Source organism: Puma concolor, chromosome D4 (genome assembly GCF_028749965.1).
Source record: "Puma concolor isolate L17-30 chromosome D4, mPumCon1.1.hap2, whole genome shotgun sequence".
Classification (NCBI taxonomy): Eukaryota; Metazoa; Chordata; class Mammalia; order Carnivora; family Felidae; genus Puma; species Puma concolor.
In genome coordinates, this window is record NC_141679.1 from 93,493,152 (window position 1) to 93,560,681 (window position 67,530).

A 67,530-nucleotide genomic window follows, 5' to 3' on the forward strand; every position below is an offset into this window, starting at 1 on the left:
ACGTGGCCACAAATAAGCAACAAATCGAGACTCGGCGTCTTTGTCATTAGGAGACGCAGACAGAAGCCACAGCAAGACGCCACCACCTACCGCGGCGCATTGTGACCAACACCCGCGCACTTGTGCTCACGGCCCCGGGACAGAGGACGGGGCGGGCAGACTGGAGCGCCACTCACTGCTGGGAGGAACGCCCACCACTTGGCGCCCCGTGAAAACTTACCCTGTGACCCAATCATCTCACGAGCAGCCGTGGTCCGTCCAACCACTGGTCCCGCGACGCTGAAAAGGAATGGCAAATGCGGAATCGCGGGTGGGTTCCGAACGCATCATGCTGCGTGGAGCAGGCCAGACTCAAATGGCTGCGCAATCGCCCCAAATTAGCATGTCCATCAACTGCCGAATGAATGGCGAAGACAGCAATTAAGCCACTGAGACAACGGGTTTGGCAATAGAATAGGGAGCCCAGAAGCAAATCTTCCTAAGTGGGTACTTGATTGATGACAAAGCCAGCCCTACAGAGCCCTGAGGAAGGAAGCGTTTCTTCAGTTAGTGGCTCTGGGCAGAGAAGCGTTCGTGTTTTTAAAAATATATGTAATATAATTCAAACCCTGTGTGAACGCGAAAGGCAAAAACACACGGATTTTAAAGGATCCTAGAAAAGAACAGCTTCGACCCCGGAGCGGGCAAAGGAGAAAAGGGTCAATCGTGAAGGGAAATACTGAACATTTCACCTGCGTTGAAACTGAGAGCTTCTGTTTGCGAAAGGACGCCCCGCGGGCAAGGAAGAAACAGGCGAGGGAGATACAAACAGTTGCGATGTGTGCGACCGGGATCAGCCACTCCCGGGTTACTTAAAGAAATTTTATAAGTCAGTGAGGAAGAGACCATCAGCACGATGAAAACGGGGACAAGAGACTTGAGCGGGGCCTTAATCCAGGGGAGCATCTGACGGCCACAGACCATGCGAGAGAACACCGCCCGCCTCGGGGATCCCGGGGGGGGGGGGGGGGGGGAACAAAAGCCACCGTAACGCCTCGCGGCAGGCGGAGGGCCTCCGGTAACAAGCGTCAGTGAGAACGCAGGTCAGCTGGGACCCTTGCGGCGCTGGGGGGTGTGAGTGGCGTGGCCCGTTTGTGCAGAAACACCTGCCGTGTTTGCCCCCAAAGGTGTGCGAGCATGCCTACTGGGGGGTGTGTACCAGAATATTCGTGTTCGCCCCATAGGAGAAGGATGAATGTGATGTTCACAAGACGGAACGTGACCGGGGGCGCCTGGGGGGCTCAGCCGGTTGAGCATCCGACTCTTGATTTCGGCTCAGGTCACGATCCCAGGGTCATGAGATTGAGCCCCTGGTCCTGCCCCAAGCTGAGTGTGGAGCCTGCTTGGTTGAGATTCTCTCTCTCTCTCTCTCTCTCTCTCTCTCTTTCTCTCTCTCTCTCTCAAATAAAAAAAATAGAACTTGACAAAATTCAACAACTAATCCTTAAAAAAAAAAAAAAAACTTGATAAGAAATAGTTAAATGCTCCTCATGTATCTTCCACATCATACTTTTTGCTGGACAGCGGACTTTGATTTAAACTTGGTAGGGGCGCCAGGGGGCTCAGTCGGTTAAACGTCCGACTTCAGATCAGGTCATGATCTCCCGGTTCGTGGGTTTGAGCCCCACGTTGGACTCTGTGCTGACAGCTCAGAGCCTGGAGCCTGCTTCGGACTCTGGGTCTCCCTCTCTCTCTGCCCCCTGCCCTGCTCACACTGTCTCTGTCTCTCAGAAAGTGAATAAACGTTAAAAAGATAATAATAAATACATTTGGTAATGGCGGGAGAGGACCGTACAGGCACGACAGGGAAGTGCTGGAGGCTGACCATGAGACATCACTACCCTGAAGCACTGGGGCTGTTTCCTGCTCCGACTCTCCCACCGCCCCCCTGCCGTCTGCCCTACTCCCGGGACCCCTCAGCCTCCTCAGCTTCTCCCTACGCATGTCTCCCCTGGTCAGGTGTGCATTCACCCTGGGAGAAGTCAGCCAGCATCGCGCTTAGTGAGAAGATACTCGGAGGTGGGCACTTTCTCGAGGGTCATCTCAGGAAGCACTCGTGGAGGTGGGGACAGGTGGGGAGAGACGGGAAGTCAAGAGAGTGTGTTTCCCTGAGCGGGGTGGGGTGCGGCCCCCTCTGTGCTCCAGAACTCTACCCTCTGGGGGGGTCCCTATTTCCATAAGCAATGCCCCTTGGCAGCTGACTGGCCTTCTCAGTCTGGTTTCTGCACAGAGGAAGCTGGGCCCCCAGAATCTTGCCCGCAGCTCGAGCCGTCTCAGGCCACACCGTGGTGCTTCTGACAATACAACTGCCTTTAAAGACATGTGCATTTCCTACGAATCTGACTTCAGTCCTTCCCATTCAACAGTGGTCCTGCCTTCAGTTCGTTTCTAGACAGGCCTCTCTCCAGCTGGGGTGGGATGTGAAGGTTCCACGGGCAATAACCTGAAGATGCTTAGACTCTCTCTCATCTGCCGGGGAGGGTCCACTGGCCACTGCCTGCAGTCCTCCCGAGGTCCCAGCAAAGGGCTTAAGCTCCCTGTTTGATTTGACCCTGACCCCGTGGTCATTTCTTCCACTTATCACGCTCCACCAGGTCCCACCTTCTGAGTTACCACGGACAGCGGTTGGCCAGCCGTTGAGTTCCTGTGCGACGACTTTTCCGCCAGCCACAGTGCTCTCTACTGCCTTTCCCAACGCCCCTGATAGTTCTGTCATCTTCCCAGACTTTGCTAGTAGTCTCCATGGCACTTTCCCATGTGCTGCCTGCCGCCCGGTCCCCAAACCAATGCCACGGGCTTGAGGTTTGTGAACATCAGCCCCCCATCTCTGGATTCCCCTTCCTGTTTCAGTCGGCTAGTGCTGCATAACAAAGGATCCCAAAAGTAGCGGCTGCACAATGTGCACCTCATTTACCTGCACGGTCAGCCCTTGGGCTCCGTTCAGGAGAGAGCCTTGCACCCTGAACAAACTCCCCGTCACTGGAGCCTGAGCCATTTGGGCTGGGCTGGGCTGTTCTATAGGTCTCAGCTGCTCTCTTGCACCTGTGGTCCGTTGGCGGGCTGGCTGGTGGCCAGACGATCCTGGTGAGGGCCTCGGCTGGGACAGGTCCCTCCAGGGTCTGTCACGCTCAATCCTTGCCAGCCTGGGCTTCCTGCCACAGGGGTCTCGGGGCTCCAACATCAGCAAGAACGGCAAGCCCCAACGTGCAAAGGCATTCAAGCCTCTTCTTACGTCCTGTTTCCAGATGCCCATCAGCCCAAGCGAGCCACATGGGCGAAGTCACCAGCGAAGGAACAGGTGTATGAGATAGAAGCAGCCGCGGCCCTTGCTTGCGATCCACCACCCCAGGGTTCTGGCTTAAGCGGCTGTGTAGACGTGAGCGGGCGTACCTCAACGGGAACGGTAAATGGTAGACAAGGAGCTGGTCCAGTCGGGGGCATTTTCAGTCCCAGGTACTTGCTGGGCATCTAATGCTGGACCTACTCCCCATTCCCAAGTGGCTTGCCCTTTATTCCTTCCAGGGATTGGCCTCTCCCCGCCCCCGCCCAAGCCCCTCGGCCCTCTAGGCAGAGCTGATTTGGGTAAACACCTGACCCACGGACAACCAACCCACAGAGTGGTCTGTGACCTGTGGCTGGGCGTCTGGGTTGGAAAGATGACCCCTGCCAGACAGACTCCCTCCCTAGGGTCTGAGCTCGAGCACCAGAGGCAGAGCTGCTGGCTGTGGGGGGGGAGCCGGGGGGCCAAACGTTTGGGGTGCAGCAAAGGCTGGTGGTCGGGTGAGCCATGCCGGACAGGTGCCCTCGAGAGAAGCTGGTCAAAGTGAGCGATGACCTGGGATGCTGGCCCAGAGAGGGCGCAAGAGCTGCCTTAGGATAAAGCCCAAGTTCCTGTGGGCCTCAGCCCTCTGTCCCTGCGCGGTCAGCCCTTGGGCTCCGCACCCTAAAGGAACAAACTCCCCGTCACTGGAACGTGTCTGAACAACGCAGTGTTCCTTCTTTCCCCTCCTCCTCCTGGAAGACAGGGGTGGTCTCCCAGTGGTCCCGGACCTCACGGCCATCACCCAAACTCGTTATCCAAGCAGCCAGCCAGCTGACGTTTCTAGAACACAAACAAGAACCTGCCATCTCCTTCCCCAAACACTCCTACATCCATAGACCTCATCGGGCATCTGACGCTGGACCACTGTGCTGGACATTTCCTCTCCACGGTCTGTGTCCACCGTCCTCCCTCCCCAGCCTTGGGTTCCAGGCTCCCTGCCCTCGTTTGGGCTCCACCAGGGGGGCTGGAAGTGGGTGATTCACTGCTCCTCCCCAGTCCCCACACCCCTGTCACTAATTGAAGGTTTACTACTAAAGCGATGTCACACGGTTGTCTCGGTGACCGAGGGTGGTAGGGACTTGTTGCCCTAGGGCACCCACTGGCCATCGCCCATGGCCCCACAGCCACAGACCAGCTGTCTGGGGAGGCCGGGCCAGTCTTGGGGGGTGGGAGCACACTCTTGTCCTGTGTCCCCACAGCCCAGCCCTGTCCTGCAGTGGCTTTCTCCTGACTTCCAACTGACCCTTCCATAGCAGAGTAGATGAGAAATGGTTGCCCATTGTAGGTGCTTTTAAGCCTCTTTTTAACAGACCTGTTACCTCTCAGATTTTCCACCAGAAGCCCTCATTACTTTTCGGCAATGCAATACAAATATTTTAGCAGACTAGACGTTAAATCGTTTCCCCCCCAAGAAAGATGCTCACTCCGGACCATGGCCTTCTGGGCCCGTGAGAGACCCCACGGGGCACACGGCCACGCTGTCCAGATGGATTTCACTTTTGCGAACACAGACAGTAATCCAGGGGGATTTACTTTTCGGGAATTACTTTTGGGAGAATGGTGTGAGTCACCAGGCAGGCTGTGGGTGTCAGCTTGAATGCAGGGCTTGGCAAAATCACCCGGGACTGGTTTCCCCGAGGGGGCCGTGACGGCTGCTGGGCATTGTGGGAACGGGAGCCAGGGGCCTCCAAGGCAGCCCGCTGAGTAAGCGGGGTCCGGTCTGCAGGACAGGGACTCACACAGATCATCTCCAACGCCGTGGGGTCGTTTCACGGAGCTGCAAGGGTGGGTGAGCGTTTGGGAGGCTGGCTGCACCCCCAGCTCGTCTGCGCGCCTTGGGTGTCCAGGCGGCGAAGGGGTCCTCTGCACAAAAGAAAGGCATGGCTCGGACAGCGATCCGGGAGGGTGGGTGGCTCTGTCCCTGCTTCTGACCCCCAGGGCCATCCTGTAAACCTGCAGGGGAAGCCATTCCTCACCTGGTTGGTGCCTCCGATCTTCGAAATCAAAGCCCGCCTGTCTCCCCACCGTGGGAAGGGCACCGACTTCCCTTGGATAGTAACAGCCCTTTGTTCTGTTTTGCTGCCACCCCCAGCCCCAGGGCCTCAACCAGGAGCCCACAAGCCAGGTTGTCAGTAGAGCCGGCCCCTTGCTCTCCCGGAGGCCACAAGGCACTCTGGAACATCAGGGGCCAATCCAGCCTTGCCTGAGGCTGGGGCAGCCTTGCTCAGAGGAGGCCCGGTCCCCTGGGGCCAGCTCCTAGCCCGGAGCCCCACAGCTGGAGGGTCTGACCCTGGTCGAGCATTGGAAACCACTGGGAAGCCCCGAGCCCCTCGCCCAGAGCTTCTGATCTGATTGACCTATTACGGGCCAGGCTGGCCAAGGGCGGAGGCTACCGTGGGGGAGATTCCCAAACAGGTCTGCACACGGGAACCCGGGGGGGACAGCAGTGATATGTGGGGCTCGTGGCCCTCCCAAACCTGAATGTCCCTGCCCCTCTGCCCCAGGGCCCCAGTGGGGCTGCTGGAGCCAGAGCTCGAGGGAGGGAGGGAGGGAAGGAGGGACTTTAGAACTTCCTAGATGTTTTGGGGACTTTAGCCTCGGCTCCTTTCTTACTGTCCCTGTGACTTCATTGCCCTGTGGGCCTGTAAGTTCTTCATAACTTGCGGGGGGGGGGGGGGGCAGGGGGTCACTCCTTTAGCGGCCCAAACACCACTCTGCCAGCCCCAAAGAAGCCCCAGGAAGGGGGACCCCAGCGTCTTTCCCTGAGGGGTCTGCCCAGCACACGGGGGACCCTCCGGCCCGCCCCAGCCTGAGGACACAGGGCTCGTGTGCCCCCACCGGGACCACTTTGGGAAACAGCTGGGCAGTGTCTTCTAAAGCTAACATACCGTATACAATCCCGCCCCAGGCGTGCACGGCTTACAACAGCCCAGACGGAAAACAGCCCGTCTACCGGCAGCCGAGCCGGTTATAAAAACAGTGGCATTTCCATGCGCTGGAAAAGACACAGCACAGAAAAGAACCCACTTGTGACACGCGCAACGTGGGTGGGTCCCCAAAACATCACACCAAGTGAAAGGAGCCAGGAGTAAGAGAATAGCACCGTGAGATCCTATTTACACGACCTTCTAGAACCTGCAGAACGACAGAAGGCGGTCGGCGGCTGTCTCTAAGAAAGTACCCACCGGTTTTCAGCATCGCGCGTTCCCACGGGCGGCAGCTGAGGGTCGCAGCGGCTCCTAGTCTCTGCCGGCCCGTGTCACCCCTGTCCTCGAGCGTAGCTAACCCCGGCTGTACAGAGCAGTGTCGCCCTGAGGTTCACGGGGATCTTTTTTTACAAATCTGCATCTAATTGTGGCCCTCCTTCATCAACACTCTCCAAAATCCTTCTGGCCAACTCGGGGACAATTTGAATAACGACAGCAAAAGTGACAGTAACTCAGTATGACGCATAAAATAGGAGTCACGAGTCCAGGGGCGCCTGGGGGGCTCCGTCGGTGGAGCGACGGACTTCGGCTCAGGTCACGATCTCGCGGTCCGTGAGTTCAAGCCCCGCGTCGGGCTCTGTGCTGATGGCTCGGAGCCTGGGGCCTGTTTCAGATTCTGTGTCTCCCTCTCTCTCTCTGCCCCTCCCCCGTTCATGCTCTGTCTCTCTCTGTCCCAAAAATAAGTAGACATTAAAAAAAAAAAAAGAGTCACGAGTCCCTACTTGCAGAGTCACGTCGAAGGGAAAGACTTCCTCCTGCAGAACGAAAAGTGGTAAAGACAGACGACGGGATAGACAACCGCCGTCTGACCAACGTCACTGTCTAGTTTCTTCCTGGCGAGAGTCATCAACGGATGCCAACACCGGTGGGCAAACTTACGATAAGAAGCAGGATGTTGACGTCGTCCCGAAGCACAGCGTCTCCCGCTCCCTGAGACTTGCTCGCGGAGAAACGGAAAACTACGATTCGCGCCTGACGCCTCCCTGCCCAAGCAGTCGGCAGGGACTGGACAGATCGACACCTGTGTCTGCTACGGTGCATGCCCACTTCTGTGATGCTTCTGATCGCAAGGACGCGCCCGAAAGAGGAAACAATCCAGGGCTTGCCGGGAAATGACCTCTTCAGAACCGTCAAGGTCACAAAGACAGAAAGCAAGAAAGGAACGGAACCAAAGTGAGCCGGAGAGGCGTGCAGTTAAGGCAACAAGTGGCCTCAGGGCGTCCGGGGCCATAAGAGCCTCTCCTTGGACATCGCGGTGACAGCGGCTGTGGGGCCATGGTGAATTAGCCTTCCTTGTGCAGTGAGCAACCTACATACCTGTACGTGGCCACCCTGCCCAGTTCAGCAGCCCAGGAAGGGAGAGGAACTCTGATCCTGCCCTTCTACCGCTGGAAGCTCGTCGGCAGCTTCTCACTGCATTCCGATGTGCCTGGATATGCCCGGCTCCGAGCTTCCCCAGCCTTAGCCACGCTGTATTGGCCAATGTCACCTCACCGATTCCCCATCCGTGGGGCTCTTGCAGAGCAGGGCTGGACTCTTACTTTTGCTGCATTGCCAGGCTGCGGCACCCGGGAGGCACCAAGCAACGCTTCCTGAGTCCATTCTCACTTTCTGCTAGTAACTGCTGGGTTCCCAGGGACAGCCTCCACTCGATGGGGCATCAGGGAATCACGCACACAGACGAGTGCCATCCGTGCCGGGAAGGAAGGTGCCGGGCTGCAGGGAAGCCTTCGCCCAGGACAAACCACTGAACTGAGGAGACACTGGAGCCATGTCTCTGCTCCTTAGGGAGTGCCTGGTGCCGCCTCAGGGCTCCCTGCCACCACCCCCCCCACACACACACACACCCAGCGCTTTGTGCACAGGCCAGGGAAGTCATGGGGATCCCGCCCAGCCGTTTCTGAGACCCCACGTCCACGGGCCAGCACCCAAGCCCCCCATTCCCCCTGGCCCCTGGCCGCCACCACCCTACATTCGGGCTCTAAGACGTCCCTGAACATGACGGGCTGCTCACTTGAATGAGTTCCCTGGCTCTGCCGTGCCCAGCCCGGGGCTCCTGGGTGGAGGTGGGGAATGTCCCCTCGGAGCCCACGTGCCCCCTTCCCCGCGGCCCTGCACGGAGCGCGGAGGGGAGGGTTTTCATTCCAGATCCCAGCTGAGGGCAAAGGGGGAGCTGACACCTGCTGGGCATGTCCTTGCAGGACTCCTGACTGCTGTCCATCAACCCAGCCTCGGGGGTCACTTTGGGGGAGAGTGTAAGGCACTGGGCCGCGTGAGCTTGCCCCGGCCCGGCCCCCCAGGACACACGGGTCGAGCCTCGGGAACTTTGATTTTTTTTTTTTAATTGTTTATTTATTTCTGAGACAGAGAGAGACAGAGCATGAACAGGGGAGGGTCAGAGAGAGGGAGACACAGAATCTGAAGCAGGCTCCAGGCTCCGAGCTGTCAGCCCAGAGCCCGACGCGGGGCTCGAACTCACGGACCGTGAGATCGTGACCTGGCTGAAGTCGGACGCTTAACTGACTGAGCCACCCAGGCGCCCCCAAAATATATAAATTTTAAATCTGACATTTCCCATGCTGCCCGGACCCCCTGTGGGCCGAGCCACAGCCCGAGGGACACTCCCGGCCCGCGGTCACCCCCTGCCCAGAGGCGACCCACGAGCAGTGGCCTCTGTGCATCAGTGTAGAGACCGGGCCTCTCGCCTCCACTGGGCCAATCCCTGCTGCATTCACAGCACAGCCCCACCACCCGGCCTCGGGAGCCTGTCCCAGAACCCCCCGCACATCCTTCTCCTGTCCCGGAGCTCGTCGGGTCAGAGGCGTCGGCCTGCCGCTGGCCTTTGTCCCTTTCCCTTTGCTCAGTATGTTTTTCCTGCCCGGAAGTGGGGGGGACCCAACCTGGCCCTGAGCCCCCCGGTGCCAGCGGGCCCTCTGAGGAGAGGACAGGAGAAAACCCGCCAACACCGCCCGGTCAAGGTCTTCATCCACTTTATTTTCTGCCAAGAACCAGAGCGAGAACATCATTTTTCTCTCGAACCCAGAATTGGAAACTATCCTGCTCTGCCTTGAATGAATCGGAGGTGACGTGTCCTGGTTTCCCACTTAGAATGCACACCGGGTCCTGTGGAATAATTGCGTCCCGGGAGGCTTACCTTGTGCCCTCACTTAGGCCGTCACCGTATAAATAGGCGGTCTTAGAGTCGCGCTGGCCTCTGCGATGGTGATTAGCAAACGGGGTAAAATTCATGCCCGGACCATCCTAAGCACCTGACGCCCAAGCAATAAAACTGAAAGAAGCCACTAAAAGCCATTTCTTAGGTAAAAGACTTTTACGGTTGTTTGGAAGAAACAGAATTTCCAAAGACGGGACCAGGCGGGCTCTGGGTGGAGCGCGTACAGCCTCACCTGCGGACGTGAGCATTCACCCCCTGCGTTAAATGTCCTAAGTTCTGCACGCGTGAGAGCAAAATTGCTCACGACTTAAAGATGAAACAAGTGTGGAAGAACTTGGCAGGAATAACCCAAGCCGCCGCAGCCCAAGCGTCTGAGTCTGTCACCCGGAGGCGGACGCACCTTGACCCGCTCTGGGGGGCGCAAGGGCAGACCTCCTTCCCTCCCAGTGACCCTGCTGCTGGTCCTCGAGGCTCTTTTGCTTTGATGAGCCAAGAATAGTCTTTGTAGAGACCCGCCTGTAGGAACCGTGTGAGCCCGACCTCGGGCCAGAGTGTCAAAGTGGGGCCGATGCATTTTCCGTTTCACGCAGGGCAGGGACACAGCAGCACTCAGGCCCACCACCTGGGTCTACGCCTGCATCCCCAGGGCCTCCGGGGACTGTCAAATGTCCTTGAGTTGGGGCGGGGGGGGGGGGTGCCTCCTTCCGCATGAGTTCCTTTATGAGACCATCATTAACTCTTGAAAGGAAAACAGCTGTGAATAAAGGACCCCGGCTTCTCTACCAGCACTGACCCTGGTCTCCGGGGTCCCCAGCCATCTCCCTGGAGGTGTATGGAGACTAACAAGAAGCTTCCTAGAGATTCTCTGCTCCCTTCACAGAAGGGCAAACGGAGGACCAGGGGAGAGCGGTGACGCGCGTGGGCCCCAGGGCCTGACCAGACGCCCCGCCACCGCTGTCCCCGTTCCCACCGTGGCCCACCTACAGGAGAGCACAGCTACTGACTGTCCTTCCAGAAGCACTGGGCCAGGGCTGAGTGGAGCTGCCAGCGGCCCCTCCTCCCCTGGGGCGACAATGGGAGGGGGCCTGCTATTGCAAGAACGCTGGGGAGGCAGCCCGTGGGCTGATACTGGGGGACCCAAACCTGCACAGTCAGGAGCCTGTCTAGAGGGGTAACTCGAGTGCCCAATACCGAAGCCCACACCTCTCACGACAGGAGAGTTCTGGTAAACACAGACGTCTCTCTTCTCATTCCTCCCATGGAGACCTGACGATTTGCAAGAGGTTAAGCGTCCCAAAGTTAAGAACGTGTGTGTGCGTGCATGTTTGTGCATGTGTGTGCACGTGTGTGAGCATGCATGTATGTGCATGTGTGCATGCCTTGTGTGCATGTGTGCGTGCGTGTGCATGCCTTATGTACATGTGTGTGTGCGTGTCCGTGCCTCGTGTGCATGTGTGTGTGCATGTGCATGCCTCATGCGTGTGTGTGTGCGTGCCTCGTGTGCATGTGTGTGCATGCCTCACGTGCATGTGTGTGTGCGTGCCTTGTGTGCATGTGTGTGCGTGTGCATGCCTTGTGTGCATGTCTGTGCGTGTGCATGCCTCGTGTGCATGTGTGTGCGTGTGCATGCCTCGTGTACGTGTCTGTGCATGCCTCATGTGCATGTGTGTGCATGCCTCATGTGCATGTGTGTGCGTGTGCATGCCTTGTGTGCATGTGTGTGCATGCCTCGTGTGCATGTGTGTGCATGTGCATACCTCGTGTGCATGTCTGTGCGTGTGCATGCCTCGTGTACGTGTGTGTGTGCATGTGCATGCCTCATGTGCATGTGTGTGTGCATGCCTCATGTGCGTGTGCATGCCTCGTGTGCATGTGGGTGCATGTGCATGCCTCGTGTACATGTGTGTATGCATGACTCATGTGCATGTGTGTGCATGTCTCGTGTGCATCTGTGTGCACATGCATGTGTATGCACGTATGTGTGCCTGTGTGCATGCCTCTGTGTGTGTGCGTATGTGTGCGGATCCATGTTTCTGAAGGTCATGCCTTTGGACAGAAGTGCAGAAAGTACTTTCCCTTTCAAGAGGCCGCTTCTTCCCCAACATACGCTTCAGCCTCTCGTTTCCATAGAAGGCCTTGACTCACGCCCCCCCTCCCCATGTCGTAAACAGTTCTCTTATTTTGAAATGTAGCTATTAAACTGGTGAACCCCTAGGAAATCTTACCCTGGTAAGAGCTACCCTAGGCCTCATCCCAAAGGCAGAACCCAGTCAGGAAGTGATAGATTTGGCTGCACACACATTTAAAAATCTATGCATCACAAACAAAAAGTGAATTCCAAAGGTAAAAAGACAAACTGAAAAACCGATGTGATGCACACTAGCACAGGGTAGACACGGGCTGAAACCCTTATTGTAAAAGAGCTCTAGAAGAAGAAAGAGACACACAGCCCAAACAAAACAAAAATGTGCAAGAGCACACACAGGCAACATTCTACACGGCCAATAACAGCGTCAAAAGATGCTCAGCGTCGCCAGCAAAGAAATCAAAATGAAAGCAACAAAAGACCTGTTCCCCAAGCCTGCCCGAGAGGAAACGGAATGGGCAGGGTGGCCAGCGGCCAGCAGGACAGAGGGCCCTGCCCCCCCCCCCCCATGGCGGACACGGCATCGCTGATGCCTCTGGAACGCATCCGGCCAAGATGCGAGGTAGTCTTTGTCCCAGCCCAGAGGCGTCTGTTCTAGGAAACCACCCCGAGTAGATACTCAGGCCACTTCCTACACAGCAGCCCCCCCCAGCTCAGCTACCCCGCGGTCGCCAGGGTCCAGGAGCAGATGACCCTCCTTCTGATGGGTCCTCAGGTCACCAGCAGCCTCCCGCTGCACCACATGCCTGGGCCACTCGCCTCCTTCATCCAACCCTCTGACATCACAAGAAGGGTGAGCACAGGGCAGGAAGATACTTTGACGGACACCACAGCCCCGTGACTTCACTCCAGGATATTGCTACCACGGCTCTAGCTTATTATTAGTTATTATTGTTACTCTCTTTTTGCGCCTAGTTCTTAAGCTAAATTGGTCACAGGTATGTTCGTATAAGAGAAAACACAGTCTGTGTAGGGATCAGTACCACCCCTGGTTTCAGGCATCCACCGGGTCTCTGAACGGACTCCCCACGGATAAGGGGTGGGGGACCATTCTGTCACCAAAGATGTTCATCACGGCACATATTTAAAAACCGTGAAGAGGGGCGCCTGGGTGGCTCAGTCGGGGGAGCATGTGTCTCTCGATCAAGGGGTCGTGGGTTCGAGCCCCATGTCAGGTGTAGACATTACTAAAAAAATAAACTTAGAAAAGAAAAAGTGTGACTTAATAATGTATATTTAAGTCTATACCTTCAAATTTAAAATACACATTCTTGGGGTGCCTGGGTGACTCGGTTGAGCATCCGACTTCGGCTCAGGTCATGATCTCACAGTTCGTGAGCTGGAGCCCCGCGTCGGGCTCTGTGCTGACAGCTCGGAGCTTGGAGCGTGCTTCCGATTCCGTGTCTCCTTCTCTCTCTGCCCCTCTCCCGCTCATGCTCTGTCTCTGTCTCTCAGAAATGAATAAACGTTAAAAACTTTTAAAAAAAAGAAAAAGAAAAAAGTTTATTAAAACAACTCACCAAAACATTAAACAATGTTTTAATGGGTTTCTTGACACTTGGTCCCCGAATTCCCCAGACTGGAAAGACTAGAAATGCCCCCCCCCCTTCCCGTCAACCCCCTGGAACTTACTAGACAGAAAACGATCCCCAGTTCACCCCAGAGGCAAGGAGTGCCCCAGGGAGGACCTGCACACAGATGGTAACTGTGTCTTCCTTCCCTTCCTGGGGCTCCACCCGCCCCCCTCCCCGGCCTCACCTGAGCAGCACCTGGAACACCAATGGCCTTGAGCAAGGACTCAAACATCAGCCCAAACCGCAGGGGTACAAGGTCCCATGGCCCGTGCAGAATGCAGAAACAGAACTTGACTTAACTGTGGGGCTCTTGGGGCTGGCTCCCCTCCCCTCCCCCAACAGGCCACCAGGGACACCTTTTACCCCGTGTGTGTGTGTGTGTGTGTGTGTGTGTGTGTGTGTGTGTGTGAGCACGCGCAGGAGGAACGGGGCTGCTGGTGTCCACTCCACCCCCCACCCCACCCCACAGAACCCCAACCCGGGAGGCCAGGCCCAGGGCCCAAACTCCCAGGCGCCCAGACCTGAGTGACTGAGCCACGCGTGCCTGGTGGACTCCTGTCTGCCTCTCCTCGGCCTCCTGGGGCTCCTGATCTGTTAGCTGGGGGGTAGGAGTAAGCGCGCACTGCACTGCGAGGAGGCCACGGCCCAAACTAAAGGCACAGGCAGCTGGCGGCCTGGGCAGCTTTCCCGGAGAGGAAGCCGGCCCTGGGGCCGGGGGGCCGGACGTCGGGCTCAACCGTCGCGCGCGGGAAGACGACGAGGACCGCGCCGCGGACCGGGCGCCAGGGACACGATGGACGCTCGTGGAGGAACTTCCAGCAACGCTGCAGCCGGTCACCACGGCACCGACGTCAGGACGGAGAAGCCAGCGAGCGCCGGCCTCCGGCCCGCCCCTTCGGCTGCCAACCTTCCAGCGTTTACGGAGCGCGCGCCCCCCGCGCCGGCACCCCGGGGACAGGGCGGCCCCCAGCGCCGGCCCCGCCTCCGGCAGGGCGGGCGTGGGGGGGGGGGGGTCACACGTCAGCCACCCCGAATTCCCCGGCGCGGGGGGCGCCCCGGGCCGGAGCGAGCCTGGGCGCGCGGGGCGGGGCGCGGGCGGCGCGGCCGGACGCCGGGCGGGGGGGCGCGGGAGTGGGGGTGGGGGCGCCCCGCAGCCGGCCGGCAGGTGGGCGCGCGCTAGCGGGCGGGGGTCCGGCGGGCCGCGCGCCTCCCCCGGAACTCGGCCGTGCCATTCCCATGATGCCCAGCCACCGGGCACGGCTTCCGGAGCGCGGCCGCCGGTAGGTCCGGGGAGGGGGCGCTGCCGCCGCCCGCGCCCGCCCCGCCCCGCCCCGCCCCCGGCGCGCCCGCCCCCCGGCCCCGCGCGGGCACGCCGCCTCCCCCGCCCTGCCCTCCAGTCCCCTCCCCTCCCCTTCCCTCCCCTCCCCTCTCCTCCCTCGCTCCCCGGGGCGCGCGCGCGCGGGCGCGCGGGCGGCGGGCCGGGGGGTGGTGAGGCCGGGGCGGGGCGAGCGCGGCCGGGCCGGGGGGTTGGGGGGGGGTGGGGAGGGGGGTCGGACGCCGGGCTGCCGCCTGGCCTGGGTCGGAGAGCGCGTCCCCGAGGCGGCCGGGCGGCCCTCGGAGCCGGCGGCGCGCGGCGGGCGGGCCCAGGTGCGCGCAGGTGAGGCCCCGCGGCGGGCGCTTCCGGCCTGGCTCCCCGCCCCGAGCACGGCCGCGGGCCCGGCCCTCGGGCGGAAAGGCGACCCCGCCCCGCGCCCCGCGCCCGGCCGCGGCTTCCGGGAGGGTCGCGGGGCCTCGGCGGGGCCTCGGGCCGCCAGCGCATCCCCGGCGCAGACCTGGGCGGAGGCCGGCCCCGCCCCGCGGGAGGTGCCCGCGCTCCCCTGGCCGAGCGCCCCGGGGCCGGGCCCGCTGGGAGGGTCTCGGGGCCGCTGCGCCCCGGGACACAGGCGGTGGCCCGGCGGCTTCGCGGGAGAAGAGGTCGTGGCGACCCTGTGGACCCTCCTCTCCTGGCAGGCCCACGCCCACTTGCCCCCCCCCCAGGCCCTCCTTCTGGGCCTGGTACCCTGACCCTCACCTTCCTCCCCCACGAGGGGAAGCTGGCCACCTGAGCGCAAAGGACAGGAGCTGAACCACCTTTCGGTGAGCCGAGAAATGTGCTTGGGGGCATTTGGTGCAGGGAGCCAGACTGTTCAGGGGATAAGCCAGGTTCTGTTCTCCGCGCCCCCACTGGGGTCTGGCATCCACACTGAGATGCCCGGGTGCCCCCCCCCCCAAACGCGCTTCCAGCTTTGGCACCGCGTGGCTTTGGGGTGCAGGGCTGGGTGGCCCCACTGGCCACCCTCCAGGCCTGGTTTGGGGCTCTCGGGGTACAGGGTGGCTATTTGACAAAGCTTCGGCTCACAGTTCTCTCCAAGTATAGTTTCGGGGAGTTTTTCTGAATGATTCATCTTATGTAGTTGATTGTTTTAAATACGCAAGCTGTCGCTGGAGATTCCCTGTGAGTTTTTTCCCTCATTCTCGCACTAGGTGATTTGACAGTTCAGAAACCTCCTCACTGGGAGTCTGAGCTCTCTACAGCCATGCAACCACGGGAACGCGGTGAACACGGGGAGACCAGTGTCTGTCCTTCCCCCGGCTATGCTACGTGGTATGGAAATCACTGCAGCCCAGTGCCTTTGGGTGCGTCGCTGCGCCCGCTTTTAAAAATTTAAGTAGTTAACATTCTTGATATAGACTCTTCACGGCCCGAGGCTGACGCGAACATCTCATGATCTCTCGTCATTTTGCTGAGGCAGCTGGAATAACCCCCACTGCAAGGTGGGCACAGGCCCCCCTAGCCAGTGAAAGAGCCCTCTCCCCACCCTGTCGTCCCCACTGGTCTGTGACCCCGGGAGCCTTCCGGGAGGGTGATGTTACGAGAGAGATTTGGGGCCGCCGTGGGATGCCAGGGTCTGAGAACTGGCAGATAGGTTCACATACTTCCTCTGGTACCAGATCTGTAGCCCAGGACAGTTGCGAATTAGCTGTGATTAACTGTCTTTGGTCTCAGGGTTAAGTTTTTCCAAAATTCAATTTCAAGCCCTTAAATTAATGCTCTTTCTAAAAAAAAAAAAAAAAAAAAAAAAAAAATCTGTACTAGCTGAAGTTTCGGCATCTGAATTAGACGTTTCTGATTTTCTTTACCCTGTGGCAGTCAAAAGTCTATTTTAAAAGTCGGTAAAGGAACGGGAAGGGGGGGAGGGGGGGAAGACCTAATCCCTGAAATGCTTTACAAACATCGGCTCCTGTGTTATCCCACCGAACCTGGCCTTGAGAATTTCAAGTGATTGCAATAAATGCTTTTACGTTATAGCTTCACTCTGGGGACACACGAATCCGTGATCGTGAACGGCTTGCTTCCGAAGCTCTTGTGCCCTCTGGTTAAGTTGCACCTGTTTGGGCAAGTCTGTGCCTAGGTTGCCGGCCACGCTTTTCTTGGAAAGGACTGTGGTGTGTAAATACAAGATGATGTGCTCGTCGGGACGGAGGCTCCTGGTAGAGAAGGGTCCATGTTAAAAGCAAAGCAGATACACAGGCCGGTTCCGGTCTGTCCACTGGGGTTCAAAGGGGGTGACAGCCGTGCCCAGCACTATCCTGGGGCGGAACTCAGTTTCCCTGCTGCTGTAAATGCTGCAAAGCTGTCTTGCATCACAGATGTTTTGCATTCTAATTTGGGGGGGGGGGTCAGAAATCAGGGATCAGAAAAACAGGTTAGGAATGACCAGTAAGGTGACGTGTCTTGTATTTTCTAAGCGACTCTCTACGGTGCCCGTCACATCCCCCTCTGCAGCGGTCCCTGACCTTTAGCGGAAGGGCGCTTTGCAGACAGGTCCTCAGAACCGTTCCCAGGACCAGCCCAGCGGTTCCGCTGACACAGCCACCCTCGGTCCGAGATGCGGGAACCGGAGTAACCACGCAGGATGAGAAAGGGCGCGTGACAGCGTGTGGGACTGCTTCTCTGCCGATTAGCAGAGAATGATTTCAGCCCATGAGGCTGCCTGGCAGTTTTTAAACAAAAAGGTTGTAGGCTCTGTGGCTCTCTAAAGACTGTCTGGGGAATTCGTTTTTTCATTGCTCACGGCACATAACTTTTTATTTCAGGGGCTTGTTTTCCACATCGAGAAGGAAACTATCCGCGAAGTCACCCTGAGCTTACACTCACACAGTCATTCTTTTTAACCTGCGGAGACGCATACGCACACCTGATCCCGTCGGCACCTGTTGACAGCCTTTTGCGGCAAATAACACCTCGCTTCCCGCGCAGAGAAGACGGAAGGCCGAAGCAGGAACGCGGGACGGGGAAGAGACGCTTGCGGGGGGCCTTGGTGTGAGCCCGGTGCCCATGGCTCGGGGGCGGGTCCTTCCTCGCCTCCCCCTGCAGCTGTGCGGACCGAGGCCCGGGAAGCATGAGTGACCTCCCCCCCGCGCCCCCGGCTCACCCGGCACCGGATTCTGAGCCGCCTCTCTGGACTCCAGCCTGGCGTGCCGTTTCTCCGTGGCCGCGTGCGCCAGCAGAGTTGCGGTGACCCCCCTCTTTCCTCCCAGGATGTGAAACGGGCAGAGAAATAAAGAGTCGCCTTTCCGCACGTCCCTCCCCGCCTGCTAGAATGTTTCTCATGAACGCCCCTCCTGTGGTTGCTCTCCAGTCGAAATGGGAGGCCTTTGGCACGCCCGGGGGCTTTAGGTTTCCCGGGGGCTTCGCAGAGCCGCACGAGGGCGTCGCGAGGGCTTCGGTGAGTGCCCGAGTGCAGATGGTCATTAGCACGCTGCAGAGCCACGAGGCCGCTCTGGGCATGAGCAATGAGCTTGCCCTGCAGAGAAGCCAGAGGGCAGAGAGAGGCCGGGACGCCAGGCTGGCCGCCAACCCTGCGTTTGCCGCCTGTGGGCTTGCTGCCGATTTTGCCCCCTCCAGGGAGGAGGAAGCTGCAGCCTTTGGCCCCCTGGTGCTGGATTCGGACAGCGACGATTCCGTGGACCGGGACATCGAAGAAGCCATCCAGGAGTACCTGAAGGCCAAGGGCGGGGCTGCCCAGCCGTCCGGGGCCGCGGATGGGGGGAGGCGGTGCAGACCAGAGGTTCCCCGGAGTAGCGCCCCGACGGCCCCGTGTCCCCCGAAGCTGGCACCCAGCTCAGGGGGCGCCCCTGGCAGCCGCGTGCGAGCCGGCCGGGACCAGGGCTCCGCCTCCCCGGCGAGCGTTAGCAGCGATGACTCCTTCGAGCAGAGCATCCAGGCAGAGATAGAGCAGTTTCTGAACGAGAAGAGACAACACGAGACCCCAAGAGGTGACGTTTCCGTGGACACGAAACCAGACCCCGGCGATAATCCGGCCAGACCGGCGTTTAGGTCCAGCAAAGAGCTGGCGGTCAGGGCACACCATGCACCGGGTGTGACCGGAGCCTGCAGGGAGTTTGTCTTCCGGAAACCCCCCAGGCTGTCGAGGGTGAGCACGCGGCCCCGAGGCCTCAGGTCTAAGGCGGATGTGGAGCCTGCAGAAGCGGCCCAGAATAAAGGTACCATCAGGAGGAGCACGGGCCCCGGAAGGAGGGCGAAGCGACCCAAGAGCACGGCCCCGGTGCCCGAGGCGTCCGGCTCCAGCAGTGACGATGGCATCGAGGAGGCCATCCAGCTGTACCAGCTGGAGAAAAGGAAGGAGGCGAGCGGAGACCCGCCGCAGAGAGCACCCTTCGCGGAGGGGAGGGGGCCCGACCCTCCCCCACGCGGCACAAGCCACTCCACAAAAAGTGCCTTGCCCGAAACCCACAGGAAAACACCAAGCAGGAAGAAGCCGGTGGCCCCGAAGGCCGTGGACCTCCGCCCAGGTGGCCCTGCCCCTGACCCCCCCTCCAGGCCCCCCAGGGAACCCAGAGCTGCCGAAGACGAGCTTGCCAAACGGCCGCCGTGCGGGGCAGAAACATCCGCCGAGCTGATGTGCGCGGAAGCGATCCTGGACATTTCCAAAACGATCCTGCCAGCCCCCGTGGGGGGCAGCGAGAGCCCCCCGCCTGCCAGCCCTCTCTCCTACCCCCTAGCCCTGCCTGCCCGCTCCGACGGGGACAGCAGCTCCGTGGACAGCAGTGACAGCATCGAGCAAGAGATCCGGACGTTCCTGGCTCTGAAGGCTCAGTCGGGGGGTTGGCTGGCCACAACGGAGAGCCGCCCACAGTCCACACAGAGCCCACCGCCGTCGCCTGGCCCCGGGGTCCCTGTCTCCAAGACGCCGGGCCCGTCGCTGAGCTGCAGCAGGAAACGCAGGGGAGGCAGCAACGCTGTGCGGCCGTCCACACCCAAGAAAACCAGAGAGATGGTGCAGGAGGGGGCCCAGGCCGCAGACCACGGCCCCGGGAACGTGCAGCCCGGCCGGGCCCCCAGGACGGAGGGCGAGACCAGGGGCCAGCCCCTCTCCTGCAGGCCGCTGGAGCTGGGCGAGCAGCACAGTGGCCCGGACCCGAGGGGCGGTGTGTGGCCCGGCCACGGGAAGGCGGCCGCGGGGAGGAGCACCGGGGGGAAGGGGAGCTCGGAGGACAAGAGCAGCTCACTGGACAGCGACGAGGACCTGGACACCGCCATCAAGGACCTGCTTCGGTCCAGGCGCAGGCTCAGGAGGAGGTGGAAGGACCCCAGGGCCGCGTGCAAGAGGAAGGTCCGGTTCAGCACCACCGAGACCCAGTGCGTGGATAAACTCGGGGGCTGCCAGGACTGGAAAGACAGGAGCCCCCCTCTGCTGAAGAGTTGCCTCTCCAAACCCAAAAAAGACAGCAGAGAGAATCAGGTGAAGACAACTTTGAGCGTCTCCTGCAGGGAGACGGAGAGAACGCGGGCCGACAGCACGGGGGCCGCGGACGCGCCCCCGGTCCTCCAGTCAAGGAGAAAAGCGCCCGAAGGGAACTCGTTCTGCGGGGACGCAGAAGCCTGTGAACTTCAAGGTGCAGGCCCCAGCCCCGGGCCCCCGCCCGATGACAGCAGCTCCGTGGACAGCGATGACAGCATCGAGCTGGAGATTAGAAGGTTTTTGGCGGAAAAGGCCAAGGAGTCTGGGAGCGGTTCAGAGGCCCTAGGAGGGGGCCCCGCCGCCCCGGGCACACGGAGCATGCCCAGGCCCGAGCTGCCGTGCCAGAAGGTGTCCACTCCCGCCCCGGCCCTTCAGCCCGGTGTGTGCACACAGAGCCAGCGGGGCAGGGGTGGCCCTGGGGGCACGGGGAGGGCCTTCCTTCCAGGCGGGAGGAGCGGCCCCCTGGCGGAGCAGGCCTGCCTCCCTGCGGCCCTGGCCAGGCGCACCGGCACGGCCGGGGCCCTGTCCGCCAGAGGGTCGGCTGCCGGTCGGAGACTCGTTTGCACTCACAGAGATCAGAGCCCGCGAGGGGCCGGGGGTGCCAGAGAGCGTGCTCTTGGCCCGCCGCCCGCTCACGTCGAAGCTGGCGTCCGGACGGAAAGCCCCGGTGCGGCCTTTGCTGTGACCACACGGGGCCGGAGCCCGCGGACTCGCAAGCCGGGAGCAGATGGCCTGGGGGGCCCCCAGACCGGCCTCGCCCTCCCGTGGGCCGACTTCGCCCACCAGAGTCGGCTGCAGAGCGCGTGGGCGCTGAGCCCAGAGGGCAGAGAGGCCGTGTGGAGAGGGGGCCTTGGGGGCCAGAGAGACCAGGGGCCGGAGGACCAGGACCCCAAGAAAGGCCTGCCCTTCGCGGGCTTCTCCTCACTGCTGTCCACACAGTTATTCCACTTCGGGAAGAGTGTCTCCTGGGGGGGGAAGCAGGCGGGAGTCTTTAGCCCACCCCTGAGTCTGCCCCTGCAGGGCCCGTCCTTCTCGGCCTTCAGAGACACGCCGGCTGGCCGCAGCCCCGTGTCCGGAGGCTCGCACCTGCTCACGAAGAAGGAAGGCGGACGCTGGCCCAGCCGGAAGTCACAGGCTGCGTGCACCCTGCACGCCAGGAGGAACTCGGGCTCTGAGGACGATGGTTTGGACCTGAGGTACAGGCGGAGGGCCGTCGGTGGAGAGGACAAGGCCCGGGAGGCCGTGGGCAGTGACTCGAGCGAGCTCAGCGACACGTCCGTGGAGGAGGGCGGCGGCCCGGCGGCCGAGGGCAAAGCCCTCCAGCCCTGAGGACGCGTGCTGGCTCTGTGTCCTTGTGGGAAGCGCGTCTGTGTGCGTCCGCTGCTCGCGAGCCTGGGCCCGGAACGGGAAGGCCCCCTGCGCAGCCCCGTAGACGGGTAGGCCCGCCGGGAGCGGTGGTGTTATTTAACAGATGTGTCCTGGAAAATAGCGTTTTTGTAGCCTTTTTGTAAATTATTTAAAGTGCTGTAAAAAGTATTTTTGGAAAATGCTGTTATTTGGTTTTGTAGGGCATTCCTAACTGCCGCTTTCTGTGGTCTGCGTGCGAGGCTTAGATTAGCGGCCACTTGGCTTGGCCGTCACAGCCAGGGCTCAGGTGACCCTGACCGCCAGTGTAGCCGCCGGAAGGGTCTGGCCGTGCCTGGGAAGGCAGCAATGGACGCCCGCCCTGAGCATCCCAGAAGCGCCTCCGGAGGCCTCCATCAGGAAGCTACTGGACAGCTCTTGTGACCTGAAGGCCGCCGGTCCCGCGAGGCCAGGGCGAGTCCTCTGAGCGCTGCGGTCGCCGCCTCCGCGGGAGAACATTTCAAAGCACAACGGCCAGCGGGCGGACGGACCGGCACCCGAGCCTGTGTTGTTTAACGTCCAGCCCCGTTCAATTCCTGTGTGATTCTAACAGCCCAATAAAGCCCTTTTCGTATGGGAGCCACTATTCCTCGTCGTCGTCAGTCACGGTCTAGGAAGGTGACGTCACTTGAGAGTGCCCTCCTCCCCGTCGGCACTCGGGAACACACGAGGCCGGGGCCGCTTTCCTTGTTGTGGTGCCCAGACGTCTGGAGAGCCCAGGATGAGGCCCAGCACCCTCCAGGGACCGGGGCCTCGCCAGGCGTGCCCACACACTCACTCACACTCACACACACTCACGCACTCAGCAGGTGCGCCAGGCGGCTTCCCCAGGGCCCGCCTCCCCGAGGCACGATGGGCCGTTGCCTGCGCTGTTGCGAGGGGGGGTGGGCAGGGCCCCCGGCCTCGCGGTGGGTCTGAGCTGCGCCACAAGCCACAGCGCCTTGCGGAGGCGGGGAGAGTGTGGCTTTCCGTGCCTTCTGCTCAGAGGCTGCCGGGGAGACAGGAGGGGCTGCTGTCGCGTGGGGTGGACGCTCAGCGGTCACGACGTTGATTGTCTGCGGCCCTGAGTTTTACGACTCACTGTTGCATTCAGCTGACGGACCTGGACAAGGTTTGCTTTGCAGCTGAGTTTAGTATTCAGACGTGCAAGTGAATTTTCTACAGGCTGTGTTCACCCTGGGGTTTAGCAACGGCCCCTTCTGCACCCATAGGCCAGGGAGCACCCGTGGGCCCTCAGCCTGCAGCCCGCCCTCCGGCCCGCCCGACACCTGCAGGGGTCCGTCCGCCAGCCCCGTGGCCGGCTCTTAACTTGCTTTGGTGCCCCCCCCCGGAGAAACAGTTCGTGTGATCCATGCTTTACATTTAATTTTGAAGAAGTGCTTTTAACACTTGGAAACGAAAATCAGCTTGTTTTGTATATAGGAACTGGGTTTTTTTTTAATGCAAATGAGCCCAGCCCTGCTTGTAAATCTGCTTCAGCAGCTCATCTTACCCAGAGTGGCCTTTGTGGGACGGGATGGTGACTAGAGGACCCTCCTGTGCACTTAGCTCTGAGTACCCCCTGCCCCTGCTGCTTGCTCACTGTCTCCTCCAGGCCCAGCACCCTTCACGCATGCCTCCTTCCTGCCCCCGGGTTCCCGCGGCCTCTGCGACACTGACCCCCATTCTGCGTGGGGCACCGCTGTTCACACACGCCTTGTTCTCACACACACCAGGCACAAGCCTGCTTGGGCTGGTCCCTCCCAGGGACCCCGTGCCCTAGGTCAACTCTGGCGCACGCTGGGGCCCAGGCCAGAGGTTCCCCCCGCACCATCTCTAGGGAGGGGGCCGTGGTGCGGTGAGTGTGCGGGACCTGACGCCACAGCCGTGAGTAGCAGTGTCCGGGGAGCTGCCGCATGGGGTGCCGAATGTGCACCCACCTCTGCGGGCAGGGGGACCGTGTGTTCCCAAATCAAGCCTCGCTTCCGGGGGAAGGAGGGGTCTGTGCGCCTGGGGCCAAAGGTTCATTCGTTTAATGCAAAGAAGGAGAGAAGCCTAATGGGCACAGTGGGAAGAAAGGTAGGGAGGGGAGGGAGGGAGGGTCCCGGGGGTTCAGACGTGAGGTCCATCTGGAGAGGGAGGGTCTCCTACAGCCAAGGCTCACTCCCTCCTTTTATGGCTCAACATCTGAATTCTCGGCAGGTTTCTGGAGCTGACACACACTCGCCTCGGGAAATCGGGCCCTAAGTTTAAGTTCTAGCGCCTTCTCTGCTCATATAAAAAGATGAAAAGTATTGCCCCCTTGCTCCCCGCCCCTGCCGCCCTCCGAACTAATTTCAGGGCCTGTTTAAGGGACCCACCATCCACTCTGCGAGCCACCACCGGGTTCGCTCCAGGCAAGGCGGACCGGGAGTGGGAAATAGTCTGTTATTTGGAGAGTCTTTGGGGTTTCTGCCATTCTGTGCCCTGGACAGACGTTCCGCCCAGCGTGGACGCATTTCCTGTGTGTTTGGAACCCTGTGTTCTCACCGACTGCAACCGAGAGACAGCTACTGACGCACATGGAAATACGTGTTCAGCGTGCGAAGCCGCTGCCCTTCACCCCACCCGGCAGGCAAGCCGCGGGGGCCTAGTGACGCCCCGGTTCTCTGCGTCGCGTCTCATGGTGGAAGGAAACAGCCCGACCCGGCCAGGCCTCCTCGTGGGTCAAGACAGGCTTTCCTGACATCACAGTCAGGAAACACAGAAATGCCGTGCTGGCCTCTTCCCTAACTGTTGTGACGCGGAGTGAGGACTTTGAGAGACGTCAGGATCGCGGCCAGGGAGGGACGGGGTCCTTCCCGTGATTCGGGCACCCGGCCCGCGCGCGTCCCCGCGGCCTTCCGTGAGACCGTCCATCTGAACGCTCGGCGTCTGCCCTCAGCACATGAAGATTCCTGGTGGAAGGCGTGCCAAAAGAGAAGTTTATAGGCACCGGAGTCCCCGTGAGACTCATGTGCAGCGTCGGGGCCAGGGCTGCGGGGTCCCCTGCCGGCGGCCACGCCTCCCCAGACGCACCCAAGGCGGGCTCCGCGTCGGGCAGGCCTGGGACTCGCCCCAGGTGATGACGTCAAGGTCCTCCGAGAACCCAAGCCAGCAGACAGGGTGCGCCAGGACGAGGACGCCGGGAGCCTGAGCTGGAGACGCTCCTGCTCTTGCGGGAAGACGGGCATATATGTTCTATCAAAGTTATTTCTGGTTTCCATCTTCCCAGACGTTTATTCTACTTACAATGCACGTAGAGTGTAGCTTTACCTCACTAGCATCTCTGACAGAGCAGTTTATCGGCCGTGACGCGTCGAAGCACCCAGCACCTGTTAGGATGCCCAGGTCTGGCGATGTCAGCTCCCCTGGCACCCCCAGCCGGCCGCAGGGACGGCCTCTCCGAGCCTGGCACTCACCAGCTCCGACCAGGAGGAAAAACGGCTATTTTGCCAGCTAACTTTGCCCTTCCCCGGAGTCCCCAACCTGCTTTTCATAGCTGCCGAGGGAGGAATTCATTCTTTTCGGGGAGTTTAGAAACTTGGTTAAAAAGGCATTCTTTGTCTGGTGTTTATTTCAACAGAGCCTCAGCACAGAGGCATCCCCAGGATTTGGGTATTTTTTTTAGTGAAGGGTCGTGGAAAGTAATTTTTGGCCTGATGCCTGGAGAGCCCACTGGTTTTGCGGCTCAGAAATATAACGCACAGACCCTGGGTTCAGGCTCAGCTTCGCATCTTTTTATTAAGAATATCGACTTTCTCTGGAAACCATTTCCGTTCCAAGTGGGACATTAAGCCTGTGGCCAAAATGTCTACTTCTGTGTGTTAATAATAAAAAGGTTTTAACGAAGAAACAACCAGTCATGGCGTTTCATTCCTTCCCACTCTGACGGGACCACGCTTTTTGTAAAGGAGATAGCATCCGTGAAACGTAACCGTGGCCTCTGTCTAGAGCGAGCGCCTTCCGGATTTCCCACGATGAACGCGTCCTGCTCTCATACCTCAATCGGTCGAGGATTGCAGAGAAATCAACGTGCACGCGCTGTCATTGCTACCCCACCCAGAAAATGCGTTATTCCCTGCCTGCTGGGTTTTTTCTTAACGTTTTACTGAACATTGGAAATGAACACAAAGGGAGAAGTCCCACGGACACATCACCCCCTCCAACCGCGAGAGGCGCTGGCCAGGCCCGTTCCACTCATCTGGCCTCCCGGCCCTGCCCCTCTCGGTGGCCGCAGGATGTCCCCGGGGACTCCACACCGGCCAGCATGCGTCAGGGACAGGGGGCTGTGTTCCTGCCCTTCTTCCCCGCACGGCCCCTGTCCTCCCTCCAGGCAGGGCATCCCACCCTCCTGATTTCCACCAAGGCGCTTTAGAACAGGAAACCCACTCCGGGATCTGTCTGGAGTGTGAAACGGCTGCCGAGAAAGACACGGGGGGCAGGGGAGGGGGGTGGGGGTTACCCAGGCCTTCCTCGTGCCAGGCCAAAACTTGGGTCCCAGGACGCCCACGGTCCTGTTCCCTGATTACAGGTGAGTCCAGAATTCTGGATGCTGCGACTTTTTTAATGGAAAGTCAAGCCACTAACATCCTTCCCAGCTCAGAAGTAAAACGCACACGTAGGACGTTACTGCCCCGTCCGCATGTTTTCCTAACGTAAAGAGCAAACATTGTCAGGGAAGGCAGTGAAGTCTGCACCTTCACGATTGGGCAAATTACGGGAGACGGGGGACAACGTGTCAGGTCATTGCTGCTGGTGTCAGGGGACCCCTGACCTCTCAATCGCAGATGGAGGGCCTGTTGACGTTGTAGCTGGGGTGGAAGTTGAAGCGGTCGTAGGAGGTGATGTAGTTGTCGGGACCCGTCACAACGCTCTTCTCCATGCAGACGTTGAAAGTATTGTTCCGGAACATCCCACCGGCCGCAAGTTGTCTGGAAAACTTGCCCGAATTTGGGTAAAATACTTTCTGGAAGTGGCAAGGGGACACAAGTATTAATGGGGTGTGCAGCCGGTCATCGGGCATTTCTGGAAGAACAAGAATTTGTAAGAAAATGTCGTCTCCGCTCCCAGGAAGCAGCGACGTCAGGGTGGGCAGAATGGCCCAGGCCGTCCCTGTTTACTTTTTTTTTTTTTTTTAATAATTTTATTGATTTATTTTGAGAGACAGAGAGTACACGCTCAGGAGGCGAGGGAGTGGGAAAGAATCCCAAGCAGGCTCAGTGCTGAGCCCGACTTGAAGCTCCGTCCTATGAACCGGGAGATCGCGACCTGAGCCGAGATCGAGAGTCAGACGCGTCAGCGACTGAGCCACCCGGGAGCCCCCAGACCATCCCAATTTATAGGTGACGTCTGGGAACACTTACTAGTAGCTCGTTACGCACGGACTGAAGGACTGCCTACGGGCCACCTGGGCATAGCACAGCCACTGCTGGCCCCAAGTCACCCCAGTTCTGCTCGGACCAACCGTGCCACCAGATACACATCTGGACCTCTCTGAATGTCAGTTTCCTCTTCTGCAGAGAAGAGACAAACTCGACACGCGTGGGTTTCAGCCCTGAGTGCGTACGCGAATCCCCTGTAGAGCTGTAACACGCTTCTGATGCCCACGCCCCACCAGTGCAGGGGTGTGGAGGGGGCACTGCCCTAGTGGGGTGAGGGTGCGGTGAGGACCACACCCAGACAAGCCTGAGCTCCCGTGTGCAGGCGCTAGGGTGGTGGGGATTAGGCCAACAGCACAGCATCATCGGGTGACCCTGGGGCGCCCGGGCCTGGGGCTCTGCCAGATGGCTCACCCTGGACAGGTGAGCTGTTCTTTAGCTAGCCTCCTGTCAAGATCGCTGGCTGTTGTGTCTCCTTGGCAGGAAGCGGGGACAAAGAGAAATGGCTTCCGTGCATGTTTTTAATAGACTGTCTTTTCTCAGGGCAGAGGCTGTGGGCTCCAGAGAAATTGAGTGTGGAGCGTGGAGTTCCCAGATAGCCATCATGGCCACCCCCCCCCCCGCCCAGGGCACAGACAGCCGCCCTGAGCGTCACTGTGCCACGTTTCTGACAGCTGAGCCGACGTCCACACATCCACACGTCACTGAAGTCCACGGCGTTCAGTTCATCAGCGTTCACTTTTCGTGTTGTATGCTTCAGCGGGATACCGTTACAGTATCGCAGAGAACAGTTTCCTCGCGGTATCATTTTTCTTTTCAATTTTTTTCCAATGTTTATTTTGGAGAGAGAGGCGGAGCGTGAGTGGGGAAGGGGCAGAGAGAGAGGGAGGAGACACAGGATCCGAAGCAGGCTCCAGGCTCCGAGCTGTGATCACAGCGCCGGACGCGGGGCTCGATCTCACAAACCACGAGACCGTGACCTGAGCCGAAGTCAACCCTCAACTGACTGAGCCACCCAGGCGCCCCAAATGTTTATTTATTTTTGAGAGAGAGAGAGAGAGAGAGACAGAGTGCGAGCAGGGTGGGGGCAGAGAGAGAGGGAGACACAGAATCCAAAGCAGGCTCCAGGCTCCCAGCTGTCAACACAGAGCCCGACGTGGGGCTCGAACCCATGAATCAGGAGGTCATGACCTGAGCCAAAGTCGAATACTTCACCGACTGAGCCACCCAGGCGCCCCCCGTTTTCATCTTTAAAACACTTCATGGCCAAATTCACTTAGTTATTTCTACCCAGCCCTGTTTCAAAAAGATTTGAGGTGCCCCCTCCCCCTTTGTGATGTTGGAACTTTGGGCCACTCCGGACAGCCCCCCCCCCGATGTGTTGCCCTTTTGAGAAATCCAGGGTTGCAGCCTCCTCCTGGAGATGCCCCCCGCCCCCCACATACACGTGCTTCCCGCTTACCGGCATCTCGTGCACGGTGGGGGCCCTGCTCCCGTAAGCTTGGTTACTGGTCCTGTACACGGAGACAGCCTCCTTGGTCCTGGCAGATGAGAAACACACTCTATTTTCCGTGCATTTATTCTAATTCTGCCCAAGCCGCGGCCTTAAAACATCTGCTTGATGGATGGAGCTCTGTCGGGAACGCCCCAGGCTGGCAATGCAGCCGTGAGCGTGGGCTCCCTTGGCCCGCAGGTTCACCCTCCCCGCCTGCTCTGCTCACCTCTGCCCTTACTCTCCCCCAAGGCAGGCCAAAGCCCTAAAGGCAACCCTCGCAGGGTCTTGGCACCTGCCTTCACTTCCTGGACAGGCAGGGAGGTCAGGAGCTGCGGCTCAGCTGCCACACCCCTGCTGGGGGGGGGGGGGGTTGGGGGTCGTCCACTCCGGAGCCGCTGAGAGAAAACACGCCTACGGTCTCTGATGCTGACCCTGAGTTGAACTGAGTGGCTGGGTTCGGACATCAGCTCTGTCTCATGCCTCCAGAGCTGGAGCGAGATACCACCTTTCTGCACCCCAGTTGTCTGTCCTGGGACAGGATAACAGCCCCCAGTCCACGGGATGGCAGGGGAGACTAGGTGAGGGAGGGCAGGGGGCTACCAACGTCCCAGGGTTAGCCATGAGCAGCTCAGGCGAGCCGGTGGCGGCGCCTCCCAGCCCAGAGAGGTAGGACTTATCCGGGCCACCCCGGCCAGTCCTGCACGACTGCAGGCCCCTCGCTTGTGCTTTCGGAGGACTTTCTCGCCCATTTGGTGGTAACAGCTGGGCGCGGGGCCAGGCCGCGGACTCGTGTGTGCGGGCCTACTGAGCGCAGCCGCCACCCAGCCCCAGCGCGGGCCCGGTGACCCCTGACTCCGTCCTCACCCGTAGCCCCGAAACCACTCCGGGTTGTTGAACCTGACTGGCAGATCCCCGTCTATGCGGTAGTAGTCGCTGGTTCTCTGCGGGGGCGCGGGCGCCGGGGCCTCCGGGGCCGGGGGCTCCGCGGCCTCCGCGCACTCTCGGGGGTTCGCCTCGGACATGAGCCTGACCTCAGTGGAGTCGGTGGGAGAGCTCAGGGGTCCGCGCGGCTTCCCGTTGCCAGGCGACGGCCCGGTCACCTGACTGGGCGGTCAGGTCTTAAAGGCGCCGCACCCACGGCCTTCCCGGTCGCTCCCCTACTGGCCGGGGGACCCCAGGTCTTGGCCTTCACCCGCAGAAGGCCCGCTTCCAGCTCCGCACGCCGCTTTACCGCGTGCCTGGGTGTCCCCGGCCCCGGACGTCGGGCCCCGTCCCCTCCGCCCCATACCCGGCCTCTAAATGCAGACTCCAGATGCGCCTAATCTTATGGGAGTCCCCCTGGGAGAGCGACGGGTTGTGCTGGACTGGCCCGAGGTGAGGAGGGCCCCCACGGGGACGGCGGCTCGTGCGGGGTGCAGGGGGCGAGCTGGGGGGACAGGGCCGGGGGACGCGCTCCCCTACACCCCGCGCTCGCCTCGACCCCGCCGGGCCTCTCCATCCTCCCGTGTCCGTGGCGTCCGGGCGGGCGGCGGGCCGAAGTCGGGCCCGGGGCTCACGCATCGCGGGCCTGCGCGGCCGGACCCGGGGCCGAGCGGCGGGGCGCGCAGAGGCACCTCCGGGCCGGCAGGCGGCGCTGCGGCCGGGGCGCTGGCGGCGGCGGCGGAAGGAGCGCCGCTCCCAGAGCTCGTCCCTGCCCCGTCCGCCCTCCGCGCCATGGCGCCCGCCGCGTCCGTGTCCCGCCTGCTTGGCGCGGGTGAGCGTGCGCGGGGTTCGGGGGGCCGGGGGGCGAGGGCGGGGGGCTCCGGGGGGCGCGGAGCACAGGGCGCGGGCGGGATCCCCGGGGACGCGGCGGGGATCCGGGCCGGAGGGCACGGGCAGGGGCGCGGGGTGAGGGCGGGGGGTGGGGACGGGGGGCGGCGCGACGCCTCCCAGGCCTGCGGGTCACGCAGCGCCCGCCGCGCGGGGACCCAGGCCCCCGCAGGGACAGCGGCCGGGCGCGCGCGCCACCAGCCTGCTCTCTCCCCAGGTGTCTGCGCCGGGCCGCTGCGGCCACGTCTGCTCCAGAGCGCCACCCCGGGGCGGGCCCGGCCTAGCGGCAGGACCCTGGCCAGCGCTGCGACCCCCGCCGTCAGGGAGCCCGAAGGCAGCATCGGTAAGGTCGGCTCCTCTGTGAGCCTAGGGTGTTGAGGGGACCGCGCCTGGCCTCCCCCGTTTGGGGTTGAAATCGTCTGCCACGAGGAGTTCTGAGTGCCCTGCCATTAGGTGTGAAGCCCCGGAGGGGTGAGGACCCAGGAAGGAAGAAGGGGCAGCCTGCCTGCGTCTCCTGCCCCCGGCAGCCCCGTGTGCTGGGTGCACCCGCACTGCACTTACAGTGGCCTGAGCTCGTGCCTCGCTGCCCTGCCCTATCATCCGCTCTCATCTGAGGATGGGGCTAAGGCCACTGTCCTCCCCGGGTGGGGGGAGGGAGAGCGAATGGTGGCCCATGTGGCTTGGCCCTTTGGGAGGTGCTCTCTGGACCGCTGAGCCCTCCCTGGATGCCTGATCAGGACCTTCCTCTGGTGACTGGGAGGCACGCCCAGGACCGGCCTGGGCCCCTCCCCTTTCTGGGTATAGACTTGACCAGGGTTACCCAGGAGCAAAGCCAGGGTCAGAGCCTGGCTGCAGCCCCAATCTCCTGGAAAGGACCCCGTGGCCTCTGGCACTTTGGTCAGCTGGAATTACCGGCCCTCCTCCTCCCCGGCCACGTTGCCTCCCTTCCACGGTTGGGAGCAGGGGGGCCGCAAGCCACAGCACCCTCTCCTCCCCACCCCAGATCTCAACGACAGGATCCTCAACGAGCCCCTCAAGCACTCTGACTTCTTCAACGTCAAGGAGTTGTTTTCCGTGAGAAGCCTCTTCGATGCCCGGGTGCACCTGGGGCACAAAGCAGGCTGTCGGCACAGGTGACAGACGCGGGGGCTCGGTGTGGTGGTGCCTGCGGGGCCCGGGGACCCTCCTGCCTTGGGATCCTTGGAGTCCAAGGCCCTTTTTGCACTGGCGCGTTTCGTCCTCTTCCAGACGGGGCCACTGAGCCCCGGGGAGGAATAGGGGTTTATTCTCAGACTCCGCTTTGGCCCCCACGCTGGACTGTGTGCTCAGGGCCCTCGGCAGGGGCACAGGGTGGAGGCTGGCGAGGGAGGCAGCGGTGGCGCATTCACACGTTCAGATGTGTGTGCGGCGTTCCTTCCGGTGGCATCCCCACGTGATGGCGTGTGGGTGCGGGGAGACTTGCCCGAGGCTTGCTGTAGCCCAGGCCTGTCCTGGTCACCCCGAACCCCACCCCACCCCCACTGCCTCCCGGCCATCACTCGCCAGACAGGGGCCCCCACTGCCGTCGTGGTCGTGGGTTGCAGACTGCGCCGTCCCCGGGGATGGTTGCCCCAGAGGGTCCTCCACGGAGGGCCCTGGCGGGTGGTGGGCATTCAGACCAGGAGGCGCCGAATTGGCCACGTGGACTTTGCTCACCCTTGCCTTTGTGGGGTCTCCGGCAGGTTTATGGAGCCGTACATTTTTGGGAGTCGCCTGGACCAGGACATCATTGACCTGGAACAGACAGCCGCGCACCTGCGGCTGGCGTTGAATTTCACGGCCCACGTGGCTTATCGCAAGGGCATCATCTTGTTTGTGGGCCGCAACAGGCAGTTCTCACACCTGATCGAGACCACGGCCCGGGACTGCGGCGAATACGCCCACACCCGCTACTTCAAGGGCGGCCTGCTGACCAACGCCCCGCTCCTCTTGGGACCCAAGGTCCGCCTGCCAGACCTCATCATCTTCCTGCACACGCTCAACAACGTCTTTGAGCCCCACGTGGCTGTGAGAGACGCAGCCAAGATGCAGATCCCTACCGTGGGCATCGTGGACACCAACTGCAACCCGTGTCTCATCACCTACCCCGTCCCCGGCAACGACGACTCTCCCCCATCCGTCCACCTCTTCTGCAGGCTCTTCCAGACGATCATCAACCGGGCCAAGCAGAAGCGGAGGCATATGGAGGCCCTGTGTCGGCTGCAGGGCCAGGAGGGGCCGGGGGCCCGGGGCGGGGGGCCAGCTGACCCACCGTCCCTGGGAGCGTAGGCCCGGCCGGACCTAGGTCATTCCCGGCGACGGGTCCTCTCCCTTGCCCGAGGAGAGCAGCAGCCACGCCTGTCCCTGAGCCAGAGCCCCTTGCCTTCCCCGGCCGCGGTCCTTAGCGGGTCCTGTGGCTCTTGACCTCGACTTGACCTCTTGACCCTGCTGTTAGGAACGGCTCCTGGCAGCCACCCCCCGCCCACCCCCGCCTGGGGCTCCACTCGAGACCCGTGGGTCCCAGCGGGTGCACAGAGGGCCAGCAGCCTGTCCGGAAAACACGCTCGTCCTGGAGTCCGGAAAGCCTCGCTCACACCCTAAATTCAGTCCCTTGTATGGCGGGGAGGCCCTCCCACCGAGTCGCCCTTCATCGTCTCCCAGACTGTGCCGAGGTTGGGCTGCGTCCCCCACGGTTTCTGGGGCTGTTCTGTAACCGGAGGCCGCAGGGCCAGCCACCCAGAGCATCCCATCCGGGAGGGGGCGGGCCGGGCAAAGCAGACAGCAGGATCCCAACGGAAATAAAGCTTTCACTTGGACGGATGCGGCTTTGGGGCCTGTGGGTTGCACAGTGCGGTTTATGTGCCTCTGCTCACCAGCGTGGCGTCCATCAGACCGCCGTGGGCTCCACGGAGCTCACGGTACGCTCAAGCTTCATGTGGTGTGGGGGGTGGAGAGGGCTCAGCCCCTGGGGACCCCTGCCCATCAGTGAGGCCGCCCCGCGGCGCACACACTCTCGTGTGCACGGACACCTGCCCGCCTGTGCTAGCCCGCGTCGCGCAGAAGCACACGGGGACAACAAGAGGGGGCCCGGTGTCCACCCGGCCTCTTCCAGGGTTGGGGCAGGGGTGCGTGGTGGAGGTCCCTGCTGTTTTCCGTTTTCCACGCTTCGTGATTTACAAGGTGCGGGGAACGGGGCGCCCACTTGCCCACCTGAAGTACGAAAATGCAATTTATGGGAAGGTAAGTGCAGGGGTCCCCCCGGGGCTTTCACCAGCAAGTACTTCCTGCTGACTTCTGACAGAAGTGCTTGGCCCCCCCATCCCTTGGAGCTCCAGAGAGGCCAGCTGTGGGGACCCAAGACCCTCAAAAGTGAGCACCGTATAGGACTATGCGGTGAACAGGGCCTTCCTGGGGCCTGTGTGGGGCCCCTGTGAGGCCTGCCGGTGGCAGAGAGCCCATGCCAGCCTCCAGAAGCAGGCCACGGTGGGGGGAGTGGGGGGTGGGGTGCAGCTTGGGTCGGCGCAGGACCGTGAGAGACACGGGAGGCGGCCCTGGCCCCTTTTCTGTCCTGGGTTTAGGGGCTGAATGGAGGGCACTGGTCGCCACCCTGCCATGCCACGGGAATTGCACCGACGGCCTGCCTGGCCCTGCCACCCTCTGTCCCCTGAGGGTCCCCTGGAACCTGTACAGTGAGGACCAACAGGGCTACCAGGAGTTGGGTTTTTGTTTTTGTTTTTTTGGACTGTTTATTTTTGGGGGAGAGCGCGAGCAGAGGAGGGGCAGAGAGAGAGGGAGGGGGCAGAGGGTCCGAAGCAGGTTCCACGCTGCCAGCACAGAGGCCGACCTGGGGCTCGAACCCACAAACCACAAGATCGTGACCCGAGCCGAAGTTGGACACTCAACCGACTGAGCCACCCAGGCGCCCCCTGGGGTAACAGGAGTTATGACTGGCCACCGCTATGCTCCCCATACTGGGAGTGCTGGGGGGTACAGGGCAGGCAGGGTGCCCCCTCCTGAGTGGATGCCTCAGGGGACACGCAGACCCAAATCATCAGGGCAACGAGGACCCAAAGAAAAGGCTCGGGCTTCTAGGACAGCAGGAGTGGGGGATTGAGGGCCGCTTCTAAACTGACATAAAGGTGACCCTGGCAGGAGGGCACCTCCACATTTGCCACCCTGGAGATGAACCCCAAGAGAGCCCAGGAGCGGCCAAAGGAGACAGTGAGTGTACTCGAGGCTGAGAGAGCTGGGGGGCCCGCTCCTGAGTCAGGAGAGGAGGGGTCGCGCCCAGCCCTTCCCCCCCTGCCGCCGCGGTGGCTGATATGCCCACTGGACCTGACACCGGGCCGTGCCCCGACCAGCGGGGGTCTCGAGGGAGCTGACCACGGGGACCAGAGCAAAGGCCTGGGAGAGCCGGGCTCAGGGTGGGTTTGGGACCAAGCTGAGGGTAAGTGCCATGCCACCAGTGAGGGCCAGGAGCTCGGGGTGAGTGTGGGTACGGAGGGGGCTCCACAACCAGGCCCGGAGGCGGCCACGGAAGGCCACCTGCCCAGAAGCCAACCAGGTGACTCCCCATGGTCCCGCCCACGGCTTGCACCTCGAGGGGGCATAGTCCCCACCCAAGGAGCCTGGGCTCCTCCCTACCCTCACCCCCACCGTCCAGCCCCAGCCTTGGCCAGGTGGGAGTCACCCTTCACGTGTTTGTAAGATTAGCGAAGCCACTTCAGGACGTGGACAGGATTATTTTTATACTGTATTTTGAACTGTCCCTCCTTTGTCCAAAACCTAGCCCAGTTGTGAAAATGATCCAGCCCTGCCCCTGGATGAGACCCAGAGGGTGTGGACGGCCAGTGCAGACACCCTGAGGCAGCTGGGGGACCCAGGGCAGTGCTCTCTCCTATGTCCCCCTCTCCCTGCGCACCTCCCAAAGGAACGCCACCACCCAAGAGGCCCGGGACCTGCCGCTCAGAAAGGGTGAGCGGCTCCCCGCCCCCTCCTGGCACCTTTTTGAGCCTCAGGTGTCTCGTGGGAACCCTGGGTGTCAGGAGGACCACCCCACATGGGGTCGTGTCCCACTGTTGGGACAAGTCCCCCACCCTGTGTCCAGCCCGTGGAGGGGGTTGCCTGGGGCTGCCGTGCTTCCTCTCTGCCTCCAGCCTGGGTGTCCCGTGCCTGGGGCAAAGCTGCTCTCGCCCTCGATTGTATATGGGGGACCCATCCTGGGGGTGGCCAGGGAGGGGTCCCCGACCCCCTCAGATGTCTGTACGGTGCTGGCTGGGCGTCGTTCACTCAACAAGTGGGCACGGAGCCCCTTCTAGACGCTTCGCATACCCCAGACCAGACGCTACCCTCCTGGGCTTCCGTTCCCGTCCAGAAGTCAGCCAGTAACCCTAGACATCATAGCAGATACGGTAGATGTGATGCCCTCACGGCCTCCTCTAGATATGGATGCATCCTTCCTTATTCTGACGAGGACGGCGGACCCCAGGACCAACTGAAAAAGTGAGCGGACTTGGGAGCCGATGGGAGGACCCCCGTCTCCAAGGTGGGGGACATCTAGAGCGGGGGCGGGGGCGCTGGGCAGAGCCACGGCTCCCACACGAGCTGTGATTCCTGCTGGAGGGCCGAGGGGCAGGGGCCTCTCCTGCAGGAGGAGAGGAGTCAGACAGCCGTGGCTGGGGTCCTGGGCCCTGGGGAGCAGAAGAGAGGCCGGGGGCTGAGGTTGGCCCCTGAGAGAGTGGGTCCCCCCCACAGCCCACCCCAGCCCTTCCTGCCCGGCCCCGACCCGGGGTCCCAGGACGGAGGTGTGGGGGCCACCTGCTCACCCATCGACCTCACGCGTCAGTCCCCTGAGTCCAGCTGCCCGGACTGAGAACAGTGTTCCTGAGAATAGTGTCTGTGGGGAGAGGAGACCCCCAGGCGCCTCGGAGGCAGTACGGCAGCCATGGGTGCAGGAGCTGGGGACGAGGGGCCATGAGAGCCCACGCAGGCTGGGCGGGAGGACGCTGCCTGTTCCCTCCTCCTCACACACTTACGCAGCACCTACTGTGTGCGGCCAGGGCAGGGACAGAGCAGACACGGCAGCCCTCCGCCGTCCTGGAGTTTACGTCCCCGGACAGACAGGGGAGGGGCAGGCCTCCCTGAGGAAGGCAGGGGTGCCCACACCATCGATGGAGGGTTCCCTCCTGTGGAGACGGCCAGGCCCCCGCCTCCTGACTGGACCTGCCCCTGCCTGGACAGCCAGTGGCGGGGGGGGGGGGTGCTCAGGTGGGCCTGGCCTCTGGATGGAGGACCCCCAGGGGCGCCGCAGGGGGCCGTGCGGAAGGAAAGGCCGGCCGCTGACTCTGCTGCCTGCCCCCCCTCCCTCCAGTGCCATCTCCTCCATTCTGGGCACCTGTCTGGACCAGTGTTCGGAGGACTTCTGTCAGCCCCCAGACTGGTCTGTGTCCCATCTGGAAGCAGCAGGGGGTGAAGGCAGAACGTTGAAGACGGCCGGGCAGGGCTGTGATGCGTCCGGGCCGGCTGCCGGTCGCTGTCTTCGCAGAGCAAACTCAGGAGATCGGCAGGAAGCTGGTCAGCGGGGACGCCTACTCCCTCTTTCGACTGAGGGGCAGGTGCATGAAACCACCAGCGTGGGCCAGTGTGGGCTCAGGACGAGTGCGGCCACCGAGGGGTGTCTAGATCCAGGGACTGGAGATGGCCAGGAAAGTCGTCCTGTCCAGATGCCACCCAGGCCGCCCCAAAGCCCTCGTTCTCCAGACTCGGCCTGAGGAGCCGGAGTCCACGGAGGCCGAGCTGAGGGCCGGAAGGCTGGCGGTGGACGCATATGGGTGTGTGGGGCCGGGCGCTGCTGGGCCAGGCAGAGAGGGGCCCCCGGAGGCTGGTGTGGGACCAGGAGCTAAGACCGGCCTCAGAGCACCCAGTGGGGGACCGCGGTCCGGAAGAGGTCCAGGTGTGGGTTCCTGGGCAAGAGCTTCTGGAAAAGGCAGCAGGATATTCCTTTCTTCGGAAACGCCTGTCTGGAAGGCAGGCATGTTGATCTCCTCTTGCGTCATCTCCGGAGCGAGCGGCGGTTCCGGCCCCGGATCCTCTCCGATCTGAAGATGGAGATTCAGCTGCAGAAGCAGCAACGGAACCGAAGCCGCATCCAGAGCCGGCGGCATTTCCATCAAGACCAGGAGTCCCTCCTCCAGACCAGGAGCCGCCTGCACCCAGCAGCGCCCACCTTCTGCGGCGGCTCCGGGAGAACCCGAGCCAGGGCCCCACCCACTGGGAACGTAGACCCGACCTCTGCGCTCGATCTTGCAGAAGACCTGGAGCCAGCTGGGCACCCGGCAGCCCTGCAGGGAGAGCCTGCCCCTGCCCCCCTCCGTCCCTGCCCCTGCACGATCCTGGAGCCAGCTGGGCACTCGGCAGCCCTCAGGGGAGCTCCAGCTGTAGAACTACCCTCAGTGCCAATGCCTGATACACATTTTCAGCCCGATGCCCCACCAAACACTCCTTCCTCTCCCCTGTTATGGTTTCTGTTTTGTGTTTGTTTTGTCTATTTTTGTCTTATGCTGTTTTCTACTTTAGACTTTAAATAAAATCACTTCTTTTAAATTGTGCCATTCCTGAGCACCGAGTCCACTCACAACACTGTGCAAACACCACAGAATATCGTTGCAGAATATCTCAGTCCCCAAGGGACACCATGTACCCGGAGCCCTCACTCCCCGTTCATCCCCTCACCCAGCCCCCGGGAAGCCCTAATCTGCTTTCTCTCCCTGTTCCATTCCTTACCCTGGATGCTTCCTATAAGTGGAATCTCACAACAGGTGCCTTGTTTTTAATGAAATAACATTTTTGTTATTTGAAAGGGAAATTCCCCTATGGATTAAAGATTAGATGTAAAACTGGGTCCCTTTTAGTAAAAATGGGGACAATCTTGGAGACCCCTTTTTGTGCTGTGACACCACAGCCTGACGCCAGCTGGGACACGGCTGGTCCTCCCGTGGCCCAAACAGAAACGGGGAGATGCAGAAGGCCGGACGGTCACACCACAGCGGGGAGAGCATCCCTCACGACCCAGGGCCAGAAGGTTCACAGGCCTCTGGGCCAAATAATGCGCCAAAGCCAGTGCGTTCCCCGGGATAGAGGCCAGACCTGTCCCAGTCCAAGGGGAGGCAACCCCCACGGGAGCAGGCGTCAGAGATGCAGGGCTTCCTGGGGTGGGACTCGGGCAAGTGAGACCCAAGGGAGGCAGTGGTGGTCACCATCAGACGGGCAGGTTTCTGGTCTGGGAACCGGCAGCCCGGGTGACAACATGAGGAAGCAGAGGCCCCAGCCGATCCCCAGCGAGAAGTCCTCATCCTGCAGGGGACCGGCTGGCCCAGTACTGGGAGAGCCCCCAGAGCCCCGTTCGGCCCTTCCCCAGCCCCCTGTGGGCCCCAGGCAGGTTGGTCAGCTGTGCTCCCCTGAGTTCAGGGGGGTGGCCCTCGGTGGGTGGTGGGGTCCCCCAGGAAGAAGGACCCCGAGCCCCAGGACGCCAAGATGCATGCCTGCGGGTAGGACAATCCAAAGTCAAGGAGATGGGCTTCCTGACCCAGCTCGTCTTACTTGTGACACAGTTTGTGCTATTAGCCTCGGTGTCCCCATCTGTGACATGGGGACGTAACGGGCCTTCTAGATGGGTTGGCACATTCCCTGAGAGATGAGGTGGAATCGTGGCCTGGTGCCTGGAGGACATAAAGGGCCACCTGGAAGGCTGTCCCAGAGTCCCCCAGGGCACTGGATTCTGGAAGCCCCTCCTTGGCCCCTGCCCACTGTCCCCCTTCTGGGAACACTCAGCGTTGTTTGCGGAGGAGGAGGTGGAGACGATCCAGGAGGTCGCAGGGCCCACGTGGAGGAAGGTCAGCGCTGGAGGGACAGAAGGACGTGTCCTGTGCCCCCTTCCAGGGCCCGAGCTGTAACGCCCTCTGACCTGACCTGGTGTGGACCCGCTTCTGTGGTTTCACTCCCTCCCTCCTTCCCTCTCTCCTTCCCTAATTGAGCCGGCAATCTCAGGTTCCTGCCGTGTGCTGAGCACCGTGACCTCTTCAGTGAGCACGACTCGATAGGTCCCCCACGTGGCATCTTCCTTTGCAGGGTCTGAATGTTCCTGGCCGTGTCCCCTCTGGCGAGTCTGGGAGGGAGGCCTCTGCCCACGTTCCCGACAAGGAAGCACGAGTCCAGAAGGTCCAGACGACCTGCCCCAAGTGCCAGCGTGTGGAGCCTGGACAGAGGGTGGTCCCCGAGCAGAGGAGGACTTGGGCCCACGCAGCCCGGAGGAGGAGGGGGAGCACCATGGCGGCCTGGCGCTCAAGTCCGCTGGGAGACGGTGTCCTACCCAGACCGGCCCTGTCCCCACGGCATTCGGGGTACCTGCGCTCCCAGGTGGCAGGCTGGCCCCGCCTGGCAGGAGAGGAGGTGCCCCTGGGACAGGACAGAGCCCTCAGGCAGAGCGGAGGGTCGCCCGTGCTCTCCCAGGGGCAGGTGGACTCGGGTGCCCTGAGGGGGCGTCACCGGGACAGCTGTGCCTTGCCAGCCCCAGTTCCCCAAATCCAAGCACAAGACCCTAACAGACTCTGCCCCACCACGCAGAGCAGAAACCGCTTCTGTCCTTGTTCCTTTGTGGATGCGTCCATGCCTGCCCTCAGCACCCTGTCTGCTCCCCGCTGTGTGCACGCACCTGGATCCCAAAGCAAGCCCCGGACCCCACCCAGGAGGTGGTACGGCCTCTCCCCCGCAGCCAGCAAGGGGGAGCGCCGTCCCCATGGCCCTCCTCACCCTAAGAAGACACGTAAGCCATATTCACCAAGGTTTTTAACCATCGTACACACACACACACACACACACACACACACACACACACAGAGCGAAGGGTGGGGGCCCTGGAGGACCCACACACTTATGTCTCCGGCACCTCCTGCCGCCCCTATGCTTTGGTGGGTTTGCTCTGGTTCTCTTGGATCCTCCTCCCGGCTCCCTTGAAGGCGTCAGGTCTCCGCCCGAGTCCCTGGGTCACCCACCCACCTCTCCTGTTAGGAAGATGTGCACATGCACACCCTGCATTTCCTCCCATCTTCCTCTCTCCTCCCAGACTTCGGTCGTCAGATTTGGGAGTCGAGAACACCCCCTTGTGTCTTCCCTCACCTGTCCTTCCACCCAGCGCTTCCCAGGCCGTCCCCGAGGCTGTCCTCGGGCTGGATTCGTCTCCTGGGAGGTGGGGGTCAGGGGACAGAGGGCAGACGGTGCCGGTGGGGGCAGGAGAGGGCCGTGGCCCACAGACCGAGTGCCCCGGTCCCTCCTCTCTGCCTGAGGACTCTCTCTTCTGGAGACGGGAGTCTGTCACACTTGTCTCTGGGGACCTGTGCTTCCTCACCTTGTCAGCTGGGCGGCTGGTTCCCAGAGCAGAAACCTGCCCGTCTGAAGGCGACCAGCGCTGCCTCCCTCGGGTCTCACTTACCCGAGTCCCACCCCGGGACGTCCCGCATCTCTGACGCCTGCTCCCGTGGGGGTCGCCTCCCCTTGGACTGGGACGGGTCTGGCCTCCATCCCGGGGAACGCACTGGCTTTGGCGCGTTATTTGGCCCAGAGGCCTGTGAACCTTTCTGGCCCTGGGTCGTGAGGGATGCTCTCACCTCTGTGGTGTGAACGTCCGGCCTTCTGCATCTCCCGGTTTCTGTTTGGGCCACGGGAGGACCAGCCGTGTCCTCTCTGGTGTGTCAGGCTGTGGTGTCATGGCACAAAAAGGGGTCTCTACCCCGAGACCAATGTCACCGAAAGGGCCCCTTTTTCCCCCCTAATCTTTAATCCATTGTGATTTCAATATCAAAGGAGATAAAGTCTATTTCAAACGACCACAAAGTACAAAAATGAATCTGTCCCGTCTGAAAAGTCGGTGCGGACCCAAAGGTATCTCTGGCAAGATTCCACTTGAAGGAAACCTCCAGAGTAGGTAACGGAACACGGAGAGAAAACAGACTGGGGGTTCCCAGGGGATGGCGGGGGCACGAATGGGGAGTGAGGGCTCCGGGTACACGGTGACCCTTGGGGACCGAGATATTCTGCAACAAAATTCTGTGCCGTGGTTCACAGCGTCGTGAGCGTACCCCGTGCTCAGGAATTGCACAACGTAAAGTAAATAAGTTTTTATTGCAGATTAATGTGGATTTTAAACATACCATGAACAAATAATGTACCAGCTAAAAAGTAGAGGAGAGAAAGGATAAGGGAGAAGAGGAAGAGGCATTCTGGTGGAGGGGTCGGGGACTGGGACTGGAGCAACAATGAGAAATACAATAAACACCCCTCGAAGGCCTTTGAGCCCTTGATTTGTAGCCGGAATCCATACGGGAACAAGGGCGGTGGCAGGAACGGTGTCGGGAGCAGAAGCAGGAACCAGCTGACCCTGTTCAGGTGCCCGCTGTCCCAGCACAGGTACCAGGTCACCTGCTGGCTCTCCGTCCCCTGCAGGAGTTGCTCCAGACTCCACCCCTGCCTGCAGAGACTCCGAGGACCCGGATGCCCTTGGGTCCGGCTCTGGAGCCGCACGGGCTTCTGCTCCTGCCCCGGACTCTTGAGAAGGAAACAGAGTGGTGGTTGCAGCGGCTCCAAGGCCTCAGGGTGAGAGGAGGGACGGTCCCCCACCCACCCAAGGCCGGCTTCTCCAAGAGCCTTTGCAGAGACACAACTCACCCCAGAGCCTCCCCGAGAAGCCACGGCCAGGGACCCACACCAGGACCTCTGCCCCCTGCAGGCCACAGCCCTGGGCTCTCAGTCTCTGCTCCTGGACCCACACCAGCCCCCGAGGGCTCCTCCCTGGGTGGCCCAGCACCGCCCTGGTCCCATGAACACACATTTCCCACCCCCAGCCTTCTCACCCTCGGGCTCTGGCTCCAGGGGCTCCGGGTCCTGATCCCAGGACCCGTGAACCAGGACCCTGTGGGCGGGCCGGGGCGGTGAAGGAGGCCTTCCCAGGCCATCTCCAGGCTCTGCTTCCCAAGACCTCCCTGTAGCCACTCTCTGCCTCGGTCCAGGGTGGCCCTCCTGGGCGACGGGGCACACGCACAACTCTGTAGGGCAGGCGTATTGGGATTCGGCCAGACGTTTCCCGATTTCATCGGTTGATTTCTGTAAAGACAGTGACCCGCGGCCATCCCGGAGACATCACAGCCGTGCCCGGCCATCCTGAGTGTCCTTCCACCCTCTCCACCTGTGGCTCCCAGATCGGACACAGACCTGAGTGTGCATAGACCTGTGCCTGGGACACAGTGACATCCACCTACAGGGCTCGGGATGAACATCGGGGACAAGAGGGCCGCTCCGGCACACCCTGTCCCTCCCAACCAGCCTTGACCGAGTGTGAGCCTGACCCGCCCCCCAGGCATCTGACCCCTTCATCAGCCTGCACCTGCTCGGGTGGACCCTCCACACACGACCCCTCCATCCACACAAACACAGACACACACACACACACACACACACACACACACACACACGGTGGGGGACATGGGGCCGCACAGGTCAGATCAGAGCGGTGTCGGGCTGGACTGGCTGTCTCGGGGTCTCCCTGTGTTACCTTTGGGTCCCTGCGAGCTAGAGACCTGAGGCGTCCTGTGCACGACCTGACCCAATGTCTCCAGGGACAGGAAGCGTCGCGGCCACGGGCTCCCCTGAGCCGGCAGCCGCGGGACACGGGCACACAACAGGAGAACATGTTCGTCAGGCAAAGGTGTCCCAACGAATGAGCCCAGTTGGGCGCTGTCTCCAGAACGTGGGTGCCTGGTGACCCGGGTTCTGAGTTCAATTGGGCTTTGTGACCAGGGAGGTGAGGTCACTTCCTGGGGTCCCCTTACCCGGCTTCCTGCTCCTACAAGAGCCCCTCCCAGGCTGCAAAGGGCTCCCCTCCACCCCATGCCCTGTCCCTACAGTGACACCAACACAGCCCAGACACGTCCCCGAGAGGCCTGGTGCAGCCGGGGCCGAGGCTTTGGGGCCACAGAGCTGGGTTCAGACGTGGGTTTTCCTCCTGACCAGTGCTGGGACCCCGCACAGAACCCGTGCCTCCTGGGGCCCCCCAGTCTCCCCATCTGCACAGTGGGGTCCTTGTGGCATCTACTTGTAGGGGCGCCATCAGGGAGCCACCTGTAGACACGTCCCATGCCTGCTATCCCGTGAGGCTTGTGGATACACGTGGCCGTGGAAGGATGAGGAAGGGGTGCGCCTGGCACGGAACACAGGAGAGGGCAGAGTGGAGTCTCCTTGAGGTCACGGCCTCCTGCTCAGCCCAGACCCTGGTGTGTGCCGACCCCTAGGGCACCTGGACCCCAGCTGCCGACCGGGCTCGGGGACGGACACCAGAATGTGTCCCTGTGTCCTGTAGCTCTACACAACTCACCCTGTCCCTCCCAGTCACCCTTGACCTGGGGTGTGGACATGACCCTCCCATCAGCCTGCTCTTGCTCTGGGTGGCTTCCCCCCCACGTCCCATCCTTACAAACACACACAGCCTCACACACACTCACAGACACAGGGAGGCTTGTGCAACCCACCAGTCGGATCAGGGCCGTGTCAGGCTAGACCGGCCAGGCCTTGGCCTCCCGGTGTCACCTTTGGGTCCCTCCGGGCACGTGACCAGAGGCTTCGGGGGTGAGACCGGACCCACCGTCTGCCAGTGGGAAAAGGCTCTCCCTGTGGGCTTTCCTGAGACCACAGCCTCGAGATATCAGGGCACAGCATGAGAACACGTTGCGCATTCGAAAGTCTCCAACCACAGGAGCTGAGTGGGGTGCTTCTCTAGAAAGGGGGTGCCTGTGATACACACGGGGGCATCTTGGGGATCCCCTGGCCATCGGCTTGGCTTGGCTCCCCTCTTGGGCATGTTCCCTGGAGACAATGTCCCCGCCCCACACCTCTTTTCTCCCCCAACCCCTGTCACCTCCAGGGTCCACTCATCCTTTGACCCCCACGCGGGTGGTTAGTTACTGGGGGCGGGGGACTGTGTTTCCATGCAATTGCGTGGACCTGTGCCCACTCGGGGATGCCCAGAGGAAAGGACCCCACACGGGATGGGTTCGGTGGTCCTCCAGGATCTTAGAGGCTCTCATTCCCTCGAAAACCCCACAGGAAAGTGAAGCCCTGGCCTAGGAGCCCGAAACCTCCCCCAGCCCCTCTAGGCTCTGCTCACCTGGTGGGTCCCCGGCCAGTCCCTGCCTCTCCTGGCTTCAGTTCCCCGACTGTTCCATGCGCGCTTGGAGGAGGAGCTTCACCAGTCCGGCTAGAGTGGACCCTGGCTCCCACCTTCGGGTAGGATGTGGCGCGGGAGCCTTGTGGGCGGGGAGGTGCTCCCACCAAAGGTCGAGGCAGGTGGAGCCTCCGCAGGTGCACCGGACCATGGGAGTGCGCACACGGGACCACCTCGTGGCAAGAGTCCACGACACATGGGGTCGCACGTATCCAAACTCCACCGCCCGCTCAGTGACCCTCATATCCTCTTAGGCCTGGGGCCATGGCCACTCCACCCAGGCAGGGCAGCTGGATGCAGCGGGTATGGAGACACGGGGGCAAGACGGAAACGACACAGACCCCCACCCTGCTGACCTGGACCCCACACTCCACTCCACTGTTCATGCGGGCGTCTGGCTGAGCAGGGGGAGGGGGAGGTGGACACCAGTCTGGGCAGGGAGAGGTCAGGCCGACATTCCCTCCTCCCATCCCCTCCCCGTGCCTTCCCGAGACCCCCTCCCCCCACAAACTCCCCCACTTCGGACACCTTCACCTCCCTGCTTTCATCCCCCACACATCCACCGGAGGTGGGAGCCGCCGACCCCATCTTCAAAAAAGAGCACCGAGGTCCCAGAAGCTGGCATAGAGCTTGCGTGTCACAGGACTCTGACGTGGCCCCGCTGTGAGTGTGAACCCGGGTCGCTCTGACCCGAAGCCTGGGCTTTCGCAGGACCCCGAGGAGGTGACCTCTGAAGCCAGCCTTAGAGATGAGGGTGCTCTGGATGGGACCCATGGTGCAGGGCGGTGGTAGCAGGGGGCTCGAGGGCAGGGATGGTGGGCTCCCTGGGAGGGGAAAACACTAGGGAGGAGGGAGGGGAACACCCTGGGGAGGGCATCTGGCCCAGTTCACTCGGGGCTCGGACGTCAGGTAAGGAACGGGGGTAACCGCAGCTTGCCAGGCTCAGGGGACGTGACCAGGCAGTGTCGTCAGAGCCACAGCATCCTAGATGTGGAGGGAGCTCGCGGGCTTGGTATTTGCCCCCAGGCAAGCATGGATTCCCAGGCACCGGCCTGGGAGGACGATGTTGCCTCAGTCTCCTCCTCTGTAGAGCAGAGCAGGTCGTCGCCTCCTCCCGGGGCTGGATTCCCCGGCAGGTCCAGAGATGGTCTCCTGTCAGAGGAGTTGTTCAAGTGAGGTCTGTACCTCGGTGGTCTCGGAGAGGGGACCAAGGGACATTCCCCCTGCCAGTTCGGCAGATGCTCTTGTCCAAGCTGCTGATCCTCACGTCCAGGCCGGCACCAGTGATGCGGTGGCGTCCGCCGGCTGGGGGGACAGGGGCAGTGAGGAGCTGTACTTGCGGACCCTGAGAGACAGAGCTCATGAGCACCAATGTGCCCTGGGGCGTGTGGAGGCTGAGGCTAAGCTGACGCCTGATGTCTCTGGGAAGGACCGGGAGGACAGCCTGGGTCCTGGGGTCTCTGGGGGGGGGGGGGGGGACCAGGAGGACATCCCGGGCCCAGGAGTCTCCGGGGGGGACCGGGAGGACGGTCCAGGCCCTGGGGTCCCTGGGGGGGACCAGGAGAACAGCCTGGGCGTTGGGGTCTCCAGGAGGGACTGGGAGGGCATCCCGGGCCCTGGGGTCCCGTGGAAGAACCGGGAGGACAGCCTGGGCCCTGGGGCCTCTGGGGGTGAATGGGAGGACAGCGCGGGCCCTGGGGTCTCTGGGAAGGACTAGGAGGACAGCACGGGCCCTGGGGACCCTGGCGGGGACCGGGCTCCAAATTGAGACTCACAAGTTGCCGAAGCAAGTTCCTGCTGGGTTTTCAATGAAACTGCCTTTCAGTGTACATGGTGAATTTGGGGGCTCACACATTCAAGTGCAAAGTCACTGTCTACAGCCAGTATAACCCGCTGACCCCCCACCCCCGCCAGGGAAACAGTAATGGGGAAGAGCTCTCTGGGCTGGGGGAGCGCTCCTCCCATTTCTCCTGGCCTGGGGGGACCCCAGAGAACGTCTCCATTGTTCTCTGTCTCCATTGTTCTCTTTCCCTCCAAGGGAGGAGCTGCCCCGAGCACCCCTGCACCCTCGGTGTCCCCGCCCCCGGGTCCCCACTGCTGAGAAAGAGGCCACAGTGACCTGTGTCAGGAGTCTGGTCGGCCACCGCTCTTGGGGCCATGCCAGGCCCTGGTGGCTGGATGGAAAGGTTGGATGGCTTTGGGGGCGGGGCCTCACTGGCGTCCCCTCTCCCCTTCCCCACTGCTGTCTGCGATCCGGGCCCTGTACGGGTGCTCCATCTGTCACCGGTACCTGCCTTATTCCTGCCATGGGAGTGATTGCTCTGCATCACCCATGTCACAGAGCAGGAGAGTGAGGCCCAGAGAAGGGAGGCAGGTGTTTCTGGGCACAGGGCTGGTCAGCAGAGAGCTGGAATACCACCTCCGGAGCCCCGGCCAGCCCGGGCAGGGACCCCCCGAGTCAAGGGTGATCCTTCCCCTTGTGCCTGGCCGCTCATTCTTCCCAGACCTTGACGGTGGCCTGTTCCTTTTGGCCACAGATATTGCTGGCCGACCAGGAGGGAGTCCAGCTGGTAGGACAGGTCTCACTACAGGACACAGGGACACCTGGGAGCTACCAGGAGCCACATTGTGGTCTCTGTCCCCGAGCCTGCCCGGCAGCTGGGGTCCAGGTGCCCTAGGTGTCGGCACACACCCGGGTCCGGGCTGAGCAGGAGGCCATGACCTCAAGGAGCCTCCACTCGGCCCTGTCCTGGCTCCTGCCCGGTCTCACCTGTCCTCCCTGAGGGGCTCCAGGGCCCGGATCCAGGCCCCTGATGGCTGCTCGGGCTCCAGCCGCGAAAGATGTAGAGCCTGTGGAGCAGCTGGACCAATTGGGGCTGGAGGGAGGGCCGGCCACCCACGGGCCTTGGCTGGGGAGGATGAGGGCCTCTTGGGGTGAGGAAGAGGCCGGGACCTGGTCCCGGGGTCACGGCTCATGTATACAAAGGGCTGAAATCACTGAGTGCCCGGGGGATGGCCAGTTCAAGTAGCCCCCTGACACTTGGTTTTCCTGGAGGTGCCCCCTGGCCTCCAGGGGCCTCTTCCCACCCTCTGACTCCGCCCAGGGCTGCAGCCAGGCACAGACAGGCCGGACCTCTGTCCAAGGTCCTGCCAGGAAGACAAGGCGGAAGGAGGAAAGGAGAAGGGCAAGGGGAGGACCGACCTCTCCCTGCCCTGAGTCGGCCTCCACTGCTGCCTCCAGGAGCCCTGGCCCAGCCATGCCCCAGGGTCCAAGCACCTGGACCCCGGGGTGGAGTCTGCGGTCCAGGCCAGCTGGGTGGGATGGGTGTAGTCACTGGCCGTCGTGTCCCCAGATGTCCAACCCACCTGGCCTCGCACCCTGAGGCTTGCCTGGATGGGGAGGGCATGGTTCTGGGGCTCAGGAAGGTTGGGGTTCCAGATTAGTTGGCGGAGCTGGGAACATGGGGGACCAGCCAGGTGGGGAGCGATTGGATTCATGCACGTCAGCGTCACCTCTGGATCATCCACGGGTGCTGAGTGCCAGTCCCTGGACATACCTGGCCATGACACAGACCCGGCTGACCCTGGAGAGGGAGGCCTGTGTACCCGGGGCACCTCCCATCCACCTACCCCCGGGGGCGAGCCTGGGCCACGGCCACACTGATGCACTTCCCCGTCTGACCCCCAGGGACAGAGGGACCCTGAGGAATGGCAAGGACTGGCCCAGGACAAGTGAGGTGTGCAGGGTCCAAGGAGCAGGGCTGGTCTCCAGTCCTAGGCCAACCTCTACCACCCCATGGGGTTCCCCCTGGGAATGAGAGCCCCTGAGATGCTCGGGGGTCCCTATCCACCCCGTCCCTGTGAGGCTGTGACCTCTGGGCATCTCAGAAAGGCGCGTGCACACACACACACACACACACACACACACACACACACACACACATTCTGACTGTCCCACTGGAGATCAGAGGGGATTCCACACTGGGAGGGGGTGGGTAAAAGGGGGGAAAGAAGAGAAAGGCTGGAGGCAGTGAGGCCATGGGGCAGGGATATCAGGATTCCTGGCAATAGCCTGGGACCCACAGCATAGGGAGGGGGACATGCCGGCTGAGGGTCAGGGGGTCCCCAAGGTGTCCGGGGGGATTGCCAGGAGCTAGGGGAGGACGGGGTCTGGGGTCCTGTGTCCACCACGCTGGGCCCCTGGAGCTAGGAAGTGTGGACGGGGCTATGGCACAGAAGGACTCAGCTTCCTCCTCCTAAACTGGTCTGCGTCGACAGTGTCCCAAGGATCCCACAGGCTCATAGATGAGTCTGTGTCCTTGGATCTTCATCCCTGGCCCTCTGTTCTCCCCTCCTGGGAAAATGCATCCTACTCCCTGAAGGCCCTTCTGAGCAGAGGGCAGCCTGGGGGCTTGAAGGACCGAGGACCTGGGTTTGCAGCACGTGGCCGAGCAGCGGACCCTGGTGTGGGGACCGAGGTCAAGACCCTCCTTGATGGAGCCTCGGGCCCTCATTAGGAAGTAGTTCCCCAGGCAGTGCCCTGGCTGGGCCGAGGAGGCCTCATGAGGGAGCTGAGCACCGGGCCTGGGGAGGGACACGGGCCACAAGGGAGGCTTCTGAGGGTTGTCACCTGGACCCTGGAGCCCACAGGCCCTGCTCCCGCGAGACACACAGAGACAGACAGAGTCCGAGGCAGAGCAAAAGAATGGACCCACGAGAGAGGAAGTGAGAAATTCCATGCATCGGCCCAGAAATGACACCTGGTCATCATATTCTAGCCCTTAGAACCCGGTCACACGGGTCGTCCACCCGGGAGGAGAGGGGGTGACAGAGGCACGTGGGACCAGGATTCGGGAAGGCTGGGAGCCACGGTGGGGACCGCCCAGCACGTAGGCCCAGACCAGGCGCTGGGACCCAAGCCCAAATGCAATGGGGCCTCTGGAGTGCGTATCCGGTGGGCACAGAGTCTGAACGAGTTCACCTCCACCTTACCCCGGGCCTGGGGCCCAGGCAGCAGGGGTGGCTGTGCCTGGACCCGGAGCAGACCCAGGCCCACGTGAGTGTGTTCCGTGCCAGGCCCACCCCTTCCTCATCCTTCCACGGCCACGTGTGCCCACGAGCCTCATGGGATAGCAGACACGGGACGTGTCTACAGGTGGCTCCCTGATGGCGCCCCTACAAGTAGATGCCAGAAGGACCCCACTGTGCAGACGGGTGACCGGGGGCCCCGGGAGGCACGATGCAGGGTCCCAGCACTGGTCAGGAGGAAAACCCACGTCTGAACCCAGCTCTGTGGCCCCAAAGCCACGGCCCCGGCTGCACCAGGCCTCTCGGGGACGTGTCTGGGCTGTGTTGGTGTCACTGTAGGGACAGGGCATGGGGTGGAGGGGAGCCCTTTGCAGCCTGGGAGGGGCTCTTGTAGGAGCAGGAAGCCGGGTAAGGGGACCCCAGGAAGTGACCTCACCTCCCTGGTCACAGAGCCCAACAGAACTCGGAACCCGGGTCACCAGGCACCCACATTCTGGAGACAGCGCCCAACTGGGCTCATTCGTTGGGACACCTTTGCCTGACGAACATGTTCTCCTGTTGTGTGCCCGTGTCCCGCGGCTGCCGGCTCGGGGGAGCCCGTGGCCGCGACGCTTCCCGTCCCTGGAGACAGTGGGTCAGGTCGTGCACAGGACGCCTCAGGTCTCTAGCTCGCAGGGACCCAAAGGTAACACAGGGAGACCCCGAGACAGCCAGTCCAGCCCGACACCGCTCTGATCTGACCTGTGCGGCCCCAGGTCCCCTCCCGTGTGTGTGTGTGTGTCTTTGTGTGTGTGTGTGTGTATGTGTGTGTGTGTGTAAGGAGGGGTCGTGTGTGGAGGGCCCACCTGAGCAGGTGCAGGCTGATGAAGGGGTCAGATGCCTGGTGGGTGGGTCATGCTCACACCCCAGGTCAAGGCTGGCTAGGAGGGTACAGGGTGTGCTGGGGTGGCCCTCTTGTCCCCAACGTTCATCCCAAGCCCTGTAGGTGGATGTCACTGTGCTCCGGGTTCAGGTCTGTGCACACTCAGGTCTGTGTCCGATCTGAGAGCTGCAGGGGGAGAGGGCGGAAGGACACTGAGGTGGCCGGGCGGGGCTGTGATGTTTCCGGGCCGTCCGCGGGTCACTGTCTTTACAGAAATCAACCGATGAAATCGGGAAACGATTGGCGGAATCTGGATTCACCCGCCCTACAGAGTTGTGCCTGTGCCCCGTCGCCCAGGAGGGCCACCCTGGACCCGTGGAGAGAGTGGCCGCACTGAGGTTTGGGGAAGCAGGGCCTGGAGTTGGCCTGGGAAGGCCTCCTCCAGCGCCCCGGCCCCGCCGTAAGGTCTTCGTTCACCGGTCCTGGGACCAGTACTTGGAGTCCACGGAGTCAGAGCCCGAGGGTGAGAAGGCTGGGGTGGGCGATGGGGGTGCACGGGGCCCGGGTGGTGCTGGTCCACCCTGGGAGGAGCCCCCGGGGGCTGGTGTGGGGCCAGGAGCGGACTGAGAGCCCCGGGCTGCGGACTGCAGGGGGGCAGAGGTCCTGGTGTGGGTTCCTGGCCGCGGCTTCTCGGGGAGGCTCTGGGGTGAGTTGTGTCTCTGCAAAGGCCCCTGGAGAGGCCGGCGCTGGGTGGGGGGGGGACCTTCCCTCCTCTCACCCTGAGGCCTTGGAGCACTGCAACCATCACTCTGTTTCCTTCTCAAGAGTCCGGTGCGGGAGCAAAAGCCGGGTCGGCTCCAGAGCCGGGCCCAAAGGCATCAGGGGCCTCGGCGTATCTGCAGGCAGGCGTGGTATCTGGAGCGACTCCTGCAGGGGCCCCGGAGCCAGCAGGTGACCTGGGACCTGTGCGGGGACAGCGGGCACCTGAGCAGAGTCAGCTGGGTCCTGCTCCTGCTGGTTCCACTGTTCCCGCTTTCGCTCCCAACACTGCTCCTGCCATCGCCCTTCTCCCCGCCCCTGCCACTGCCCCTGATCCCACATGGATGTCGGCCAAAAATCAAGGGGTTGAAGACCTATACAGGGTGCTTTTTTTATCTTATTTTATTTTTTGTTTATTATATTTTATTTCAAATTCATTCTCCAATCCTTGACCCCGACCCCCCTCCAAAATGTCTCTTCCTCTTCTCCCTTATCCTTTTTCTCTTCTATTTCTTAGCTGTTATGTTATTTGTTCATTAGTTATAATCTATATTAATCTTCAATAAAATGTTATATTTATTTTACGTTGTGCGATTCCTGAGCCCTGGGTACGCTCACAACGCTGTGAACCACGCCACAGAATTTTGTTGCAGAACATCTCGATCCCCAAGGGTCACCGTGTACCCAGAGCCCTCACTCCCCTTTCGTGCCCCCTCCAGCCCCTGGAAACCCCCGGTCTGCTTTCTCCTCGTGTTCCGTTACCTAGTCTGGAGGTTTCCTTCAAGTGGAATCTTGTAAGAGATACCTCTGGGTCCGCACAGACTTTTCAGATGGGACATTCATTTTTGTACTTTGTGGTCGTTTGAAATAGACTTTTTCTCCTATGATATTGAAATCACAATGGAGTAAAGATAAGGGGGGACAAAGGAGGCCCCTTCGGTGACAATGGTCTCGGGGTGGAGACACCTGTTTGTGCCGTGACACCACAGCCTGACGCCAGAGAGGACGCGGCTGGTCGTCCCGTGGCCCAAATAGAAACCGGAGATATAGAAGGCTGGACGGTCACACCACAGAGGGGAGAGCATCCCTCACGACCCAGGGCCAGAAGGTTCACAGGCCTCTGAGCCAAATAATGCGCCGAAGCCAGTGCGTTCCCCGGGATGGAGGCCAGACCCGTCCCAGTCCAAGGGGAGGCGACCCCCACGGGAGCAGGCGTCAGAGATGCAGGTCGTCCCGGGGAGGGACTCTGGCAACTGAAACCTGAGGGAGGCAGCAGTGGTCACCTTCGGATGGGCAGGTTTCTGGTCTAGGGACCGGCAGCCCAGGTGACAATGTGAGGAAGGCGAGGCCCCAGCCGATCCCCAGCGAGAAGTCCTTGTCCTGCAGGGGACCGGCTGGCCCAGTACTGGGAGAGCTCACAGAGCCCAGGGTCAGCCCTTCCCCAGCCCCATGTGGGGCCCCAGGCATGTTGGTCAGCTCTGCTCCCCTGAGTTCAGTGGGTGGGGGGGCCCTCGGCGGGTGGTGGGATCCCCCAGGAGGAGGGACTCGAGCCAAGATTCACGCCTGCTGGTAGGACAATCCAAAGTCAGGGAGATGGGCTTCCTGACCCAGCTCGTCTAGTGACTCAGGCTGTGCTATTAGCCTCGGTGTCCTCATCTGTGACATGGGGAAGTAACGGCCTTCTAGATGGGTTGGTGCATTCCCTGAGAGATGAGGTGGAATCGTGGCCTGGTGCCTGCAGGACACAAAGGGCCACCTGGAACGCTGTCACACAGTCCCCCAGGGCACAGGATTCCGGAAGCCCGTCCTTGGCCCCTGCCTGCTCTCCCCCTTCTGAGAACACTCAGCGTTGTTTGCAGAGGATGTAGACATGATCCAGGAGGTCAGCAGGGCCCATGTGGAGGAAGGTCAGTGTTGGAGGGACAGACGGACGTGTCCCGTGCCCCCTTCCAGGGCCCGAGCTGTGACACCCTCTGACCTGACCTGGTGTGGACCCTGCTACTGTGGTTTCACTCCCTCCCTCCTTCCCTGATTCAGCCGGGGATCTCAGGTCCCTGCTGTGTGCTGAGCACCATGACCTCTTCAGTGAGCATGACCCTACGGGGTCCCCCACGTGGCATCTTCCTTGCAGGGTCTGAATCTTCCTGCACTCTGTCCCCTCTGGCGAGTCTGCGAGGGAGGCCGCTGCACATGTCCCTGCAAGGAAGCACGAGTCCAGAAGGTCCAGACCACCTGCCCCAGGTCCCAGCTTGTGGAGCTGAATGGCAAGGTGGCCCCAACCCCCACAGTGGATGAGGGAGGCTGGACCTTCGTCCCTCCCAGCCTTCTCCAAAGTGCAAGGCCTTCTCTCCAGCCCAGGGTGAGCCTGCTGGGCACACAGGGCCCTCCGAACATGCCCTCGTTCACATGTGGGTCTGGGCCCCTTGCCCCACCCTCAGCTCCTCTGCCGGATGCAGGGGGAGCCCTCTCCTCTCCCTGGGTCTGCTCCTGGGGTCCCGGCCTGCTGGTCTCAGAAGAGCTTGCAGATTTGCTCCCCGTGACCAGCGTGGGATCAGGGACAGGATGGGGGCTGTGGGTGGAGGCCAGGCCTTAGCGAGTGCGGGACGATGGGATTTGGTAAAAGAATGACCTGCAGGTTCAGCTGGACCCCTGTAGACTGAGCAACCAGACTGCATACCCACTGGTGCCCCCTGAGCGCACAGGACAACACGGAACAGAGGAGCAGGGACCCAGAGGAACAGGTTTGGCCCAGCGCTCACCTGCCCTTACGGTTTTAAACCTCACCTATATGGGGGCAGGCGTATGTTGTCCCGACGGTACCTAAGGCAGAAGCCTTGTGTGGCAAACACAGGACAGAGCTGCTCAGGATGACACCGGGATGAGGCGTGGACTCCCTGAACGTCCACGGCCCCTTGGAGGCCCGACCCCCAATCCCAGAAGCACAGCTTGACGAGCCCATGAGGAACCCATCGCTTCTTTTTAGAGCAGGGAACACTGAGGTTTTGTCCGACGTCACCCAGAACTTGGAGGGCAGAGCCCGTGGCAGGTGGCCTGAGACCTGGCATCTGTCCACAGAGACACGTCTCCTGTTGTCGCCCGGTCCCGGTACCGAGGCCCCGCGGGGCCTGACATGGATGTCTGGGTCTACCCTGAGCTTTCCAGAGCCGTCTGCGGGGCTCACGGGAAAACGCCGGCCCTTGCTCCAGACAGAAGGTTCTGGCCTCCGGTAAGAAAAGGGAGGTGCATGCACTCACTGGGCTAGAGGCCCTGCCCCCGCCTGCCCTTGGAGAGTAAGGTCTGGGGAGCCCTGTCTTCCTGCTCCTTCCAGGGTTCTAAGACCTGCTCGACCACGTAGCCCCTCCTTCCTGGGAGACATTCCCGGGCCTCCTCCGGGATCTCAGGCGGAGGTCACAGCAAGGGATCGAGCGGGAGGATCTGGGCGGTAGGGAGGTTGAGGACGGAGTCTGGAGGCCAGGGCTCCCGGTCCAGCTTGGCCGCTAACCAGAAAAGGATCCCTAGCCATTCCCCCGGGGGTGCCGCCCCATCCCCTTGGTGACGTCAACCCCTCTCCTGGAGTTACCAGTGGGGAGACCGACCACCAGGAAGTTCTTCCTCATCTGCCCGGAAGAGTCGAGACCAAGTTCACGGACAAATCGAGGGGCGTGTTTCCCTACACACCCATTGGACAGATGGGAAATCTAAGGACAGGCCAAGGGAACGGAGGCTTGCTTATCCGGGGTAGCTGGGCATAGCCCCTCCACCGCGGGCCTCACTTGGCTTGGTCCTAAGCTGCTGGACGAGCCCGCTGATCCCAGCGAGACCACATGGCTGTCACCAGAATTGCACAGTGAACCCCTCCCTGCTCCAGTCAGCTCCATGCGAGCAGGAACTAGGTTGGCTCATTGCTCTGAGTCCAAGTCCCCAGAACCTTCCCGCAATGTAGTGGACGTTTACCTTTCTCGAATAAGCAGATGACTTGATATGCGTAAGGTGCTGTCATTGACAGAAACCGCTTCTGTCCTTGTTCCTTTGTGGATGCGTCCATGCCTGCCCTCAGCACCCTGTCGGCTCCCCGCTGTGTGCACGCACCTGGATCCCAAAGGCGAGCCCCAGACCCCACCCAGGGGCGTTGGGCCACAGCCAGCAAGGGGGAGCGCCATCCCCATGGCCCTCCTCATCCTAAGAAGACACGTAAGCCATATTCACCAAGGTTTTTAACCATCGTACACACACACACACACACACACACACACACACACCCATAGAGCGAAGGGTGGGGGCCCTGGAGGACCCGCACACGTATGTCTCCTGCACCTCCCGCCGCCCCTGTGCTTTTGTGGGTTTGCTCTGGTTCTCTCGGATCCTCCTCCCGGCTCCCTTGAAGGCGTCAGGTCTCTGCCCGACTCCCTGGGTCACCCACTCACCTCTCCTATTAGGAAGACATGCAAATGCACACCCTGCATTTCCTCCCATCTTCCTCTCGCCTCCCAGACTTTGGTCGTCAGATTTGGGAGTCGAGAACACCCCTTGTGTCTTCCCTCACCTGTCCTTCCACCCAGCGCTTCCCAGGCCGGCCCCGAGGCGGTCCTCGGGCTGGATTCGTCTCCTGGGAGGTGGGGGTCAGCGGACAGAGGGCAGACGGTGCCGGTGGGGGCAGGAGAGGGCCGTGGCCCACACGCCGAGTGCCGGCTTGTCTGCCGGGGCCCCCGGGCTGGGTGAGCCCCGCCAGCTCTCCTCTTTCTTACCGGGAAGCATCCTTGTCCTGAACGGGCACCAGGGAACCTGAGTGAAGAGACCGCTTTGCTTTGAAACGAGGGGCGGAGTGGCAATGGCTACAGAGGACGTTGGCCTTGGATGGGGAAAGCGAGGCCGGCCACGCACCGCTGTCCCGTTCAGGTCCCTTCTGCCACCTGGGTGCACCTGCAGCCTGAGGGGCTGGTTCCCAGCAGGCTGGCAGCTTCCCCCTGGATCCCTCGGTCCCTCCTCTCTGCCTGAGGACTCTCTCCCGGAGACGGGATCCCATCACAGCTGTCTCTGGGGACCTCTGATTCCTCACCTTGTCACCTGGGCGGCCGGTCCCCAGACCAGAAACCTGCCCGTCTGAAGAGACCACCGCTGCCTCCCTCGGGTCTCACTTGCCCGAGTTCCTCCCCGGGACGCCCCGCATCTCTGATGCCTGCTCCCGTGGGGGCCGCCTCCCTTGGACCGGGACGGGTCTGGTCTCCATCCCGGGGAAAGCACTGGCTTTGGTGCAAAATTGGGCCCAGAGGCCTGTGAACCGTTCTGGCCCTGGGTCGTGAGGGATGCTGTCCCCTCTGTGGTGTGACCGTCCGGCCTTCTGCATCTCCCGGTTTCTGTTTGGGCCACGGGAGGACCAGCCCTGTCCTGGCTGGCTTCAGACTGTGGGGTCACAGCACGCACAGGGGTCTCTATCTCTGACACGTGCCCTCTTTTACTGACACAGCCTCTTGTATCCTCGTGACATCCCCTCCCCTCCCCCGTGGAAGGCCCGTGTGACCGGTTCTGAGGGAGAGAATATAACGATGGGTGTCGCTTCCAAGGTGGTTCATGAAAGCCTGTGGTATCTCCGGGTTCCTTTTCTCCCGGGTCCATTCTCTGTCTCTGTGTCAGTGTGTGTGTCTGTGTGTGTGTCTCTCTCTGACGAAGCAAGAGCAGATAATATGAGCTGCCCCAGGAGGCCCGGTGCCAAGAACCTGCAGAGGCTCCGGGCTGAGACACAGAAGGCCTGAGACCCCCAGTCCCAGCCGAATCCTGCCAAGAGCACGTGCCCGGTCGCGGTCTTGGAGGCGGACCCTGCCCCAGTCGAGCCTCAGCTGAGGCTGCAGCCCTGGCCTCCTGGGTGACCGTGGGGCTGAGGCTCCCAGCCGAGCCGAGCCGGGAGACTGGTACAGAAAGTGTGAGGTGGTCCAAGTAAGGTGAATGTGTCCCCCAGCACAGACAACAGCCCATCCTCCAGGCTGGGGGCTGGGCCCGCCCTCCTCCCTCCCGAGCTCTCTCCGGCCACACTGGCTCCTCCTCAGCTCCTCTGCGGACAAACCCTCTGTGCCTCCGAGTCTCTGCAGCTTTGCTCGTCCCCGCAGCACACTGCTTGCAGACGTGTGCGGGACTGGCTCCTCTTGTCCTTCTGGGTCCCAGCATCAGGGCCACCCTGGAGGTCTCACAGGCCAGGGGCCCCTGGCCGCCCTCCTTCACCCTGCTTCATTTCCCGACAGTGTTGGTCTTTCCTTTCACACGGATTCGCTCTTGTGCCTTGACCCACCTCCCCCTCTGGGCTGTGAGCTCCTGGAGGGCTGGGACCTCACGGGACCTTTGACTCTGGCCCCCGGGCCCAACAGCCCCTGCTCAGGGTGAGAGGCACAGGGGCTGAATGCGTCCAGAGAGGATCTCAGAGTCCCTACCTGCCTCTGAGCAGCTCACGCTGTGCACATGCAGACTAATAGTAAGAGGTACATGTTGGGTTGGGAGCAGGGGACGCCCAGCTTGACCTCTGAGCGTTCCTTCCTGCTCCAGAGGCTTCACTGAGCACAGTGGGCACAGCCTGCCCCCTGGTGGTCAGCACCAGCATGACAGCCCCAGGCAGGGACACCAGAAAACAAAACACACACCTCTGTTTGGGTGTAGTCAAGGCAGCAGCCCTCCCTGGCCCTAGACGGGCACAGGGGCAGGACCTGCGGGCTCCAGGGGCAATGTGAGGACTTCAGAAGCCTCCTTTGTCCCCTGTTCCACCTCTCCCTTCCCGGTGCCCCGTTCATTCCTAAGGCTTCCTCACCCCAGCCAGGGCGCTACCTCTGGAAGCCCTTCCTGATGAGGCCCCGGGGCTCTGAGAAGGAGGGTCTTGACCTTGGTCCCCACACCAGGGTCCGCTCCTCGGCCACATGCTGCCCACCCAGGTCCTCGGTCCTCCAACCCCCCAGGCTGCCCTCTGCTCAGAAGGACCTTGAGGGAGGAGAAAGCATTTGCCCAGGACCAGGAGCATCTTGGGGCAGGGGTGGAGGTCCAGGGCCAGCAGACAAGCCTGTGGGACCCTTGGGACACCACGTCTATGCAGCCCAATTTACACAGGAGTAAGCTGAGGCCTGTCCCGTAGCCCCCTCTCAGTAGGGGGGTGTCTCCTTCTAGCTCCAGGCTGGTGGTGGACACAGGACCCCACACCCCGTCTTCTCCGGGTGCCCCGGGGAAGTGCCCAGCCCAGGCAGCCCCCTGGGTACCCTGGAGACCCCGCTGGCCGTCAGGCTGGCACGTCTCCCCACCTCACGTATGAGCCCTGGTCGTGCTGCTAGCCCACTGGGCGCCCCTGCCCCGTGGCAGAGCTGCCTCCAGTCCCCTTCTCCTTGCCCCGGTGTCACCTCCCCCCTCTGGGGTGTACTCCCCTTGAGCCGCTGCCGGGTGGTCAGTGTGCGTGTGTGTGTCTGTGTGTGTGTGTCTGTGTGTGTGTGTGTGTGTGTGTGTGTGTGTGTGTCTGTGTGTGTGCGTGTGCTTGCCTGTACGGTCTGGGGACATCCAGATATAACAGCCCCACCTATGGCGTTGATAGGGATCTGACGGGATCTCAGGGGTCTCATTCCCAGGGAAAACCCCAGGGGAGGACTGAGTTTGGCCTAGGACGGAGACCCCCACTGCTTGGACTCTGCCCACCTCACGTATCCTGGGCCGGTCCCTGGCCTCAGTCTCCCACCTGGCCCTGAGGTTGGGCGTGGAGTGACGTCAGCGTGGACAGGGCCCAGGCTCTCCTCCTGGGTGGATGGAGAGGAGATGTGCCAGGCACACAGGCCTCCCTAGCAAAGGGCAGCTGGGTCTCGTGTCCTCGGCCTGGCACGGCCGTGTGCCCTCCCCGGGGGGCTCCGTCCCTGTGATTCCGTGTGCGCCCTGCCTCCAGACCGCTGCCCTCTAACCCCAAATCCTGTGAGCCCTCGGATCAGCCTCACCCCAGCCAGTGGGCTGCAGACTTGAGGGCCGGGTGGGTTGGACACGCGGGTACACGAGGGTCGCCGAATGTACCTATGCCGTCCCAGCTGTCACAGACCCCAAGCTCCCCCCCAGGGTCCAGCTGGGTGCACGGCCGGGGCAGGGGGCCTGGAGGAGACGGTGGACACCAAGTATGGGCAAGGAGAGGATCGGCCTGTCCCCTCCCGCCTCCCCCTCCTTCTCTCCACCTCTTCCCGCGGTCTTCGTGCCAGAACCCGGGACACAAGGCGCAGCCTGTCCCTGGCTGCAGCCCTGGCCGGGTCAGAGGGGCGGGAGGGAGCCCAGGAAGGAGGGGGCACATCGTGGGGATGTCTGAGTGTTGGGGGTGGTTAGAGTTGCTAGGGACCCCCCGGGGTGCTCACTGACTTCACCCCTTCTTATACATGAACTGCGGCCCCGGGATCAAGGGCACTCAGCTCTGAGTGACCAAGTCCAGCCATGAACGGGAACGAGGGACTCAGTCTTCACCCTCATGGAGCCCTGCCCTGACCATCACAGGTCTTGTCCTGGGTTGGGATTCCCCCAGCAAGGTGACCCCCGTGCCTCCTGCTCACCTTCCTGAGATGGGAGTCACAGACCCCATTGTCAACGAAGAAACTTAGGCTCTGACACCCACCACGTGAGCTTGTGGGTCACAGGGCTGGGACATGGCCCTATTGTGGGTTTTTCTCACAGACAATCCGACCCAAAGCCTGAGCTCGCACGGGAGCCTGAGGAGGCTCCAACCCTGGAGATGAGGACGTCCTGGGTGGGGGCCATGGGAGGGGCGGTGGCGGCAGGGTCTCTGAGGGGCCGGGGCTCCGTGGGCTCCCTGGGGGAGGAAGGCCCTAGGGAGGCCGGAGTGGGGTGAGGGGTGCCCACGGGGGAGGGCGTCTGGACCAGCTCACGCAGGGCGCCGGACGTCGGGCCAGGAGTCGGGGGTCACTGCAGGTTGGGGAGGGTGGGGATGCTCTGCCTCTGTGGCCCCCAGCTGCTGACCGTGGGGGAGACGCCGTCCCGCCGCTTAGGCTGTGAGCTCGAGGGCGGGGTGGCGTCTGGGCTTCACCATCGTGTGCGGGAGCCTGCACACAGCAGCAGACAGACACGGGTGCTGACGTGTGCGGGGATGAGTGAATGGACACGAGGCTGCGGCTCCCATCTGTCGCTGTAAACAGCGGGACCCACGTCATGCGGCTCTGGGACGGTCCCAGTGAGTCAGCGAGATGTGAAGTGTTATTCCTCACCCGGCACAGTTTGAGGGCTGAGAATCCAGCAGGGGACGGGACGGGGTGTGTGCGCATGGAGCTGACCGGAGCGGGTGCCGCTCGAGCCGGGCACAGACGCCAGAAATACGTCGCTTGCGGGTGCTCTCGTCGGCCCTCCCTCTCCGGCTGGGGACGTGGTGGCCGCCGGTCTGCGGCAGAGGGAGTAGCGGGACAGAGCGGAGTCCACACGGTCCCCAGGCGAGGGGCAGGGGCAGCACAGAGCTGACGCGGAGGGGCAGGGAGAAGCGCCCGGGGCCTGCAGCCTGCCCGTCTGGACTCGTGTGTGTGCTAAGCAGGTGACCTCTAGCCGGTCAGTCCCTGGAGCCACGACACTGGGGCGTCCGATGGCGATGCCGCGGAAAGCCAAGCACCCTTTTCCCAGTTTGATGCCGACTCAAACGCCCAGGACCCACCTGGGAGCCAGGGGAGGTGGAGGTCAGCGGTGGGATTATGGGGTGTCTCCGGCCCCATCACTGTTCTTTTTCTCATTTCTAACATCCTGTAGGAAATATGCCAGTAACTGGAACAAGGTATCACACACGATGTCTGCATAACACCCTGTTGTAGATTTTCTGAAACAAGATCCTCTACAAATAGGGTCATGGCAGACGCTGGACCCCGGCCAGCACCCCGGCGGGAGACACCGTGCCTGGCGTGCAGGGTCTGGGGCGGCAGGGCCGCCTGGCAGGGGCGGGGATGTTGGGGGACGAACAACTCCCCCGGAAACCCGCTGTGTTACTTGGGTCTCAGCCCTCCCCGTAGTGTCTACATTTTGTATTCCACCTGAAACTGGCCCAACCTTTCGTTCCAGAATTTCACATGGCCAGTAACAGCCGGGACAGAGGAGTGAGCGCACAGGTGTTTCCTACAGCTGCCCTGGGCCAGGCCCGCCTTTCCTGGCTTGGTTCCCAACTGTCCCTGAGGGCCTGAGGTGGAACCACATCGCTCACCCAGCCTGGGGGCAGTGTGGGCTCTCAGCAGGGCTGGAGGGTAGCAGGAGGCAGGGGGTGGGGACGCCGGAGGCAGGGGTGTGGACACTGGGGCAGGACTGGGGCCCTCCGACCAGGGCGGGGGAGGAGACGCACGCCTGGGGCAGGGGAAGGGAGGCTGGGGTTCAGTCGTGGGCCTCTGTCCTCAGCCGCGTCCCCGGGACCCAGCCAGGAGGGCGCGCACCCCGCCCCGGAGACTCCGCTCCTCCTGGTCCCGTGTGGTGCACGTCCGTGGGGGTGTTGGAAGGGTTCCTCCAGCCGCTGTGGGGCCTCTTCATGCGCACTGGGTGTGCGCAACCTGTTGCAGGGCGACCCGTGCCTGCCCACACTTAGCAGTCCTTGCACGGGGCTCAGCCGGTGCCCAGAGTCCACTTAGGACTTTCCGGTGCCGGGGCAGGTCTGGGTGCCCTTCGACTGCCCAGCCGCCCCGGGGGACCGGGGATCCTTTGCCTGTCCCCGGGCCTTTCTCTTGCACTGTCCTTGTTTGTGTATGAAGGGACCGGCTGGAGACCTCCGTCCCTCCCTGGAGGATCGGGGACCCCCCGTCATCCAGCAGGTGAGAGGGCAGATCCTCGGCACCAAGGGGGGCACCGTCCACCACCACTGCCCTCGACTCCCTCGGGGTGCCTGGGGGCAGGGGCACACCTGAGGTCATTTTTCCTGTAATGACCTGGCAGCAGGTGCCCAGCCGTAGCTAGGGAGGCTGTGTTGGGCCTTTTCTCTACACAGAATAACGCAGATGTGCTGGTTTCCGAAAGCTCCTTTAATGCAGCTGATGTTGTCAAGGTTCCCCACGAGTGCGGCAAGGACCGGGAGTTCAGTCGGTCTCAAGCCGAATAATGTTCTTCAAATCATTTTTATTGTGTAGATAGGCCGTGTTCTGTATCCACTCAGCAGTCGATGGACATTGGGGGTGTTTCTACCTTTGGGCAAGTGTGAGTGGCAATGCTGTGAATGTTCACGGTCAGGCTTTTCACAGGTTTTCATCCCTGGATCATATGGATACTCCGTGTTTACGTTTTGAAAAATGGCCAGACTGTCTCCCAAAGGGCTACATCACTTTATATTTCTGCCAGCAAAGGAGGAGGACCCCAACGTCTACGGATCCTTGCCAACACTTCTTAACATCTATCTTTTTAATGACAGCTGTCCTGGTGGATGTGAACTTGTATCTCATTGTGGCCTTGATTGGATTTCCATCCTAAAGAACGATGTGGAACACTGTTGGTCACTTGTTTATCGTTTCTCGAGAAATGTCTCCTCAGCTGCATTTCCCATTTTATCTTAATTTTTTTTTAATGTTTATTTATTTTTGAGAGAGCCAGAGACAGAATGTGAGTGGGTTAGGGGCAGAGAGAGAGGGAGACACAGAAGCAGCAGCAGGCTCCAGGCTCTGAGCGGTCAGCACACAGCCCGATGCGGGGCTCGAACTCACGAGCTATGAGATCATGACCTGAGCCGAAGTCAGACGCTCAACCGACTGAGCCACCCAGGCGCCCCTGCATTTCCCATTTTTAAATTGGATGCGCAGTTTCTTCCTATTGAGTTGTAAGATTTAATATGCATTCCACATGCAAGTCTCTTAGGATATATGTCCTTAGCCGATTCATTGTCCCATTCAGTAGGGTGCCTTCTAGCTTTCGTGATGCTGTCTTTCAGTTCACCTACTTGTAGTGTTTCTTTTTGAGAGAGAGAGAGAGAGAGAGAAAGACAGAGTGCAAGTGGGGGAGGGGCAGAGAGAGAGGGAGACACGGAATCCGAAGCAGCTCCAGCTCTGAGCCATCAGCGCAGAGCCCGATGCGGGCTTGAACCCACGAACTGTGAGATGATGAGCTGAGCTCAAGTCGGCCGCTTGACCGACTGGGCCCCCCGGGCGCCCCTGATTTTGTTTCACTGACGCGTGGCATTCAGTCAGTTCCGTATATACCTCGATGATCGGGTAGCTGTGTGTAGGGCCGAGTGATCACACAGCAGGTCCTGTTAACGTCCATCTGCACACGTAGTTGCACATGTTTTCTTGTTACAGAGACCTTTCAGATCTACCCCTTGGCAGTTTCCACACGTGCAATGCAGTATTAACTATAGTGACCGCGCTGCACATCACGTCCCTAGACTTATTTATTTTATCACCGGCAGATTGTACCTTTCGACCACCTTCCCCGGTTCGCTCATCCCTTAGCCCCTGCCTCTGGCAACCAGCGGTGTGATCGCTCGATCTGTGAGTTCTTTGAGCTCTGTTTTTAAGATCCCACTTACAAAGGAGATATGATATTTGTTTTTCTCTGTCGGACTTATTTCACTTAGCATAATATCCTCGTCTGTGTTGTCACAATCGGGTTTCCTCCTTGTTTATGACTGACTAGTATTCTATGATATGTACGTTTCTGTGTGCACACACTCCCACATCCTCTTTTTCCGTCCATCCATGTAGACGCTTGGGTTCCTTCCACGTCTTGACTCTGTAAGTAATGCTGGGAGGCGGGGGTAAGATATCTTTTGGCGTGAGTGTTTCGTTTTTTTCCTATGAATACCCGAAAGTGGACTTGCCGGGTTACATGGTGTTTCTATTTTCGATGTCTTGAGGAGCTTCCATGCTGCTTTCCGCATTGGCTGCACCAGTTTACTGTCTCGTACAATTTCTTTCTTGGTACTGTGCTTGTATCCTGCAGCCTTGCTGAACTATTTTATTACTTCTGGAAGCTTTTCTGTGTATTCTGTACGGTTTCCTGTATACCCAGTCATGTGGTTTGCAAGTAGAGACGGCTTTCCTTCATTCCCTCGGACCTAGATGTCTGCTATCCCCCTTTCTTGCCTCGTCCACACGGCCGAGACCTCTAGGACAGCGTGGGCTGCTGCCGGGGGCTTGGGCCTCGTCCGTCTTGCTCCTGACCTCAGGGCCAAGGCTTCCAGTCTTTCCTCCGTTCCGGGTGACGGGAGCTGTGGCTGGTTCGCAGGTGGCCTGTAGGAGGGCTCAGGAAGTTCCCTTCTGTTTCTGCTTTGAGCGTTCGTATCACGAAATGGTCTTGGATTCTGTCAAGGGTTTTCTGTACTCAGTGGCGATCGGATTTTACAACAGCTTGAAAACCACGAAGTCGTGTCGCTTTCCCTCTTCTTCTGTGTTTCTCCCTCACACAAACACACAGAACTTCTCTGGAAGCTCATCAGGATCCGGATGGCAGCTCTTTGGTCCTGGTTATCCTCGTTCGGGCCGCTGCGTGCCTGGGGGTGGGCCCGTTCAGAGGCCACGCCCCAAAAGGGACAACTAGAAATCAAAACAGTAATGATAATCTTCCAGGTGGTGGCTGCCCCTGGCATGCGTATGCCATAATTTCCTCTTCTCTGTCCCGACTGTAGAGTGAGAATATTTGGCATTAAAGGAGACGACTGTACGGGAAACAGAGCATGTCAAGCATGTGTACTAACGGGTAATGACCAGCAGGCAAAAACCCCTGCTCACCCGAGACGCATGTCAGAGGGAATACAGCATCTTCTGCAGTCAAATGCTCTACCCTACAGCATCTTCTGTACTGACTTCCTTTGTGGAAGTCCACGTTCTGAAAAGACCGTTTCTGGCTTGTTTTCTGAGGCCTCGCGTCGGGAGGCCCGCTATTCTCTTCCGGGAGTCTGGGTGCTGACGGTGTTTCTGGCCGGTCACACGAGCGGCAGTTCTGAGCCGACACTGTGGCCTCTTCCAGGTAAGAGGGCTTGGGGGGTCACCTGTGTCCTCAGCCAGGAAAGCATCAGCCACGCACTTCTCGGCATTCCCAGGAGGTGCCCGCAGAGCCCAGTACGCAGCGCGAGGCCTGGACCGGGGAGGCACTTTGCACGCTACGTGGCGCTCGGTCTCTAAGGCCCGCGAGTGACAGAGACTCTTAAAGTGGGAACGGGAAGGCAGTTTAGCGCTGTGGTAGTTGACGTTCTCCAGGTTAAGCTCCAAATGAAGAGAGTGAGAGAGTCATCCTCCCTCCTAACGTAGCACAGCTGTCCCACGTACAGTTCAAACCATACGAATCCTCTCCCCGAGGAGGATGCTGAGCTCTCAGGGGACGTCCACGCTCGTCTTTGATATCCTGTGACTTACATCCTATGATGTGAAGTGAGCCGTTATTAATGCATCTTATGTTACATGATAACAAGGCAAGGAAGGGAAGAAAAGAAAGGTATTTGATATTCACAGATACAGTCTACAGGTGAGGAAGACGCCCTGGGGTGGATCCTCGGGCCGGGGCTTCTCTGCGTGGCACTGGAACGTTTTCTGGTTTTGCAAAGGCACGTGGGAAGGCGCTCGTGTGGCCAATTTTCGTCCTCTTGCGGGACCAGTGCCAACCACGGTGCCGGCTCGACCCCCGGCTCCAAGGCTCGCACTGCTTTCAGGACCAGCTCTTTGGTACCGAATCCGGAGTTAGAGCCCTCTCCGGCACAAGCCCAGCAGCAGACAGAGCGGCAGGTACGGAGCGCGGGCCGGCTTTCTCACCTGATCCAGTGTCAAGTCCAGAGCCGTTGTTCTAACATCGGCTCACGTGAGAGCCCCGGAACCACAGCCAGCTCCAGCACCGGCTCCAGGACCAGCGGAAGGGCTGGAACCAGCACAGGCACCCGCGGTATCACCGGCTGCAGAGACAGAGGCAGCTCTGTCTTCAACCGACTTGCCAGGTCCGGCACCAGCCAGTTCTGGAGTCTGGGTCGGACCAACGTGCATTCCAGAGCAACGGACAAGGCAGGAGTGAACTAGACCTGGTCCTCATCGCTTCCGGCAGCACGACTAGAGCTACAGGCATCTCTAGGGCTCGAACCATCTCCAGAGCCAGCGTCAGCACCGGAAGTGGCCTCAGCGCCTGATCCCGCCATAGAGTCAGCTCCGGCACCGGCTCAAGAGCTTGAGAGACCTGCAGAGCCAGCCAGCTCCCGCCGAAGCTCCAGACCCAGAATCAGTCTGAGCCCCGGCCCCTGCATCTGAGCCACTGCCACAGCCGGTTCTGTTACCAGCTCAGAACCAGAGCCAGAACCGGCTCCAGAGCCCGAGGTCAAGCCACTTGCCAGCTCGAGTCAACTCCAGGTCCGGCACTGATTCAACTGCCGAGATCGAGGCCGCTCCAGCTTTAGCTCCAAGGTCAGGGTCGGTGTTCTCCCACCAGCCGGCCCTGGCTCGATGCCGGCTGTAGCGCTGCCTCCAGAGACGGCGGCCGCTCTCTCGCCAACCGCTGGGTCAGCCCCGGTGGTCGTTCCAGTGCCCACGTTAGAGAGAGAAGCTGCTCGAGCCCCATGTAGCGCCGGTGCCAGGTTGCAAGGAAGAGCCAGCTCCAGCATCGGCTCCAGCGTCGGCTCCAGAACTAGAGTCAGGACCGATTTCAGAGCCAGAGCCTGCGACAGCAACAGTTCTCATACCGGGTCCGGAGCAGAAGCCCCCGCAGGTGCCAGCTGCTGCGCCAGCTCCAGAGCGAAAGCGGCCTTGGGCACCTGTGGTAGACGCAGAGCCGATGCCACCTCCGGACAAAGAACCAGCTCCGGCGCCGACATCCCAGCCACGTCCTGCTCCGGCACCGGCTCCATCACCGCCTCCTGTGCCGGAGCCCACGTCCACTCTAGTGCCAGCTCTGGTGTCGGCGTCCACCCGGACACCGGTTCTGCAGGTGGAGCCAACGCCGGGGCTCCGACCAGCTCCCCCGCCGGTTTCCCCACCAGCCGGAGGGCCACATCCAGGACCGGCGATGCAAGCAGGGCCCCCGGCACCGGGTCCAGCGTAGCAGTGGCGACGAGAGCCAGCTCCGAACCAGAGCAGCTCCAGCACCACGGACAGCTCCCGCAGCGGTTCCGGGATTGGATCCCCCGGGACTCTGGCACCAGCTGTGTCCCTCGCACTGGCTGCACGGCCAGCTGCAGTTCCAGGGCCAAAGCTGAAGCCGCTTCAGCACCCACTCAGGAGCCAGAGCCAGAGTCTACAGCAGAAGCTCTAGCTTCAGCTCCAGAGCTATATCCGGCTGCAGAAGCAGGTCTGGGTCCTCTCTGGAGGTGCCTGCCGCTCTAGCACCTTCCCTAGAGCTGGAGCCACGTCCAGCACTGCCTCTTGCCGCAGCTGCAGAGATGGGGCCAGCTCCAGCTTCAGCCCTGGGGCCAGTTCCGGGATTAGAGCCCCGTTCGAGCCAGAGCAGCTCCAGCACCAGCTGTGGAATTACCCATACGAGTGTCCACGCCTTCCTCAACCGCCACCGTCGTGGGGGCCGGTATGGGGCTGGGGTCGGGACG

At 61.4% G+C, this 67,530-nt stretch overlaps 3 protein-coding genes and 1 long non-coding RNA gene across 14 annotated transcripts; 2 read left to right on the forward strand and 2 right to left on the reverse strand.

Moving 5' to 3' along the window:
- Window positions 1–9,321: 9,321 nt before the first annotated feature.
- LOC147575149 (uncharacterized) lies at window positions 9,322–14,337 on the reverse strand. Its single transcript, XR_015243197.1, has 2 exons — window positions 12,918–14,337; window positions 9,322–9,637 (listed from the first exon to the last, which is right to left on the reverse strand). It is a non-coding gene; the product is annotated as an uncharacterized LOC147575149 (long non-coding RNA).
- Window positions 14,338–14,390: 53 nt separating this feature from the next.
- PPP1R26 (protein phosphatase 1 regulatory subunit 26) lies at window positions 14,391–22,039 on the forward strand. Of its 11 annotated transcripts, none has more exons than XM_086684461.1 (3): window positions 15,391–15,887; window positions 15,974–16,057; window positions 16,593–22,039. In XM_086684461.1, exon 3 carries the CDS (start codon window positions 17,887–17,889, stop codon window positions 21,376–21,378), a length of 3,492 nt encoding a protein of 1,163 aa, XP_086540587.1. In that variant the 5' UTR covers window positions 15,391–15,887; window positions 15,974–16,057; window positions 16,593–17,886; the 3' UTR covers window positions 21,379–22,039. The 11 variants fall into 11 exon arrangements, with proteins under 11 accessions (XP_086540594.1, XP_086540596.1, XP_086540595.1 ...); XM_086684465.1 differs by lacking the exon at window positions 15,391–15,887 and having other exon boundaries at window positions 15,932–16,057; window positions 16,593–16,729; window positions 17,381–22,039; XM_086684468.1 differs by lacking the exons at window positions 15,391–15,887; window positions 15,974–16,057 and adding an exon at window positions 14,391–14,523 and having other exon boundaries at window positions 17,381–22,039.
- A 3,957-nt stretch (window positions 22,040–25,996) lies between these two features.
- Window positions 25,997–29,913, reverse strand: PIERCE1 (piercer of microtubule wall 1). The gene is made up of 3 exons (XM_086684472.1): window positions 29,191–29,913; window positions 28,294–28,372; window positions 25,997–26,419 (listed from the first exon to the last, which is right to left on the reverse strand). The coding sequence occupies exons 1-3, from the start codon at window positions 29,346–29,348 to the stop codon at window positions 26,231–26,233; spliced, it is 426 nt and encodes a 141-aa protein (XP_086540598.1). The 5' UTR covers window positions 29,349–29,913; the 3' UTR covers window positions 25,997–26,230.
- Window positions 29,914–29,976: 63 nt separating this feature from the next.
- MRPS2 (mitochondrial ribosomal protein S2) lies at window positions 29,977–32,973 on the forward strand. Its single transcript, XM_086684471.1, has 4 exons — window positions 29,977–30,079; window positions 30,353–30,478; window positions 31,139–31,268; window positions 31,857–32,973. Exons 1-4 carry the CDS (start codon window positions 30,040–30,042, stop codon window positions 32,440–32,442), a joined length of 882 nt encoding a protein of 293 aa, XP_086540597.1. The 5' UTR covers window positions 29,977–30,039; the 3' UTR covers window positions 32,443–32,973.
- The last annotated feature ends 34,557 nt before the right edge of the window (window positions 32,974–67,530 follow it).

What these genes read in the sequence shown, in the direction of transcription:
- PIERCE1 (XM_086684472.1), bottom strand. Translation starts at nt 29,348, where the DNA reads ATGTCCGAGGCGAACCCCCGAGAGTGCGCGGAGGCCGCGGAGCCCCCG. An exon ending in GAGTGGTTTCGGGGCTACGG is followed by an intron (nt 28,373 to 29,190) that starts GTGAGGACGGAG and finishes CTCATCTGCCAG; the next exon opens with GACCAAGGAGGCTGTCTCCG. An exon ending in CCACCGTGCACGAGATGCCG is followed by an intron (nt 26,420 to 28,293) that starts GTAAGCGGGAAG and finishes TGCCACTTCCAG; the next exon opens with AAAGTATTTTACCCAAATTC.
- MRPS2 (XM_086684471.1), top strand. Translation starts at nt 30,040, where the DNA reads ATGGCGCCCGCCGCGTCCGTGTCCCGCCTGCTTGGCGCGG. An exon ending in GTCCCGCCTGCTTGGCGCGG is followed by an intron (nt 30,080 to 30,352) that starts GTGAGCGTGCGC and finishes CTCTCTCCCCAG; the next exon opens with GTGTCTGCGCCGGGCCGCTG. An exon ending in AAAGCAGGCTGTCGGCACAG is followed by an intron (nt 31,269 to 31,856) that starts GTGACAGACGCG and finishes GGTCTCCGGCAG; the next exon opens with GTTTATGGAGCCGTACATTT.
- PPP1R26 (XM_086684468.1), top strand. Translation starts at nt 17,887, where the DNA reads ATGTTTCTCATGAACGCCCCTCCTGTGGTTGCTCTCCAGTCGAAATGG.